The sequence below is a fragment of the Cupressus sempervirens genome, chromosome 1 (assembly GCF_028749045.1).
Source record: "Cupressus sempervirens isolate cs-2001-9-10 chromosome 1, ASM2874904v1, whole genome shotgun sequence".
Classification (NCBI taxonomy): domain Eukaryota; kingdom Viridiplantae; phylum Streptophyta; class Pinopsida; order Cupressales; family Cupressaceae; genus Cupressus; species Cupressus sempervirens.
The window spans coordinates 700,072,020-700,141,981 of record NC_143118.1 but is presented as its reverse complement, the minus strand read 5'-3'; the positions used below and the strand labels follow the sequence as shown (position 1 = coordinate 700,141,981).

The 69,962-nt window shown below is 36.0% G+C and overlaps 1 protein-coding gene across 1 annotated transcript; it reads right to left on the bottom strand.

Moving 5' to 3' along the window:
• Positions 1 to 32,783: 32,783 nt before the first annotated feature.
• On the bottom strand, positions 32,784 to 36,687 carry LOC149579868 (uncharacterized). The gene is made up of 2 exons (XM_089787432.1): positions 33,646 to 36,687; positions 32,784 to 33,251 (listed from the first exon to the last, which is right to left on the bottom strand). Exons 1-2 carry the CDS (start codon positions 36,245 to 36,247, stop codon positions 32,905 to 32,907), a joined length of 2,949 nt encoding a protein of 982 aa, XP_089643558.1. The 5' UTR covers positions 36,248 to 36,687; the 3' UTR covers positions 32,784 to 32,904.
• Positions 36,688 to 69,962: the final 33,275 nt, after the last annotated feature.

Below are 69,962 nucleotides of genomic sequence, written 5' to 3'. Positions count from 1 at the left end.
TAAATATATTTAAAACTAGCTTGGATATCTTTATACATCTATCTAAAATATGTCGAGAGACATCAAGCTCGAGGTGCCTATTTCAATAAATAGTTATTGAGAACAGATAGGCGCCTCAAGCTTGATATCTCTCGGCGTATTTTAGATAGATGTATAAAGATATCTAAGCTAGTAGCATCAACAATGCAACATGTAAAATTGAAATCTATTAAATTTTTAATCTGAAATATTATTTGTATAGCATGATGCTTATCATATTTATTATGTTTTATAGATATTGAAATATAGTGTATACAATGCATACAATTAATTTATTTCTAGAGATTTGAGTCATTCCTCCTCTGCTTTGCTTTTCACAAGTTGCTTCCCTGTCTTCATCTTTTCATAACAATCATAAGAAAATGGTGGTAAAATTCAAAGTCCATCCAAAGACTTAACTTGTGATATAGCAACAAACGTTAGTTTTGTCCTTTCTCTTGGTCCAATGTCCAGTGCAAGTATTAAAGTGGGAGATGAACAAATAAGTGTATTAATGTTCGTAGTAAATGAGTAATAATGAAAAATATGTAAAATATATGTAAATGAAAATAAAATGAAATGAAATTTATAAAAATATATATACACAAAGATGAAAGAAATTGTTGAAAGAACTTGACTTTGCAAAAAATATACCATCTATCAATACTTAGTTATATTAGAATATTTCATTAACATAAAATATAAAATGACATGAATATTCAAATTATATAGTTAAAAAATCTATAAATATTCATTTACAATGTATAAAAGGAAGCTTCTTTTATTGTAGGTCAGTGCTTCTGACAATCTTCATATATTTCTTATTCACATACAATTTGTTTTTAACTTGAGTTGCAAAGAACTTGCTCATTTAGAAGAGAGATCACAAGTTCAAATTCTATTAAAAATTTGATATGCATATCTTATTTATAGTTAATTAAAAATCACCTTCAGAAAATTAATAATAGTCTCATATTACTATAACTCATTTATAAACCTATTTATAAATTATTTATATCATATTTGTTGATTTCTCTTCATGGCTAAGTTAAACCTTATAATATTGTATGCATATACTTGTAAAAACCCTTGGGGATAATGTCTAGTTTATTTTGTTTTAATATTCAACTTTAGGACCATTGTGCCCGCTACAGTTTGCAAATTGTTTGTCAAAGTATATCAAGAATACATACAACAGAAATGAAACGCCCAAGTATGATGTTCCTTCAAAATAGCTAATAACAGTACATTCCACCTGTAGCTCATCTAGCAATTTACAAGGAGATACTTTCAGAGGCTTTCTGGAGAACGTACAGTGAATGTTGTACTTTATTGTTGGTGAAAGCTATCCATAAACCTATTTATAAATGATTTATATCAGATTTGTTCCATTCTCTTCATGGCTATGTTAAACCTTATAATATTGTATGCATATACTTGTAAAAACCCTTGGGGATAATGTCTAATTTATTTATTTTTAATACTCAACTTTAGGACCATTATGTCAACTAAAGGAATTTGGAGTGTTGTGATTTATTTATTTTTATTTCTCGTCTTTTTAAAGTTTTATGTGTAGTTCCAGTTTGCAAATTGATTGTCAATATTAATTTTACGGATGTGACGATACATTGGGCTTAAATTTTCAATATTAAAAAGTTAATAGTAGGCCTTACATTTTCAATATTAAAAAGTTAATAGTCAGCCTTAAATTTTCAATATGAAAAAGTTAACATTAACATGGTCACAACACTTCAGTTCCTCATTCTGCCACTATAGGTTACGCCTCTTGGTGTAATAAGAAATATAAAACATTTAACTCTATTTGAGAATATCTTTGCCCAAAATATACAATAAAATCTGTTGCAAAGCTAAATAATACTCTCTAGTCATCTTTTTCAGAGGCACTGGTTATGAATAAACTTAATCTACTACTCCATCCACTCTCCTCCATTCTCATTAAATATTAATAAAAAAATTTAAAGCACAGAGGTTATTGTTTGTAGCAGGTGACTCTTTAATCTTTGCTATTACATTTTGATTGTATGCATATTATTAACTAGTTACATTTGCAATGGACAGATGTAAAAATAATTATAAAATATATGACACTTAAATGAACGTCAATTTTTTTTAAATGTAGCAAAAGTTTACATTGATGATGTAGAAAGCCTCTTGGCTTAATAAGAAATATAAATCATTTAACTCTATATTTGATTAAAATATCTAAATTGTACAACTTAAAAAACATTTAACTCTAAATTCATATGACTTCTTCTTTATAAACTATCTTAAATAATAAATGTATTTAAAATAAGAAATATAAAACATTTAACTCTATATTTGATTAAAATATCTATACTTGAATAACATTTTACAAATTACAAAAATAAACATCAATCTAAAACTAATAATAAATATAATTAAAATAAGAATTATAAAATATTTAACTCTATATTTGAACTTGGTAAGGAAAATAGATAGGGATAATTAATATTGATTAGACATTCATCTATGAGGTGGAAGATAAAAGTGATTGTTTTTAAAAAAAGTTAGTCCACTTGTCACAAATGTGGAAAAGATAAAGTTATAACTAATGCATTCATTAATAGAGTTGTTAGAAAATATTTGTATTTTTTCTGGAGAAAATTGAATTTTTCCATTGCCTTTTTCTTATCATGGACCAATACAATTTTCACAAAATTGTATTTTTCAATTTAAAAAAATATGCAAATCAATATAGCTTTTGCAAACATTGGTATATAATGTGAAATGGGAAATGAGAGATAGGGACTGTTGGCAGATTTAGAGAGGCAAAAAGAATATAAATATATAGTATATAAATGTATAGATAGAGATGAACTAGATTGGGAAGAAGATGAAATAAGGAATTTATAAATATATATATATTTGATATTTGTGAGATAGGTAAGAAATATATGATTAAGAACTATTATTTATAATGATCAATAAAATAGAGGGGTTCCAAATATAAGGAAGAATCAAAGAATACATAATACATTGGAGACTGTTGAAAAATATCTGAGTGGATTATATTTACAAGATATTATATTTGTATGCTAACAAGGATATAAGAATTACTTTAGGGTAATCCCTAGTTGGAGACCAAGCATTCTTTCTAGGAAGCTAAGGAAGAAGCTTTCAATATGGAGCACGAAATATTATATATAAATATACCAAAGGGCCCTATGGTAAATGAAGAAAGGGAAATCCAAACATTAATACCAAAATTATTGATTAAGTTAATTATGTTATTTGGAGGGACATTACAATCTCTAAATTTACGAGACAGGATCGTTGCTAATCTAATGTACATACAGGAGAGGGGTCAGACTTACTTTGGGGTCCACATGGATCACCACGTAGAACTAGTATTTTAAAATGCCCTTACTTATGAATGAAGATACAAACTTCATATTGCTTTGTTGGTTTAAAAATGCTTTTTGATACTGTTCCAACAGACAAGCTCATAGGATGAAGAGGTGAAAGTCAAAATTAGAACTTTAGATGGCATTTCAAAGGAGTGATATATGCACCAAGTTATGGTGCCAAAAAGGTGACAACTCTTTTTTTTTTTCTATTTTAAATAGCGTGTATGCGCTTTTAAAAACGTGAATTTTTATAGATGGGCTGCATACTCACAGCACATCATTTTCATCTCAATTTTTTTGCATTCCTACACTAGCAGTGCATACGCGGGTTGAAGAAACAAAGGTTTTCACCATCCCCCTTTCCAATATGCCTCCTTGCCGGCAAAATCTGAGATCACAAGCACGCCAACGCCGACGCCGTATGTGATCTAAACTTCATTTTTCATTGTTTGATATGTTTTTCATATTGTTTTGTAGGTTTTTTATATTTTTTTGTAGGGTTTTTACGATTTTTATTTAGATTTGTTTATTTATTTGGATTTCAATTGATTTTTTATCAAGAAATGTCCATAATCAACCGAAAAATCCACAAGAACCTCAAAACCCTCAAGAACCTCAAAACCAAAACCCTCCTCAAGAAGAAGAACAAATTCCACAACCCAAACCAATTGCAGGACCTCCACCAGGCACACAATACAATATAATAAATGAAGTAGAGAGAGACAAAACTGAATTAGAAGGACTCATTGCTCAGTTGAAAGAATCTAGACAAACCAATCCAATGAGAGCTCAATTGGAATCATCCCTCGAATCCATTAAGACCTAGATAGCCTCAGTTAGTGGCCAGTTAGATATTTGGTGGGCTAAGAGGGATGAACAAAAAAGATTTTATGCAAATAATTTTCCATATGAAGATGTTAAAAAAAAAGAAATACCAAAAGGTAGAATATGTGCATTATTTAGAAAACTCAGTGAGCAAAATACTGTTAGAGAGGGTACTAAACAGTTCCCCATCCATTGGTGCATACACGATGCTATTAGAAATAATTTTTGGGATAGATGGTGGATAGTTTTTGATGCCCCTCCTTGCAACAATCACGAGGTCCACATGTAATTTTCGAAGAAATTATATTGTGAGTTTGTCCTTGAGGAGATCCTTAATTATTTTGATATATTAGACTCCCAGGGTAGAGGTGGGGGGTCATCATTTGAGAGGTCGGGAGCATGTCGTGACCCTAATGTAGTTAGGGCACCTATGGTCAAGCCACAACGTGAGCATGTGACTATTCCTTCAATTGTGAAGGAACATGTAGAGGCCAGCGCTCTAAGGACCATTAATGCTTTAACGCAGACTCTCATCCATTCCACAAGCCCATTAGTTAAGGGGGAGTCTTCTGTGTGTCGTGGTCACATGTGCACTTCATGTGAATCCCTATGCACATTTGGCACTCATGCTGGAGATGGTGTGGATGATGGGCTCATCGCTAATCAGTTCCTAAACGACACATTTGGCATTGACACACAGGTAAATTAAAATTATAATTTACTAATTTGATCATATTTCATATGTGTAGTGAATGATTAATTAATTAACATCTATTGACATTGTTCAAAATTCGAGGTTAGAGTGTTGTTGGGCCTAGCAACGATCCTTCGGCCCCATTTTTTGTCCCCTCCACGAGTCCAGAGGTATGTATCAATTTAATCATTTAAATTAATACATATATTTATTAAGTAATCATATCAAGGATTGACGAAAAAAATTATGCATGTGCTTCAGTTCTCTACTAGATCGTCAACCTTTACTACAGACTCGGAGCATAGACATCATATGAGCTATGTACGAGTACATTTGTTTCATGTTAATTTAATTCATTTGATTATATTTGTTTCATGTTTCATGTTACATGTAATGTGTATTGTATGCCATGCAGCTCATGATGTCAAACACTCCTCATCTCTGACAGTCCATCGATCGTGAAGTGGCCGCAACTATGGCTAGCTCACAACCATTGACTGAGGTATAAAAGAATTTTCTTGGTTTTAGTTTTTGTTTATAATAGTTAGTATCAAAATTTCTAATTTTATTTATAAGTGATTATATTTATTGAATTGTTGTAGGGTCTTGTCACGCTTGATCGTCCACGAGCCTTCGAGGTGGACTTACAGAGTGACTATTTGATGGCGGTAAGAAAATAATTAATTTTGCATGTACATATATTTGATTTCAATGTATAATAAATATTGATTCATATCTACTTTGTTTTTATTAGCTCGAGTTAGAGAAGAGCCTCAACAAGAGGATGAGCGAGTGTGTCAAGAGGACCCCCATCATCTCTACCGTCTCCCTCCACATGACGACAGAAGACGTCGAGGGAAGGAAAATATATAGTTGATCTAGACATGTATATATATAGGCATTAGTGGACATATTCGATACACATTTGATGTATATGACATTTTATATTTGATGTATGACATTATTAGTTAATATATGATATGTTTGTTCATATACAACATTATTGGTGATCATAATATATTATGTGTTTGTTAATGTACATGACATTATTGGTAATCATTTTATATTATATGTTTGTTCATGTAAGACATTAAATTAGATATGTTCGTGTATGACATTAAATTAGATATATATGCATGTATGACATTAAATTAGATATGTTTATGTATGACATTAAATTCAATACCTAATCTATTTGAAACTTTGATAGAATATTGATTAACAATAAACTTTATCACTGTTTAAGCATAAGTTAATCATTTGCAATATGTCATTGTCATATGATTTATGATCTTGTTCATGTTTAAAGTTTTCCTTCTCTATCATTTGTTTATCAAGTTTAATTCAATACCTAATTAGTTTGAATTTTTGATACAATATTGATTGGCAATAAACTTTATCAGTCAAGATTGATTAAGATCTCCTGGTAGTAAAATTTATCAGGCAATGTTCGTGGACCTCCTGGCAATTGGTCACCTAAATGAGAACCTTGAGATTTATTAGGAACTCCATTAAAGAAATCAGTAGCTTGAGAAGCTCTCCATTTGTTAGCTTAAATAAAAACCTTGGATTGTAGACAGCTGGCCTTCATTGTACAGACCAATTTTATAGATATATAATCAAATAAATAGTGTATTCATCTAAGCATAGAAATATTGTTACATAAGAAGAAGATCAATTTTTACAATTGCTAATAATCACTAATGTATGCACATACACTTAAACCTAAAAAAGATGACCTAAAGAAGACAAATTAAGTATGAAGTTGATACAAAATCAATAAGAGAGTTCTAGCATGATATCTTCAGTATTTTTTGAATTAGAGAAAACTAAGTATTAATATGATGATATCTATGAATCTATATCACCATCTAGATGTCTCTTTGCGACTCCCTAACTCTCTCTATTTTGTCTCACATTCATCCTCTTCTTATATCTCTATTCATTTATCACTATGTTTTTATTTCCTTTAATCTTCATGTCTACCTACACCTTCTTTTGTTTCCCTCTATCTTTATCTTCTCCATGTTCAGCAAGCATTGGAGTTATAGGGATAGTGTTAAGAAACATGCTTATGTTGCAAAGAGAGGTGAGAAGGTGAAAATAAGGGCATACTGTAAGTTGGAAGCTGAAGATGATTTAATGGTTGATAAGTGGGTGTTTTATTATGATGATCCTAATGATCAACACCATTATATGGAGGTTGTCCAAGGTAGAGCTCATTGCAATCTTATGCTATATGACAATCCATATGCAGATGTTATTTTGAATAAGTTTGTTTTTGTCTCTTGATTCCAATCTTGGCTCCATGATGTTTTGATTTGGGAGGTGGTTAGATGGAACTATGAATATCTTTAAGTAATAAATTGTATTAATTTTGATTTAATTTATTATTAAAGATTTTAATGGATACAACTTTGCTCTAAGTATTTCTTCATTATAGGCTTAGTTATACCATTTTTACAATATGAATCTTCATGGTCACTTGTGGCTCTTCTCTACTACTTATTTTTATAATCTTTATAAATAATAAATAATTTAGTTATAATAGAGTTTTAGTCTTTTATGAAAATAGTTTTCTGATGGAAGATTTTTCATTTAAAATTTTGTCTTACATTTAGTAAAATTGATATTTATTGGACGCTTAAAGAGATTTCAACTTCATCAATAGACCAATGGCCTATTGACAATTATCTTTGTTTGAAATTACTCTATCCAACAAAATTAGATCAAAAGTTCTCTAAACATTTATGTTAAAAATAAGATAAAAATTTGATCACAAGTGGTCACAAAGTTTGTGTAGAAGAAAAAATCATTGTTACAAAAAGAATATAGACAAGAAGAAAAAACACAATTAGCTTGTTGAGCTTCAATACATAACCACCATTCTTTATCATCAATTAAAAAATGTCAGAGATAGTAGAGAAAAGATGAATTATTTGTAAAAAAAGTCATTTTAAAAATCATAAATGTAACATAATCACTGATAGTTTTATGTGTTTTCATACATTAATGATTGTAACATAATCACCAGTTGATTGGAATGTGTTGTTATTATTCTATAGTAACTAGATTAAGGTAAAAATAAAAGTTTAATAAATAGTTGTGATGTATAGGAAAGAGAGATATCTCACATGAGAGGGGGACAAATCTAAGATGACACATAAAATACTTGTAAGAGGGAGCTATACTTGTTAACGAATTTATGATGTGTGTTATGGAAAATCATAGAGCATCTTTAAAAGGAAATAAAAGAGTATGACAAGTGGAAGGAACATGTTGTTTTGTAGACTCGTATTCAAATTTGGGTGTCGATTTTCTAATGAAGGATTCAAGCACTGCAATTTGGTAGTTTTGGCTCATGTTATCCTTGTATCTCACTCTCTCTTATTCCCCCCCTCTTTATATTTCTATTTTTTTCCATATCTATGTAGCCATCAATCATCTTTATCTCCCCCTCACTAATGCAGAGATGTTGAGAAAGAAGTGAGGTTTAAGCACTTTCTTCTTCCTAATCTACCAAACTAAACTTGTGGCCTTCCTAATATCTTACTCCTTTAGGATATCATTTTTGTGGCCTATCCAAAGTGATAGGGTCATTTGTGAACTCCTCCAAGGTGAGTACTTCTCCAATCAAGATCTTGCACCTTTTTGTTTTAGGGACACTAGCCCTATTCCAAGCCAATAAATGTAACTCTTCACCAATGGCTTCACCAACCCTAAGTTTCTATTAGGACACCTTCCTTATGTTGAACTGATTGAGAATCAACTCTTGGTTTAACCCTCCAATTGTCATACAGTAGAAAATGTTGACTATCATAGAATTCCTTGTAGGTCTCCTACTCTGATTTTTAGAACTTAAATTCCTCTTAGGTTGAAATCTAACTATTTTATGGGTAGATTCAGACACCCTTTTGGAATTTATTTAAGACTCCAAAGCCTAGATTCCCAATTCCATTCCTGTAGCACCTAACCCATGTAAAGTACATAGACCTAATAAGGTCACACTAGGTTTGGTTTTCAAAGTAATTACTAGATAATTAGTGCATGAATTGGTGCATGGCCTCAGACCTCCTCTACTAGCCAAAAATAACTCAAATCCACCACTAAACTACCCATCAATTCAATTCAACGTTTTAAAATCTTTTTGGTCTCAATCCTACTTGAATACACTAAGCTATTCAACTTAGGGACTAATGCAAACATGGTTTTTCCACTGAGACACTTCCTGAGCTCTAGGAATCTATAATTATACCCTCCTTACTTGAATTTTCTAGAATCTTAGGGAATTCCACTGGTTCAAATACAACTTAGGGCTTCATTTGTGGAATGAGCTCTTAACAAGCCTTTTCCTAGATTGTTTCTAGAAAACTTGTCGTAAACACTTTAAATCAAAATTAAACTATCTCAAACCAATTTAAAATATCACAATAACACAAAGGATCTTCAAAAAATCAACTTGGTTTGTAAGAATCACCACAGATACAATCACACAACTAAAACCATACTCCCTAAGACACTTCTCTAACATGTACCATGCTTACTAACCTTGTTCAAGGAGTCTTTTGGGAAAAACATCAATTTTTTCAAGGAGTCTTTTGGCAAAAACAAAAGTTATTGATCAATTTGTCTTGCTGCTATCACAGAATTGGAAAAACTTACATTGACAACATTTGGGTACGTTGAGCATTTTCACTTAGAAGGTATTGAAACTGAAAGGTATTGATTGAAACATTTTAGATATGCCAAAACAAACCTATTGATGCCTTGAAACCTCCTAGAGTTGACTATTTGTAGATTTTGCCCATCAAGACCTAGAAGGGTCTCTTGGAACACTTCTACACTTTTGCTCATTTTGGGTTGTTTAAAGGGCTCATCATACTTTCCTTTGCATCAGAAGGGGATAGGACGAGGCTAGGAATAGAGTTTACCCAATCACCCGGAGCTAATGGAGCAGATAGTTCGATCCCATGACGAAAGGTGAGAGAGATTTGGTAGTTGACAACTTTGTATTGGCCAACACTGCAAGTTTCAACACCACCCGAGATGGCATCGTAAAATGAAAATGGAGTGTGATCTCCAAAAAGAGAGAGATGTTATTGTAGACTTTTGCAACACGGTCCTATAGGAATTGGAATCGCATCCATACCTCACACGAGCTCCGAGATATGCCCCGTCAAAGATCGCAACCCTATGGCATTTAGTGACCCTTAGGGACATTTTGGTTCGACGTGCCCAAGAACGTTCAAGCACTGAAGGGGATAGGACGAGATTGGGGATAGGGTTTACCCAGCCACTCAGAGCTAACAAAGCAGATAGTTCGATCCCACAACGAAAGGTGAGAGAGATTTGGCAGTTGGCAACTTTGTACTAGTCAACACTGCAAGTTTCAACATCACCCGAGATGGCATCGTAAAATGAAAACAGAGTGTGATCTCCAAAAAGTGAGAGAGGTTATTGTAGGCCTCTGCAACATGGTCCTATAGGAACTAGAATCGCATCCATACCTCACATGAGCTCTGAGATATGCCCCGTCAAAGATCACAAGTCTATGGCATTTAGTGACCCTTAGGGACATTTCGGTTCGGCATGCCTGAAAACGTTCAAGTGCTGAAAGGGACAGGACGAGGTTGGGGATAGGGTTTACCCGGCCACCTAGAGCTAAGGTAGTGATTTCATTTTATCTCTTTTAATTGCCAATTTTCTCTACCTATCTTCATTTTTTTGAGTTTTTGGTTTCTTCCTTGGCATGATGATGATTTCTACATGTCAAATTATTCAAACATATGAATTACTTAAAATGTGTAAATTACAAATTATTCAAATACATATAAAAATTATAATTATTTGAATGAATAAAAAATATATATCAAACGACTTGTCAAATTTCTAACCATTTCAAAATAACATTTCATTCAAACATACAATTTTCAATGAATTCACTATATATTAAACAACATGTCAAATTATAATCAAATTTGTATCTATATATCGACAAACAATATTTAAAATAGATTGCACTAACCTTTTCTATACAAAGAATATTCAAAAAGTCTTCAAATTGTGTATCCAATGATTGAATTTGGTGTTTGCTAGCTTCAAAAAGTGGTGAAATAGTGTTTGCTATGTTGAAACCCGTGATTTCTGTTGGAATAACAGAGTGCACAACAAACCAAAAGTAGAGAATGGATGAAATGGGCCCCAAAGTTGCTTTTTGACCATTTTTAGGTGATTTCATATAGTGCGTACGCACTATGTAAAAACACATCACTTTGCATCCTCCCTACTCTCTATCCTCCCTACTCTCTCTCTCTCTCCCTACTCTCTCTCCTCTCTCCTATCCCCTACTCTCTCTCTCTCTCTCTCCCTACTCTCTCTCCCATCCCCTACACTCTCTCTCCCCCCTCTTCCATCCCCTACTCTCTCTCTCTCTCACTCTTCCTCTCCCACCGCCTACTCTCTCTACCTCTCTCACCCTCTCTCCTCTCCCATCCCCTACTCTTTAGATCTCTCACACAAACTCCCATCCTCCCTCTCCCACTTCCTACTATCTCTCTCTCTCCCCAATCCCCCTACTCTCTCCCATCCCCTACTTTCTCTCACCTTTGCTACTCTCTCTCTCTCCCCCCTCTCCCATCCCCTAAACTCTCTCTTTTACAAATACACACTCCCATCCCCCCTCTCTCTTCCCCTCTCCCACCGCCTACTATCTCCCTCTCAAGTTCTCTCTCTCCCTCTCTACTCTCTCTCTCTCTCCCCCATCCCCTACTCTTACTCTCTCTCTCCAATCCCCAACTCTCTCTCCCATCCCCTACTCTCTCACACACTCTCTCTCATCCGTTCACTCTATCTCTCTCATCCCATACTCTCTCTTTGCCACCTCCTACTCTCTCTCACACTCTTTCCCATCTGTTTACTCTGTCTCTCCCATCCCATACTCTCTCTCTACCACTCCCTACTCTCTCTCACTCTCACACTCTCTCCCATCCCCTACTCTCTCTCTTTCATAGACACACACACACACACTCCCATCCCCCCCCCCTCTCTTCTCTCCCATCCCCTACTCTCTATATTTGTCACACACACTCCCATCCCCCTCTCTCTATCTCCCGCTCCCTACTCTCTCTCACACTCTCTCCCATTCCCTACTCTCTCTCTCTCTCTCCCATCCCCTACTCTCACTCTCTCTCTTCCATCCCATTCTCTCTCTCTGCCACCTCCTACTCTCTCTCACACTCTCTCCCATCCCCTACTCTCTCTTACACACACTCCCATCTGCCCTTCTCTCCCTCTCCCACCACCTAGTCTCTCTCTCCCATCTACTCTCTCTCTCTCTCTCTCTCTCTCTCTCTCTCTCTCTCTCTCTCTCTCTCTCTCTCTCTCTCTCTCCCCTCTCCCATCCCCTGAACTCTCTCTTTTGCAGATACACACTCACATCCCCCTCTCTCTCTCCCCTCTCTCATCCCTTACTCTCTAGATCTCTCACATGCACTCCCATCCCTCTCTCTCCTCCTCTCCCACTCCCTCTCCCACTACCTAGTATCTATCTCTCTCAAGTTCTCTCTCTCCCTCTCTACTCTCTCTCTCTCTCTCTCCCATCCCCTACTCTTACTCTCTCTCTCTCTCCAGTCCCAACTCTCTCACACACACTCTCTCATCCCCTACTCTCTCTCTCACTCTCTCCCATCCTTTCACTCTGTCTCTCCCATCCTATACTCTCTCTCTCTGCTACCCCCTACTCTCTCTCTCACTCTCTCCCATCCTTTCACTCTGCCTCTCGTATCCCATACTCTCTCTCTGCCACCCCCTACTCTCTCTCACAATGTCACACTCTCTCTCTTTCACAGACACACACACACACACACTCCCATCCCCTGTCTCTCTCTCTCTCTCTTCTCTCCCATCCCCTACTCTCTAGATTTGTCACACACACTCCCATCCCCCTCTCTCTATCTCCCTCTCCCTACTCTCTCTCACTCTCTCCCATCCCCTACTCTCTCTCTCTCACTCTCCTATCCTTTACTCTCACTCTCTCCCTCTCCCACCGCCTACTCTCTATCCTCCATCCCCTACTCTCTCTCTCTCCCCTCTCCCATCCCCTACTCTCTCTCTTTCATAGACACACACACTCTTATCCCCCCACTCTCTTCTCTCCCATCCCCTATTCTCTAGATCTATCACACACACTCCCATCCCCCCTATCTCTCTCCCTCTCCCTCTCCCACTCCCTCTCCTACCGCCTACTATCTCTCTCTCTCTCTCAAGTTCTCTCTCTCCCTCTCTACTCTTTCTCTCTCTCTCCCGTCCCTTACTCTCACTCTCTCTCTCTCCCATCCCCTACTCTCTCTCACACTCTCCCATCCCCTAATCTCACTCTCTCTCTCTCCCATCTCGTACGAGCTCTCTCTGTCACCACATACTCTCTCTCACACTCTCACACTCTCTCCCATCCCCTACTCTGTCTCTCTTACACACATTCCCATTTCCCACCTCTCTCTCTCCCTCTCCCACTCCCTCTCCCACCTCCTACTTTCTCTCCCCCATCCCCTACTCTCTCTCTCTTCCCTCTCACATCCCCTACTCTCTCTCTTTCATAGACACACACACTCCCATCCCCCCCCTCTCTCTCTCCTCTCCCATCCCCTACTCTTTAGATTCATCACACACACTCCCATCCCCCCTCTCTCTCTCTTTCCCACTCCCTCTTGCATCGCGTACTATCTCTCTATCTCAAGTACTCTCTCTCCCTCTTTACTTTCTCTCTCCCATCCCCTACTCTCAATCTCTCTCTTCCATCCCCTAATCTCTCTCACACTCTCTCCCATCCCCTTCTCTCTCTCTCTCTCTCTCTCTCTCTCTCTCTCTCTCTCTCTCTCTCTCTCTCTGCCACCCCCTACTCTCTCTCAAAATCTCACACTCTCCCCCATCCCCTACTCTATCTCTCTTATACACATTCCTGGCATTCCCCCCTCTCTCTCTCGCACTCCCTCTCCCACTGCCTACTCTCTCCCATCCCTTACTCTATCTCTCTTACAAACTTCCATTCCCCCCCTCTCTCCCTCCCACTCCCTCTCCCACCACCTACTATCTCTCTCTCTCTCTCTCACTCTCTCCCTCTCTCTCCCATCCCCTACTCTCACTCTCTCTCTGCCACCCCTACTCTCTCTCACACTCTTACACTCTCTCCCATTCCCTACTTTCTCTCTTACACACACTTCCATCCCCCCTCTCTCTCCCTCTCCCACTCCCTCTACCATTGCCTACTCTCTTTCTCTCCCATCCCCTACTCTATCTCTCTCTCCCCTCTCTCATTCCCTACTCTCTCTCTTTCACACACACACCCATCCCCCCTCTCTCCTCTCCCATCCCCTACTTTTTCTCTCACTCTCTCTCCCTCTCCCACTACCTACTCTCTCTCTCTCTCACTCTCACTCTCACTCTCTCTCTCTCTCACTCTCACTCTCACTCTCACACTCTCTCTCACTCTCACTACCCCCTACTCTCTCTCACATTTTCACACTCTCTCCTATCCCCTACTCTCTCTCTCTCTCTTTCTCTCTCCCTCTCCCATCACCTACTCTCTCTCTCAAGCTACTCTGTGTTCCCCCTCTCCCATTCCCTACTCTCTCTCTTTCACACACATGCACTCCCATCCTCCTCTCTCTAGCTCTTCCTCTCCCACTCTGTCTCCCACTGCCTACTCTCTCTCCCCCATCCCCTACTCTCAATCTCTCTCCCCCAACATGTACTCTCTCTCTCACACTTCCTCTCTCTCACCCATCTCGTACTCTCTCTGCCACCCCTACTCTTTCTCGCTTCCTCTCTCCCATCCTGTACTCTCTCCCCTCTCCCATCCCCTACTTTCTCTCCATCTCTTTCTCTCTCTCTCACACACACATAGCCATTCCCCCCCCCCAGCTCTCTCTTGCACTTGGTTTGCAATTTAGGTCTCAATAGTGTGTGCACACTATAGCGCGCACATGCTATTGAGAATTTAAATGTTCGTAATAGCGTTTGTGCACTATATGGCGCACACGCTATTGAAAGATTTGTATTAAAACCAAGCCTAAGGCTTGGTTTTACCTTGGAGATCCAACCCAAAGGTTTGGAGTTTATAAATAGGTCTGAGACATGTTTTCCAGCAAACATACCAAAAATGATTGATTTTTCTTGTGTTCTCCCCTTCAAGATTCCTCGTGGTTGGGTATCGATAAGATCAGGTTACATAGCATTATAGGTCTTTGTGTTAGCTATCTAACCATATACTTTATTTTTAATTTGAACTATTTCAAGCCTTTCATCTATAATTTCTTTTGAATGTATGTTCATTTTTTGTCAAAAAACACCATGTACTAATTGGGCTATCGATTTTAGCTCATTCATCAAATTTTACAACAACTTAGTTTTTTAGAAACTAGACTCCATTCTACACACTTTGAAAAAAAAGGTTTTGATTTTAGATTAGTTTTCAATTATTTTTAGGGGGAGCACACAAATATTTCATATTTTTGGGATGTGTCTAGTTAAAAAATTCATTAAAAGAAAAAACACATTATAAAATTACCCGAAAAATCTAGGATAAACTACATACTGTTAAGTAACTTTTAACCAGAGCAATTAAAACATTTCAAAAAAAAAAGTTAAAATTTTAGGGGGGCCACACTTTGTACTATGTTATGTTTTTTTGGAATAAACAGTACCACTTTTTGTGGTCCCCTTTTTTGAGGACCTAAAACTAAACCATTTTGAAAAAAATTTAGTAGTTTAGAAACTAGATTCAAAGGACTACAACTTTTGTTTTTGTCATATCTTAAAATTTTGAGTATAACTATCTTCAAATTCTTGTTGAAGTTCAAAAGTTATAGATTTCAGGAAAAAGGTGTCCACTTATACCCCCCTTTTGGCACCACAACTTGGTGCACTTACCCTATTATCTTTTGTGATGTAACCCAATCTCGCCAAAGAATAATTCACAAATTGACACAAGACAAATGTTTCATAATACCATAATTCTTCATTGATACTTCTACAACTCTTCTCTACCTCTACAATGAAAACCAACACCTACTTATTACAATTCCAAAATTACCATATTTGGTAGATTTTTGGAAAAAATGAAAATTTTCTTTTTTGGTAAATTTTAAAACTCATCCTACGAATCCCAATTTTTCCCAAGAAAAGCCCCCAACTAAGGCAAGATGAATTGCCAACTAATCAACGAAATCAAAGATATGATTTCAGATTTATTACAAAAACAAATTTCTAAAAAAATTGGAAAAAATATGAAAAGCCAATTTTGAAGGTCAAGAAGAGATTTTAGGCTCCCAAAAAAATGTTGAAATGGCCACCTATCAAGCTGAGCTCCATTGGCAATCAAAATAACTCCTTCTAGTGCAACTACCTCTAAAATTTCAGCCAAAACTCACATTCGAGTCAAAAGTTATGACCCCTGGAAGTAAATCTCGACTAAAACCCACATCTAAGTCAACAGCCTTGACCCTCGGATGCCCCTGCATCATTCTCCCTTGCTTGAAAAGAACGAAGCTCCTGCCACTTTCGGTCCTCAAACTGCTTCCTTTTAGGCTCATCTAGCTTATGCAACTCCCGTTCCATAATCCAAGTGTTATCTGTCGGTGCCAACCCTTCCCACTACACAAGATATCTATTGTGGTCAACCTGGCGAGTCTGAACATTCTTCTTTTCTAGAATTTGTGCAACCTTTTCTCTCTTTTTGATGGGTATGGTGTGTGTCCAGTCTACCTCATCCTCTTTTTCAATAGAGGTATCATCACCATGGAAAGTATACAAATCAGAAATATTAAACATAGGAGATATATCAAGATCACTTGGGAGCTCTACCTCATATATATTATCATTAATCTTCTTCAAAATCTTGTAGGGACCAATTTTCTTATATTTCAATTTATGATAAGTCCCAATAGGAAACCTCTCCTTTTTGAGATAAACCGTCACTAGATCCCCTGCACTAAAAACCTAATACCTTCGAGTAGCATCTGTAGAAGCTTGTATCACTCATTATTGTCTAGCAACTTTTGTCTTACATCTTCTTGCAACTGGTGGAGCTTCTCTGCAAAGGCTTCTCCATCATCACTGACTCTATCACCCAAAGGAAGCTACACCAAATCAAGAACACCCTGAGGGTTATGTCCATAAACAATTTGAAATGGTGACTTACTAGTTGACCTGTTCATTGAGTTGTTATAAGAAAATTCTACTTGAGGCAATGCCAAATCCCATTGTTTGGGCTTCTCTCCAACAATACATCACAACAAATTACCCAAACTATGATTGACAACTTCTGTTTGTTCATTTGTTTGTGGGTGGTAAGCACTACTGAACTATAATTTTGTTCCCATTTTCTTCCATAATGTCCACCAAAAATGACTCAAGAACTTAGTATCTCAACTAGAGGTGATCATTTTTGGAACCCCATGCAATCTGACTATCTTAGAAAAAAATAACTCGGCCACTCTAGTAGCATCACTAGTTTTCTTACAAGCAATGAAATGAACCATTTTTGACAATCTGTCCACAACTACAAAGATAGATTCATTACCTCACTGTGTATGTGGCAATTCCAATACAAAATCCATACTCAATTCTGTCCACGGTCTAATTGGTACTGGTAATGGCATGTACAATCTAGTATTCTTGGAGTGCCCTTTGGCTACTTGAAAAACTCAACACCTCTCCAAAAACCTAGTGATATCTTGCTTCATCTTTGGCCAATAGTACTTATTTGCCACCAAAGCTAGTGTTTTATCCTTCATGAAATGCCTAGCCATACCGCTACTATGAAATTCTTGAATAATATTTTCTCGCATTGAGCCTTTAGGAACACATAGTTGCTTTCCCTTGAATAAGTAACCGTCTTGCATTAGATAATCACCTTGAATAATGTTTGCATGTACTGGATTGTTCAACTGGTCAACAATTTCCCAAAAGTCACTATCAGATTCATACAAGTCTTTGATTGCATCAAAGTCAACCACCTCTGTTTCCATGATGATTAGAAGAACAACTCGCCTGCTTAATGCATCTACAACTTGATTTTGTTTTCTTGATTTATGTTTTAGACCAAAGGTAAACCCCTGTAGGAAAGAGACCCGCTTTGCATGTCTACTGTTCAATTTCTTTTGTGTGTTCAAGTATTTTAGAGAAATATGGTCTATAAACAACACAAATTCTTTGGGTACTAGATAATGCTTCTAGTGCCTCAAAGCTTGCACAATTGCATAGAATTCTATATGATATGTATAATATTCTTCTGCACATCATTCAATTTTTCACTAAAAAATGCAATGGGCTTACCTTCTTGGCTAAGTACAACACCAATGCCCACATGTGAGGTATCACAGTCCACTTCAAATACTTTGTCAAAATCTGGTAGTGCTAATATTGGAGCTTCAGTGACCTTCTTCTTTAGGTATTGGAAACTCTCTTCAACCTCCTTGGCCCATGAGAACTCTCAACCCTTAGTACAATCTGTCACAGGTGCTACAATGTTGTTGAAATTATGAATGAACTTTCTATAGAAAGTAGCCAAGCCATGGAAACTTCTCACCTCAGTGATACTACGTGGACTACACCATTCAAGAATGGCTCAAACTTTCTCTGGATCCATCTTGACACCATTTGCAGAAATGACAAATCCTAGAAAGACCAAGCTTTCTTGCATGAACCTACACTTCTTCAAATTAGCATAGAGCTTTTCTCTTCTCAATACCCCCAATATTATCCTCAAGTGTTGTAGATGTTTTTCCCTTCCCCTACTAAAAAATAGTATATCATCAAAATAAACTACTACATGTATATGAGCAATGTTAGTATGCTAATAGAAACCAAATTTAAATAAAGCTTCTACAAACTAAAAAAAATTCATAAAATTCAAGATAGACTAAGATGAGCTCTCAATTGAAAATATGAGCCATTAATGGGCTCTCTCAATGAGAAGCTCTCTTGTTGAGTAGCTTTGTCTAAAAAGATAGGATGTATGCTCAAGCTTATGCTTCAAAAAGGGCTTCAAATGGAGTTGGAATTTGGGTGTGAGTGTATGGTTTTGATGTAAAATGGCTTCTTAAAATGGCATTATGACTTTACTTCATGGATTGTGTTATTTTGCAAAGGGGAAGGATCCAATTTATAGGCAAGAGGCTTGAGGGATTGAGGGCTAAGATGCAAGGATGGGAAAAAGCTCATGGAGGCTTAGATTGCATGAGAGGAGAGCACATGGATTGTGCTTCCTTACAACCAATCAAAGAGTGACACATGTCACATGGTGAGAGGATGGAGGAAAGGGGAAGGATGAGTCAACAAAGGAGGCTCAAGGGATAAAATCTTCATAAAGACCCTCATAATGGCTTGTAAGAGCAATAAAAGGGCTTGGAAGAGTCATTTATGGCCTAATGGACTTCATAAAGTTTTATGGTTGAGATATTTTGAGGGAGATGAGAGCAATTTCGACTTGGGCTTGATTAGGAGGGTTTTAAGCTTGCTTAGGCTTGTGCAAATGATTAGAGGATGGATTAGGATGGTTTAGGATTAGCTTAGGGATAGGCAAGTGGATGGCATTTAATGAGGGTGGGTGAAGGAGGAGATATTTGTTAACTTTGGCTTGAGTTAGCAAGTCTTAACCCATGTTTAGGGAATGTGACAAGGTTAGGAGGGGATTAGGATTAGGGTTAAAGACATCTTCTAGAAGAGTCTAGGCTTTGGATGAGGATGAAGACTTTCTAGAATAGTCTAGAATTTCCTAGGATGAGGATGAAGACTTTCTAGAAGAGTCTAGAACTTCTTAGGATGAGGATAAATTAGATTTTATGAAATAAATAAAGTTTTATTTATTTCAAGGGTTTGGGTTGAGGAGATATTTATTAAAATATTTTTAATAAACATGAGGATTAATATTTAATCTTGATTAAATATTTTGAGTTGGGATTAGGGGTAGGAAATGATGAGATTAGCCTTTAATCGAAATTAAAGAAGGATTAGAAGATTTTGGAAGAGGTTATTGGTCTTAAGGAAATTGGCCAACTTTTGGGAAAAAAAAAAATAAATTATTTATTTTGGGATTTTTGGTCAATTTATTAATTAAATAATTAATAAATAAGGAAATAATGTTTAAATAAGATTTAAACATTTTTGGGAGGGATTTCTTAATTAAATATTTTTAATTAAGATAAAGGGATTTAATGGCATAAAAATAAATAAATAAATAAATTAATAAATGATGATGTCATCAGGAATTTTTTAGAAAATAAAAATACTTTATTTTCTAAAGGTTTTTTAGGTGTCTACATTTTGCCCCTCTTTGATGTGATGCCGCAAGTGGCATGGCATCAAAGATAAGAAAATAAGATGCCCAAGGCTAGAGCGGAAGAGGAGAGAATGGACTGCAAGATGCCCCCTCAAGAAGGCGGCAGGGAGAGAAAGCGAGGCTCAACGACTTCTTGAAAAGTACAAGAATCCGAGATGAGCAAGAAGACTCGGATTGGCTTAAGAGAAGAGGTTTAGTTAGCTCAAACTCTCACTATGGCAGAATGATAAAGGGAGAATTAGAGGCACAAGAGGAAGCAAGCTTAAGATCTCAGGGATTGCAGAGGATGAAGGAGCGGAGCGCTATAAAAGGAATCCAGAATGGGGAGATGGATGAGGGGATTAAAAAGCTGATGCAACAGGATTTCAAAGAGTTAGATTGGTGGAAGATGGGTTTCGGAGATCCCTAGGACTGGGATTGTGGATCTCGAAAGATAAAGCTTGGTGGATTGATTTGGATTGGTGGATCCCTAAGACTAGGATTGTGGATCCCTAAAGCTAAGAGTGATGATTGATTCTGAGAGATACGGTTGCACAAGCTGGGGTAGGAGAGACAGATGCTAGATATGGATGGGGGATAATGGAGATGAAGGGAAACCATTGAAGCTTTTTGAGCGGGGGGATACTTCAAAGAGAAGTACCACCATGTAGTTGAGCACTAGATTTGCTATAGGACTGTTGGTTAATTGCCAAAGTTACCAAGAACATCAAGGCCTTTTCACCAACTATCCAGAGGACTGACGAACTGACTCAAAACAAACACGCAAGGATTGCCCCAGTATCACACATGAATCCTAGAGGAAGCAGTGTGGAAACGACATTAGGTAACCCACCAGTAAAAAAGAAAACAAGAAAAAGACATGATCAAGACCTTACGCTCTGATTGCCCCATTCACAGTATACCATGATATGGAAGATCGTGGCAACCTTGAGGAGGGAACAAGGAGATTGCTTGGAAAAGATATTTCAAGACCCAATAGGGAAGAGTCCAAATCAAAAGAAAGCGAAAATCCAAAAGAGAACCGTTTGCCAACGAGATGGGTAGGACGAGGTACTAACGGACCAAGATCAGACATGAGGAAAGCTATATCCTGCAAGGACCTATCAGAGAGCACCTAAGCTGGTGGATTTGGATGAGTGATGTGTCTGGCAAGCTGAACTAAGAAAGATAACACTTTGGTGATAGGAAATCTAGCTAAAGGATGCATTGGAATAGCTAACCAAGATGTGTGATGGGTGCAAGATGCTGATCAAGGATGAACTGACACGAATGCTGGATAGATGCAATGGTACTAAGCTAAAGACGATGTACAAGCTAACAGACCAAGATATTTACAAGTGAGCTAATCAAGATGTGGTACAAGCTAACGGACTAAGATAGTTACAAGCAGGCAAAAGCTCAAGATGATAGGATAGCGGGATGGTTCGATGTTGTGCAAGATGTGAAAGCTAAGGGTGGGGTGATAGCGAAAGATATGGATTTGGCAGGATGCATCCAATGATGATGAGAGATTTTGTGACCGAGGATAGCTAGAGGAGCAGGATGAGATGGCTGGATAGGATGGTAGATAGCTAGGATTATGATGGATATAAAGAGATGACATTGGGTTTGCATGAGGATAGCCTAGAGCTAGATACCAATGACAAGGGAGGATGGACAAGAAAAGATCTCCAAGGAATATAGTGCCCCTAATCAGAAGATAACATGTGGAAGGAGGTCTTATGATGGATGTGATAGGATTGAAGCTAGGATGGAAAAAGCTGAAGGGGCTAGGGAGATGGATGATAGCTAGGATGGTTGGCTAAAGCTACAGGAGATAAGTGGATGGTGTGAGATCGAAGATGGAGGGTGGAGGATAGGTGGATAGATTGGAAGATGGAGTTGGATGTCAAGAGATGACCAAAAGCATGAGGGTGATAGGCTAAGCTGGGGATGGCAGGATTACGCATGACGCTTGTTTGCCAAGTTTTCATCATGGTACTTGTCCAAGGCGCTTGAATTGCCAAGTTTTCACCAGTGGATGCTTTATTTTTCTTTTCTTTTTTGACTTTTTGACTTTGGACTTAGCTGGAATGATTTTGGCTTTCTTCAGCTATTTTGGCTTTTTTGGGATTTTTCACTGGCTGTTGGAATGTTCAATTTTGTTGCTAGCTGTTGGTACACCGGATGTGTGATTTATGCAATAGATCAGATTAGATGGGATTGATGGTAGGAGATGGAGGGATGAAAATGTTGGAAAGGAGCATGAGATGGGGATGCTTGCAAGAGCAACATTGGCACATGTTGGAACAGGTGTGAAAAGAGCATATGGGGGATAGATGGTAGATGCGGGCGTGATGGAGGATTTGTGGAAGCATGCTTGGGGATATAGGCACCCAAGATGGAGTTAGGAGATGGGGGACATGAGTCACTAGATGGGGGATTAGCAATGGTGGATGCCATTATGCATTGGTTTCATCTTTTTTCTTGGGGATCCACATGGTTTTGGATTTTCTTTTCATAGGCTTTTGCATTGTTTTGCATTCTTTGATTGGATTTTGCCTTTTTGGAGTATGTCTTTTAGAATAGACATATGATTGCCTAGGATGTGGATTTTTAGCTTTATGCATTTTGAAGTTGGCATTCACATTGTTGTGGTAAGCTTTGGGAAGATGGTTAGGAGAAGCTTTGTGAGATGGAGAGGATATGAAAGAGCATGTAGGGGGATGATGATGGATGATGTGCCCTGATATGTGCCTTTGTTGATCTTGCATAGAAATGGATGGAATAGGATTTTTATGATGGCTGATAGGAGGATGGAGGATGGTAGATTTTAGGACATAGGGACCCAAAATGGATTTAGCGGATGAAGGGGGGATATGGTAGGTTGTTTTGGGTTGCAAAGATGGTGGAGGGGGGATGACATAAGATTTCTTGAAGGAGTGATGGGAGGCTAGCATGGTGGGCTTGGAGATAGGCTTGGTTTGGGGGTGTGGTGTACCAACACCTTTAGATGGTGAGCCTTTGGATACATATCCAAGACCATGAAATCCTAGATTTTTTTGTGCGATAATAGGCTCTCTGATTCCTTGCTCTTGTGGTCCTAAACCTTGACCTTGATAATGCCATCGATTGAGCATTTGAACAAGCTGAGGAAACTTTTTGCTTGCAAAAAATGGTAGAAGTGATTTATTAGGTGTATTGCAATGGAGAGATACTGTTCTTAATTCTTCTGCTGAGAGAGGGCCACCGTGGATGAATGTAAGTGAACCAAGAGGGTAGATTATAGATGGTGGAATAGCTTGGATAGGTGGTAAGATGGAAGCATGGAGCGGGGGAGATGGAAGGATAGGATCTTGATGTAGCTGGTGGGATGACAAGATATCTTGTAGTGGAGGAGATATGGCTTGAGGTTTTGGAGATGGAGGAGATGGTGACTGCACTATGGATGGAAGACATGGTACGATGATATCTTCATTTATGCTTTGGGGGATGTCAACATGCTTTTGGGCAGGATCTTGATAGGATTGGTTTGGAGTGGATGGTGCGATAGGAGGTGAAGGGAATGGATTCTTCAAAGGCAGTGGATGGATAGATGGGAGATTCAGTAGTGGAGATGGGTGAGTAGAAGATGGATGCATAAGGGTCATTATGAGAGATTTGGGAAATGCTTGGAGGCGATGTGGATAGGATTTGGAGGGATTTGACAGGTGGTGGGATTTTGATGCTTGCGGGAAGTGGAAGGATTTTAAGCAATTTGATGGATGCTATGGGGATGATAGCTATGGGAGATGGAGGTGATATTAGAGATGGGGAAGCTTCATCACTAACTACTTCACATGGTTGGATTAGATGACATGGCTTATCGACTGTTGGAGGCAACTTTTCTTGTATTTCCTCTAGGAGATTCCTTGGAGACTCGTGTGTCGAAGGTGGAGGTGGATTGACAGGAATAGCTAGTGTGATGGGGGTGGAAGATTGGAAGCTTGGTTGATTGGGTGATGGAGGGGAAGCTAGAATATCAGATGGCATGACTAGATAGTTTGGAATAACTCTTGGATTTTGGGGGATGCTTGGGGGAATGTTTCTAAGGCTTTCAATATACCCGTCATATTCAACAAGATTTTCATCATCATTGGAATAGGAGGTGGCGGGAGCAAGGGCAATGCGACAAAACACATCATGATAGGATTGGTACTTCATGTTTTGATGATGAGTTTGATGGGGATGGGGTCTTGCGTATGGATGAACACGGAAGCTCATGGTTGGATTTGGGTTAAGCATAAATTTTGGATTGGCTGATGAAAGATTTCCTAGGGAGAGTCAAAGTTGCATGACAGACCTAAGGAGGATTGGCTAGAGATTTTTGGCTTTCCTGTGGATGGAAGACTTCAAGGGCATGCTGTCAAAAAGTGAGAGTTTTTCTTTCCTATGCGCTGGATTGGTGGAGATTGTGTCAACCTAAGAATAGACTAATGATCCTATGGGCATGACATGAGATTGATCACTTGTGGATCCCAACCTTTAGCTCAAGGTGATGAGGGATAACAGGTGACAAAGCTAGATTACCCTAGACAAAGCTCTGTCAAAAGGATAACCGTGGTGAGGCTGGTGGATTGGTCGGATTGATTGGATAACAAATTCTAGCAGAATGACAACAACTCTCTAAAGGCTTAGGTGTGATTTTGGATTGGGTTTCTAGCTGGCTAGGGGGGGATGATTTGGAGAGACTTTGGATTTGGGATTGTTCTAAAGCAAGGAACTAGATAGATTTGGTTGCAGCGAGGGAGCTTGGATGATTTTCTGATGAGGCAGTGACTACGCTAAGTATGCCTTGAGCTGGGAGATTTTTGCTTTTTTGAGATTTTGACCAAAGTTGGCAAACATTCATTCAAAAGCTATGAACAAATAAGCAGACAAAATTTTGGAGCAAGCACGTCAAACACACCAACATCCTAGGAAGCTTTCTACAAGGATGAAATTTGTTATAGCTAGGGAGTCCTCGATATATGCAAGGTATGTGAGGCCCAAATTCGTAGATGAAACCAAAAAGATGTCACATAGCTGAGAGGAGCGGTAACCCACTTCTCCTCTTTCACTTCTCAAGGGTATAAAGTTCCTTGAGGCTTAGCCCGAGTGACAAAATCTTGATTCCAAGAGAGGTGTCTTTGGATTCACCTCCCAATCTTTATACTCCGCTGGAACGCTGGAGTTGAGTTCATCCAAGGGGTGATGAAATCCCCAAGCAGGCCTCCTAAAACTAAAAACAAGGTTTTGGATCCTAGTCTTATGCACCCAAGATGGCCTGCAAAGGCGACAAGGGGAGAGAAGATTCAGATGACCTTGGGCTAAAAAGCAGAGTTCTTTTCCAATTGATGATTTAGATTTTGTAAGCTATGATTGAAGACACTTGTGATTATGGCATACAATGTTCATTCCAACTTGATAGCGTCGTCAACATAATGGAAGTCGAGAGATCGTCAACATAAGAAATGCGAGCGCCATTGAAAATGCGTCAAGACCATGCGATGTTCATTGATTGTTAGGCATTCAAGATTGAGTGTGAGTTTGTTTTAAGCCCAAAGCAAAGATGTGTGAGACTCGATTTGTCAAGCGCACGCTCGGAGGCCCTCCATGTCAAGATTTGTCCAATTTTTATGCCCAAATGAAGTGTGAGCAAGATTAATGCGCATTCAAAGATTTTTTTAACTTAGAAAAACCACTAAAGACCCAAGTGAGTGGAGTTTGATCTTTGTGGAGCACTTAACACCCTCTTAGGTAGACCCATCCCCATAGATGGCGCTGCGATTGCAACCAATGGTTAAATTGATGGGTGATTAGAGAGGGTGAGTCCAACTACAAACTTACTGAAAGCGTCTTTATTAGTTTTTATAACTTAGAATATTTCAAAAATGTGGATTCTTTTTATGCTCCAAAAGATGATTATTTGATCTATGGCATTCAAGATTGGATTTGTTGTTTTAATCATGCATTCAAGGAAAATTTGATTTTAATCCATGGCATTCAAGAGTGTGTTTAGCAACATGCATTCAAAGACAAGTGATTAAACATTCAAGTTTTTTCCTTTGAGCATTCAAGATTGAGATTTTGTGTGTTGTTTTAAGAACTTTGAAGTGCTTTGTTTTAACCTTAGATCATTCAAGATTGTTTTGGACTCAAAAGTGAAAATGACTCTTTGGACTTTGCTTTTCATTCAATATTTTGTGTTCTAGTTTGCATGTTTTAAGCCCAAAAATGATATTCCTAAATTGTTTTGATGCATGAAAAACCTAAGAAACATTCAAGATTTTGCAACAAGACATTTGTTTGGAACAAATAACAAAGCTTTTTAGGACAATTTTGGCAACCATTTAGGACTCTTAGTTTTAATGAGATTTTTAAAAGAACTTTAAAATATTTGCAAATGAGGTTCATTTTATCCTTGATTGATGCTTTGAGTTTGATTTAGATTTTAGTGTGCACTTAGTGTTGATTTTGAACCTTTTGAAATGGAAACTTGAAGTTCTTTTTAAATTCCCAAAAATGAAGTGTTCCTAATTTTGCATGAATGAATCTAAAACCTTGATGTTGCAAGGATGCAAATGATTAGATTGGTTTAGTTTCACTTGTTAAAAGATTTTTTCCTTTTTGCAAATTTTTGATTTTTCAATGGATTTAAGTATGATTTGGGGGTTCATTTTAAGCACTAAAAAGAAGTGTGTATGATTTTGCTTCCTTAAAAAAAAAATGGCCAAGATCTCCCACAAGAAGAAGAAGAAGAAGTAGATGGAATAAGAAGAATATAGACAAGAAGAGGAAGAAGAATTCCAAGTTCTTTGTCCACCTATAAGCTTGAAAAATCTGCAAACACTATGAGATAGATTATGAGTTCCTTTGTCTTCTTCATGCTCATGTGAACCTACAAAACCAATTTATACAATCCTACCAATCACAAAACAAGTAAAATTAGCCAAAATCAACAAATGACATACAAAACTTGACTAAAAAAGCTAATGAAGATGACCCATGCGGGGTCCCACCGGGCGTGCCAAAATGTATATGAGCAATGTTAGTATGCTAATAGAAACCAAATTTAAATAAAGCTTCTACAAATTAAAAAAAATTCATAAAATTCAAGATAGACTAAGATGAGCTCTCAATTGAATATGAGCCATTAATGGGCTCTCTCAATGAGAAGCTCTCTTGTTGAGTAGCTTTGTCTAAAAAGATAGGATGTATGCTCAAGCTTATGCTTTAAAAAGGGCTTCAAATGGAGTTGGAATTTGGGTGTGAGTGTATGGTTTTGATGTAAAATGGCTTCTTAAAATGGCATTATGACTTTACTTCATGGATTGTGTTATTTTGCAAAGGGCAAGGATCCAATTTATAGGCAAGAGGCTTGAGGGATTGAGGGCTAAGATGCAAGGATGGGAAAAAGCTCATGGAGGCTTAGATTGCATGAGAGGAGAGCACATGGATTGTGCTTCCTTACAACCAATCAAAGAGTGACACATGTCACATGGTGAGAGGATGGAGGAAAGGGGAAGGATGAGTCAACAAAGGAGGCTCAAGGGATAAAATCTTCATAAAGACCCTCATAATGGCTTGTAAGAGCAATAAAAGGGCTTGGAAGAGTCATTTATGGCCTAGTGGACTTCATAAAGTTTTATGGTTGAGATATTTTGAGGGAGATGAGAGCAATTTCGACTTGGGCTTGATTAGGAGGGTTTTAAGCTTGCTTAGGCTTGTGCAAATGATTAGAGGATGGATTAGGATGGTTTAGGATTAGCTTAGGGATAGGCAAGTGGATGGCATTTAATGAGGGTGGGTGAAGGAGGAGATATTTGTTAACTTTGGCTTGAGTTGGCAAGTCTTAACCCATGTTTAGGGAATGTGACAAGGTTAAGAGGGGATTAGGATTAGGGTTAAAGACATCTTCTAGAAGAGTCTAGGCTTTGGATGAGGATGAAGACTTTCTAGAATAGTCTAGAATTTCCTAGGATGAGGATGAAGACTTTCTAGAAGAGTCTAGAACTTCTTAGGATGAGGATAAATTAGATTTTATGAAATAAATAAAGTTTTATTTATTTCAAGGGTTTGGGTTGAGGAGATATTTATTAAAATATTTTTAATAAACATGAGGATTAATATTTAATCTTGATTAAATATTTTGAGTTGGGATTAGGGGTAGGAAATGATGAGATTAGCCTTTAATCGAAATTAAAGAAGGATTAGAAGATTTTGGAAGAGGTTATTGGTCTTAAGGAAATTGGCCAACTTTTGGGAAAAAAAAAAATAAATTATTTATTTTGGGATTTTTGGTCAATTTATTAATTAAATAATTAATAAATAAGGAAATAATGTTTAAATAAGATTTAAACATTTTTGGGAGGGATTTCTTAATTAAATATTTTTAATTAAGATAAAGGGATTTAATGACATAAAAATTAATTAATTAATTAATTAATAAATGATGATGTCATCAGGAATTTTTTAGAAAATAAAAATACTTTATTTTCTAAAGGTTTTTTAGGTGTCTACACTACAAAGTTACCAATGTAGGGACACAATACAGTGTTCATGAGTCTCATAAAAGTACTAGGTGTGTTGGATAAACCAAAAGGCATAACCTTCCATTCATACAAACCATCCCTAGTTTTGAAAATTGTTTTCTACTCATCCCCCTCTCAGATGCGGATCTGATGGTACCCACTTCGTAGATCAATCTTAGAGAAATACTTCGCTCCAACAAGAACATCCAACATGTCATCCAAACATGGGATAGGAAAACGATACCTGATGGTTATCCTATTGATGGCTCAACTGTCTGTGCGCATCCTCCACGTTGCATCTTTCTTTGGAGTTAATAATGCTGGGACAACATAGGGGCTCATGCTTTCTTGTACTAAGCCCTTTTATATAAACTCAGTCACTTGTTTGTCTAGTTCCACATGCTATGTCAGACTCATTCTATATGTCGCTTGATTGGGGAGACTTGCTCCTGGAATAAGATCAATATGATGCTGGATATCTTGTTTTGGAGGAAGTCCATCAGGTAGCTCCTCTGGAATGACATCTAAATATTCTTCCAACATTGCAACTGCTTTTGGTGGTATAGTCAAGTCTTCCTCTTTCCCCTTTTGTACTACCAATGCATAACAACACCTTGTCACTTTCATCTCCTTGACAAGTTCCTTTTCAGACAGCATACTTTCAATTTTTCCATCACCCTTGAGAGGTAATAAGACTACCTTAGATCCATCCTTCCAAAAGGTGTAAGTATTATTTTCCCCATTATGAACAACCTTTTGGTCATACTACCAGGGATGACCCAAGAGGACATGGCATGCGTCCATCGGAATCACATCGCACCATAAGCTCATCCTTGTAGACTTCCCTATGGAAAATTTAACAAGGCATCTCTTATCTACTATGACTTCACTTCCCTTTTTAAACCATGCAATTTGATAAGGATGAGGGTTCTTTTCACACTAGAGATTTAGTTTATCTACCATTTCTTTAGAAACCATATTCTCACAACTGCCTCCATCGACAATTACTTGACATACCTTTCCCTTTGAGGTACACCTTGTCCGAAATTTGTTGGTCCTGAGCCATGAATCATCAATGCCTTTCTCCTCTACATCCTCCTTGGTTGTAATAATCATTGTCCTTCTCATCATGAGACTTTCTCCCATATCTGGAGGTACTTCTTGTTCAGATTCATTGTCATCCTAGGCTAGGTTCACTCTGGATGGCCCTACTTGATTTCTATCTTGCATGTTGAAATTGGAACACTCAAAAGCCCTGTGGCCTTCTTCTCTGCACCTAAAACAAGTGAAAGGCCTTCTCTGGTTTTCCCAACCTCTTCCGCTTTTGTAGCGTTGACCTCGTTGAAACCCCCTTCCTCTTTCTTGATTTAGAGGATCTTGCCTAGCATCTATATTTTTTTCAGAACCTTGAAAATTCTCTCCCCGACCATTATTAGAACCTCCCTAAAATGGAGTTGAGCTACCCCTTTGACCACCTCTATTCCTCTGGTTATATTGCCTATTATGCTTTTCTTCAACTTTCAGAGCTAATTGGTAGGCTTGCTCCATACTGCTAACATGATGCATGCTTAGTTCATCTTGAATAGAGAATTTCAAGCCATTCACATATCTAGTAGCCATCTGCTCTTTATTTTCTTGATGCTCTATGCACATGGATAGCTTGTAGAAATCATTTGTATAGTCTTGCACTGAAGACAAGTTTTGCTTCAAATTCTCGAATCTGTGAAAGAGGGTTTGTGAATAATCCATGGGTAAGAATTTTTCTCTCAACTTTTTCTCCATCTTGATCCATGTCTAAATCTTCTCCTTGTCATTCCTAACTCGTTCCTTTTGGAGGTGATCCCTCCATATCATTGCATGTCCTTTTAGTTCTATGCATGCAAACTTCATCTTCTTTTCTTCTGTCATAGGCTTGCATTCAAAAAAATTTCCCATCTCATTAAGCCAGTCTATTAGTTCTTCTGGCTTAAGACTACCATCATAGTCTGAAACATCAATCTTTATTGCTTCACTCCTTCCTTCTAAAGCCTTGAGAACTCTATCTTCATAGCTCATTTATCCCAATCTTTCATCTTCATTTTCTCCCTCTTCATCAAATTCATTTCCTCTTTGTATTCCTTGATTATCTAGTTGCTAATTAAGTCATTCAATCTCCCTTTGCATATCTAGTACCAATCTTTGCATCAACCTGACGCCTCCTCTTCCTCTACCTCTTCCTCTCCCAGCCATTTGACTGCTCTGATACCAAATGATGTAACCTAATCTCGCCAAAAATAATTCACAAATTGACACAAGACACACATTTCAGAATACCATAATTCTTCATTAATACTTCTGCAACTCTTCTCTACCTCTACAATGAAAACCAACACCTACTTATTACAATTCTGAAGGTTACCATATTTGGTAGATTTTCAGGAAACACTAAATTTTTTTTTTTTGGTAATTTTTAGAACTCATCCTATGAATCCCAATTTTCTCAAGAAAAGCCCCCAACTAAGGCAAGACAAATTGCCAACTAATCAACGAAATCAAGGATATGATTTCAGATTTATTACAAAAATAAATTTTTAAAAAAATGGAAAAAAACACTAAAAGCCAATTTCAGAGGTCAAGATGAGATTTCAGGCTCCCGAAAAAATGTCAAAACAACCACCTATTGAGCTGAGCTCGATCAACAATCCAAATAACTCCTTCTAGTGCAACTACCTGTAAAATTTCAGCCAAAACCCACCTCTGAGTCAAAAGTTATGACCCTTGAAAGTAAATCTTGACCAAAACCCACATTTGAGTCAACAACCTTGACCCTTAGATGCCCCTGCATCATAAATCTCACTTTGATAACGAGGAAGCAAAAAAAATAAAATTTTAAAGAAAGATTTCAGAGGAGCGAATGAAGAAGACTTTCAAGTTTGAGGATCAAATGTTCATTAAAATGGTGGACATCTTGTCTAGGTGAATATTACATGAAGTTTGAATGTAGGTACTACATGAATCTAAATGTAATTTCCATTTTCTTGGATTGGTGCTTGAAGCTTGAAAATAAGAAAGACACCACTATGTAATGAGGGAGCGTGGACGACATAAAATTTAAATGATCGGTATGGGATAGGAGAGCAATGATAAAAGTAGCATCTAACTGTAAGATACTTGGTATTTCATTCAAGGTATTAGCATGCAAACGAAAATATAGTCTATATATTGAATGAGTTGGTTTCCCAAAAAAGGAAAGTGGACTTGAATAATAAGTATACACTTGTGCATATAACCTTATTAAGGGAGAGTTCACACTCATGTTCTAGTATAAGAAATGAAAATCCCAAGGGGAAAAGGGTAGTCTTCTTTGTAAGGTAATGTACATATTGGATGTGGGTGAAAGGTTCAAGGTAGAGGTTAACTTATGCAAAGATGCGAAAAAATCCTTAGGACAAAGTACACTCTCATTTTTAAGGTGATGCATATTGAACATGGGTGAGTATTTTTAAGGTTGAGGTGAACTTATGCATAAAAAGGTTGAGGTGAACTTATGCATAAAATAGGAAAAAATCTTAAGGAAAAAGGCTAGTCTTTCTTTAAAGGTGATGCATTTTGGATGTGGCTGAAATGTTCACATTGAGGTCAACTTTTGCATATAATGGTTAAAATAGGGGGAAAAAACCTAAGAGAAAAGACTAGTCTTTCTAAGGTGATGTGTTTTTTAAATGTGAGTGGTAGGTTCAAGATTGAGGTGAACATTTGCATAGAGTTAGATAAATTGAACATCAAGAAAAATATTCAGAAAACTTTAAATGAGTATAAAGCAAAAAGATAAAAAAATGAAATATATAGTTTTACTGTGAGAATTTTTATATTAGACTCAACAATTATATTGTTGTCAAACAATTATAACAACATATACTAAAATTACTCCTGGTTTAAAACATAGGGTATGAGTTTTCATCTAATCGTGCAACTCACTGGAACAGCAGCAAAACATAGAACACAAGGAATTTCCTTCAGAAATGGAGAAACTTTGAAAAGATCGGTGGAAAAAAGCTTTGAAACCACTGAACAATAAGGCAGATGTACAGCCGCCGCTCCGAATGACTGAAATCAGGGGATAAACAAGCTTTAAAATTTACCAATATCCAGAACTAGTTTGATCTGAAATGGGACTTCAGACAACATTTGCACTACTTGTCGCATACAAGGCCGTAGGGCAGGGAGATTGGTGGTGCACAACACTGCAATTTTAAGTACCTTCATCATGTCCTCTTCATAGGAATCAGAGATTCTTCCATCAAGCGTTTCCAATGCACCTTTCCTGGTAACAATCTGCCGAGAAACCCAATGAACAATTCCCTTATTTACTCCATATTCAGCTTCCATGGGGCGTTTTCCTGTCACAAGCTCCATCAGCACCACGCCGAAGCTGTACACATCGCTCTTCTCGCTCACCTTATATGTGTATGCATATTCTGCACAAAATTCACACATTCTTTATATTCAGTGTGAGTTAATTTCCTTTGCCCTAGCTTACACGAATCAACACAATAAAAGGGTTAAAATAGCATCAATCCATTGTTTCTGTTCTCTGTTTCCAACCAATGTTTAACAAAATTAAACGCAATTGATTCAGAATATCCATACTATTTGTGCCATTACACTTTCATTCTGTGCGAGTTAATTTCCTTTACCCTAGCTTACAGGAATCAGCACAATAAAAGGGTTAATATAGTGTTGATCCAATGTTCCTGTTCTCTGCTTTCAATCCATGTTTAACAAAATTAGGTAACATGCAATTGGTTCAGAATACTCAGACTATTTGTATCATTACAGATGATTCCTCAAAAACAAAAAGCATTAAAATACCTGGTGCAATGTAGCCATGGGTGCCTGTTATGATGGCTGTAGAGTCTGCCCTTGCACAGATTCGAAGACATTTAGCAACCCCAAAATCAGCTAAACATGGCTCCAAGTCTTCATCCAGCAATATATTGCTGGATTTGATGTCTCTGTGAAGAATGGGAGGAACGCAGTCATGATGTAGATAGGATAGTCCCTGAGCCGTTCCCAGTGCTATTTTATAACGTGCCTGCCAATCCAGAATCGAATCCGTACGAGCATCGTGCAGTCTGTCCCACAAACTACCGTTTCTCATGTATTCGTATACAAGCAGATCTGAGCCTCTGTTTGATAAGCAGCAATACAGCTTCACTATGTTCTTATGTCTAATGGAGCCTAGGGTTTCAACCTCCATCTCGAATTGGCGGTTTCTCGGAGCTCCTTCTATCGTGTGATTGTTGTTGATCCACAGCTGCTTTACTGCAATGATTTCCCCTGTGCTTAGTTCTCCTCTGTATACCTTCCCAGATCCACCGCTTCCTATGAGGTTTTCTTGTTTTAGGCAAGGAAGAATCTCCTCACCGGTGAATGTATGCCTGTGAAAGGACCGGAGATCCCAAGATGGGGATTCTTCATGGGTTTTGTAATTTCTTTTGTTCAAAGCCCATGAGATTATCAGGAGAACGACCACTGCAGCTGCGGATAAAAACCCTGCAACGAGGATTCTGCTACGGTGTTTGCTTCTAGAAGAAGAAGAAGCACAAACCCTCAGGAGCTTTGATGCGCCTTGAATTTGACAAAGGCCATTGTTTCCGGAGAAGCTATTGTTGTTTGCGAGGTTAATCAGCTGAGCTGGCACCGGACCTGTCAGCCGATTGTTGGAGAAATCTAGTAAGCTGAGCTGCAATGCAGAAAGGGTATTCGGAATGAGGCCGCTGAGTTGATTATTGGATAGATTCAGAGAATTGAGAACTTGAATGAATCCCAATGATTCCGGAATAGGGCCGCTCAGCTTATTCTCTGCAAGGTCAATTTGAGAAAGGTTCTTGCATAACCCTAATGTAATTGGTATTGGGCCCGAAAGTGTATTTTTCTGCAAAAGCAGGCTACTGAGAAGGCTCAAGCTTCCTATTTCGCTAGGTATATCTCCAGAGAACTGATTGTTGCTTGCATCAAATTTGGCCAAGAGCAATGCCTGTCCGATTTCTGAGGGTATGCTTCCTGAGAACTTATTGTTTTGGATATTGAAAACAGAGAGATTCTTCGCTTTTCTTATTTCTCTTTCCATTTCACCCTCAAAGGTATTATAGCTTAGATCAATTATATAAGCATTAGGCAATCCCCAGATAGCCGATGGAACCCTACCACTGAGATTGTTATTGCTAACCCGGAACCGAACAAGAGTGAGACAGTCACCATATGATTTGGGTATTTCTCCCGTAAAAGAATTGTGGAGAGCAAGAAAGAAGACTAATTTTCCTCTCTTGCATACATCAGGGGGTAGTAAACCAGTCAGACCATTGTCTGAAACATCCAACGTCATGAAATCAGACATAGAACCAAGCTTTGGGGGCAGCGGTCCTGTGAGATTGTTATTGTAAAGAGATAGATCCATGAGAGACTCGAAATCTCCAAACTCAATGGGTATTGATCCAGAAAACTGGTTGTTTAAGAGGTGAAGTGAAGCCAAGTTTTTCAAGCTTGAAAGCTCAGAAAGAGTCCCACTAAGAAAATTGTTTGAGGCATCAAAGTTCTTCAAAGAAGTTAGGTTCCCAAACCCTGAAGGAATCTGTCCTACAAGCTTATTGTGGTACAGTTCTAGTTGAGTCAACTTTGTAAGACTTGTGATTTCTTTTGGTATAGTTCCCGTTAAAGAGTTCCAAGAAAGCTCTAGATTTATCAGCTCCGTAAGATTGCCAAGAGAGGGAGAAATAGTTCCAGTCATGCTGCAGTTGGACAAACTCAGAATTTTGAGGCTTTTTAAACCATATATCTCATTGGGAACAAGGCCTAAAGCAAGAGGATTGTCATTCAAGTTTAATGCATACAGACTGGATAGATTTGTGATAGAAAGTGGGAATTTACCAGAAAAACTGTTCTCCGACAAGTCCAGAACCTGCAGCGAGCTCAATGAAGAGAAATCTGGCAGAATTCCCATCAATGAATTTGTTGTCAGGTTGAGTATTTTCAACTGACTGCAGTTGCTCCAAACCACATTTGCGATGCTCCCATGGAGGAAATTGTGACTCAGCTGAACAGTTTGTAAGCTACTGAGGAGGCAGAGGTCAGAGGGAAAAGCGCCCATTAACCCTGTGTTGTCCAGACTGATAACTCTGACCAAACCAGCATCGTTGCAGCTGATACCATTCCATTGACAAGGAGAAGCACTAGCAGAAGCATTGGTGGTATAATTTTCCCAATTATACAAGGCATTTCTTGGATCTTCGAGACTCCTTTTGATATCTAACAGGATTGTAATTTGGTCAACTTGGGCGCAAGTTTCTAAAATGGAACTCAATAACACATTTACAAACAAGAGATATCCGATTGCACTGAAGAAGTTGCCATTAAAAGAATCATTTGCTCCAGTAAAGAAAGCAGAGGAAATATTCTTGTAGAAAGCACCCATTCTATTGGTATCTGCCCTGGAACAGACAGAAACAGAGCTATTGCTGAAGTGGGTAACAATATAAGACCTTGAAAAATATGCACATGATTCTTAGCAAATTTTGCTATGTCATCATCATAGCTGTGATCCCAATATCGAATTATTTTTCCTATACCTATCTCTTGGGTTGAAGTCATAGCTTACTGGTATTCAATTGTAGGCTTCTAGAGCTGAATAGAAAAATAGATTGTGGGCTATTGCCTTATTTGACTGGCAATCGAATTCGTGTTTGATCAGAAGACGGTTCTAATCGCATTGCCTCAACTAGCAAGACCGTAAACAGAGAATGACAAACAAATATTCTATTTCCCTCCCTTTACTTGGGGGATATTCAATGTACTTGCCTAAGTTCTGCATTTTTCAAGTTTTTTCACTCCATAGAAAATATCTTATTCGCTGATTACATCATTTTGATTTGGTCATTTTGTTCTATGTAGAAAAATTCAGCCTAAAATGTGGACTTTTCGACGAACTTAACATTATTTCATCACGTGGATTTTGGTCATAGAATTTCCATTACGAATTAGCTTTAAAAGTACAAAAGAGCAGTCAGCCTCTGACTATTCGTTTAGAAGGTGCTTAAAGTTGACAGCTAAACTGTGACGATAGACTGTTATCTAATCATCTCAATTTCTTAATTTTTTGAATTTAATTTGTATATGGAGTTTTCTATTTTTCCAATTTCTTTTTCATTTTCTTTTTCTAAAAAAATTTATTGCTAAAGCGCCAGGGGAGAGGAACCGTAGTTTTGAGGGCTAACTTCATCAACACGTATCTGCTACATGGGATATTGTAAGACTTTCATTTTTTTTGAAATTGTAAATTATACATTGAACTATCTACAACTAAAGTTTGAAGATGTGACTCATCATGCAACTCATTAAAATAATGCACTTAGTGAAATGTGTCCAAAAAATGACTTTAAACATTTGATTAAAGCTTAATCTAAAAATATCTAATAATTGAATTTAAAGTTATCATTTGTTGTTAATAGAGTATTGTATAACTATATGAAATGTAACATATATGCAACTTAAATGGATCAAATAGTTATTTATTAATCATAAATATTTGGTATATATAACTTTTATATTAAACACAAAATGGACAAATACTTCATCACAAAAAAAATTTGTTGGTATTAGAATAACACATTATTATATAAAATGAAACCTATATCCAACACAAAGGGACCATTAGTTGAACACTAAAAGTTTTTGACAATCTCTGATAAGACATATTATTGATATGATTTATTCTATGCATATACATTGCTATCCCAATAGTTGTACACATAAGAATAGTATTTGTACACTAAGATATCAATGTTTATTTAAGTGAGCATATTATGTTTTGAATGACACGTATATTAGATAGCTATGATATTTTGTTTGAGATAAAAGGTTATTTATTTCAACCATTAATGAATTCATTTATTTATTTTTTCTACAACATTTATAAGTTTTCATGTGTCCAAGTATTGGTATAATTTTTTATCAACATTTAGATTTTTTTATATTTACAAATAAATCAATTAAATATAATATATAGTAAAAATGTGTTGGAAGATTGAATAATATGTTCATGATAGGGTGATCGACTATTAGACCTCGCTCAACTATTGGTTCCTCTCCCCTAGTAGAATCCGATTTGTTAACTTTACATCTTATAGTTTTATTCTCTATATATTGTTGCCAATTATATTTCCTTACAATTCTTTGGTCCTTGTTTTAAGTGCTTCCTTCCCCTTTTTCACTTATTTTAGTCTTATCTCATCAAAGCTACCATCAAATATTCAAGACATGATCTAATATAATGTATTGAGTCAGTACACTTTGAAATCACTTGTGTAGAGTGCTTAGTGCCACAGTACCCTCAAAAGGGACCTAAATCTAAATAGTTGAAGTGTTTGAATCTTGATATGTAAATATGACCATTGGAAGCCACCTCAGAAGCAAATATAGCTTGGGAACTCTATATAAATGCACAATCTCTAATTCATTTTAAGAATCTTCATATTACAATAAAAATAATTCTAATTCCTTCAAGAGTAGATTTGAATACAAGGAACATCACTAATGTATCTTTAAGTATGTTTTTATGGTGGATTATGTCATGGTTTATCATGTTATTGCATCATAATTTAGAGGGCTTCTTTGATAAGCATTGCATCATTACCATTATTCATTCCAAAGATATAATTTTGTCAAATAAGCCTTCCATTACATTTGTCGTAGATTCTTCCAATCCATTTTAACCTTTTCTTCTTTCAAAAAATGTCTTGATTACGATTGACACTCTTTAAAATATATGAAACAAAGTATTGAAATTTATGAGAAATCTATGTCACATTTTTGTTAAAAAATTGTAGATTTCCAAGATCCTCCTTTATGAACATCCCCTCCCCCATTGTGCAATGCTTGTTAATTGGTTGTAAAGTATTTGGAACTAATTTAGATTGCAAGGAACTCCTTTCTATTAAACCCATGTTCACAATCCTTCTGTGGAAGTGAGGGTATTGTTTTCTACAATACTAGATCTTAAATAAATAAATACACACACACACACACACACACACACACACACACACACACACACACACACACACACACACACACACACACACACACACACATGCATGCGCGCGCGCGCGCACACACACACACACGCACATGCATATATGTGCTAGGTACATTCATTTTGAATACATGATTTGAGAGTGGACCTATATCCACTATAGTTTGTTCCTTCTTTCTATAATACCATTCTATTATGGATTTGTTGGTGCTGACAACTTTCTTTTCATTCCATTTTCCTCACAATATTAAATAAAAACCCATGAATTAAACCCTCCACCTCTAACTAACCTTAATCACTTCAAGATTTTGCCTATTTCATTCTCAATAAGTATTTTGAACACTCTCAGCTTGTTTAAATCTCCAAACTTGTCATTTAATAAAGTCACCCACATCATCCTTATTCTTATAGCATCATAAAGACTAGTACATACCAAATCCAATGTTTTGCTTAGATAAAAATGCCTTAGGTACTGAAACTAGAACTTGATAATTTAGCCAATTGACATTATTTTCATATTATATTGTCTCACTTTACTAGTTGTGATGATACTCATAATTGTACTTGACTTACTAACTTTAATCAAGCTATCAAAATTCACATGAGAAAACCTTCTATGCCATAACAAATTTTCTCGAACACTAGTAACCCAAAAACTATTAACAATAGTACTTAGGTGGATAAATTATGTTTAGATTTCCTTTTAGTAGGAATCATACCTCCTAAGCTTATAAGTGTCATACATATATCCTACATATAATTTTTTTGTACTCTAGGTGATAACCTTTGTCATTTAAGTGACAAACACTCAACAAATCATGTTTCACATCTTCTACCAAATATACATCATTATTGTCTCTTTTTCCATTCAAAGGAATTGAACCTTTACCTTTTACGAATAGGATGAGTTATTTCTAAACATGACCACAACACCATCAAATTCTTCTAGCCTTCTAAAAAATTCTTCTTTCATTGGTCATGTGATGTGAGCACCCATTATCAGTAGCTCACTCATTGGTGTGCTCCATGTGTGAGAGAAATGTTTGTCCACCTTTCTTATTTTACAGAAACAAATACTACTACTTCTCCCTTATCTTCAAACTCTTCATTAGTTACACCTTCATCCACTACAACATAACATTGTTTCTTTCCTTTCTTCTTGAATCTTATAATCTTTTTTGTCCACTCACCATTACGAAACCTAATAGAGTCATGTCCTATCTTTTTGCATGAGAAACACTTAAAAGCTAGATTTTCTTTGTACTTATCCATACCTCTAGAGTCTCTTCGTGACAAATTCTTTAAGTTTTTATCTATTTCTTTCTTCATCCAAAATGGGTTCAAGTTCCAACTGAAACACTAGCTACTTCTTGATTGATCTCTTTACCCTTTTTCATCAAATCTATATAGAAAAAGAGGCCTTGAAAGCATCTTCAAATTTAGGAATATTATTCTCATAATTACTCAATTCAAAGGCAACAATCTTACTAATCATTCTATCAATAAAGACATTATCTATTGTTCTTAACTCATGATTGACAAAAGATCTAATGACATAAACTAGTAATAAGGTTCTCAAAATTTACTTACCACATCATCTTCTTCAATGTTACCACCAACACTTCTACTTACACCAACTACTTCCTTTATCCTTTGGCAATATTGAGTAATGTAACATCTTCCACTATTTGTAATCACATTTTCCTTTCAAGTTATCTACCCTATTTTTTTGTAAATGTTTGTTTGTACAATCAATACATTCATCTTTTCCCAAAAATCATAAGTAGTCTCTAGCCCACATATTTTAATAGTGTTAGATAGAGTATGTACTATAGCTCCCAATGCTTGCATATTCTTCTATAATATTTTCAGTTGAACTATAGTAAGAGTCCTACTATTAAATACATATTTAGGTTCAACATGATTCTAGACTTGTTGCCCCAATTCTTTTAGATAATTTTGCATCCAAAAGTTCCATATTATGTACTTTTCTCTTATGAACTTAGGACCACCTTTTCCAACCCTAGATCCTTTCCTCAAGATGTTAAGCTTATCGAAAAGGGGACCAAGGCTCTAATACCAATTGTTAGTATTATAAGGTCCAAGATTACTAGTGGGGTGGGGGAGGGCGATTAATAATCTACCAAATCCAAAATTTTCATTGACAATTCAATAACATTCATCAATATATAACTTTGAACAACATCAATAAATAATGAAACACGTGAAACCATGTAAACATGCAATACAAGAACACCGATATGTTTACTGTAGAAACATGTAGTCAATGAGAAAAATAATGGTGGGAATTATTGGAATAATTGACTGACCTTACTTATATTGAGATGAGTGATGATTAGTAATGACACAATAGAGATTTGATGGCATAATGATCAATTATTGTGTTTCCATTGATGTCAACTATTAACCTAGTGTTCCTAGTATGTTGTTGAGAATAATTATCGTAAATAGAGATTCATAGTAAGAACTAATGGGTGTGCATGTCAAAAGAGAACATGGGATGTCTATTGAAGAGTATATGATGACCATTACTATTCAAGAGAAGGATAAGATGATCAATGAATTAACTGTGCAATTACTAGATTAGTTAGTGACAAGAGATAGGTGATATGTGTTATTATTGTCTAGAGTTTGATCAGTCTCCAAGTGGAAGATTTTTATTATGTGGAGCCTAATTAGACTTGGTGGTTAATTTTTCTTCAGTTTATTCGACACAATTTCCCCCCTGATTTTTCATGAGGGTTTGGGCGAAGCGTCCCCAAGATAGGGTTGAGGGGCAACACCCCCTGCAGGGTCGTGGGGTAGAGCTCTAGGTGTGCTCCCTATTGTGGTACATGGTAGGGTCAAAGGGTAGCACCCTGAAAAGCTGAAATGACCTTCTTATTGTAAAAGGTGTTGAAACTTATTTTTCTACTGGACAACTTATTCTAGCCCTAATTTTATAAGAAGACAAAATTTTGTATAAAATGTCTTAGAATTAGTGATTTCATAATGTATGATGATTCAGTAGCTTCTTGCAACTGTATTGAGCTCTAAGAGATTGTAGATTGTAATCAGGTTGAAATCATTGGATAATAAGAATATTGTACCTGTTGTTGGTGGACATAGCCCAAAAATTGGGTGAACTACGTTAAATCTTTATATCTTCTATTCTCTATTGTTTGCTTTATCACTTTCTGATATTGGTTATATTTGCATATAGTTCTTATTTATATCTCTCTAATTCTAAAATTGGTACCAAAGCAAGGTTGTTTCACTTCTTCTCTATAGGAAGGTCTTGTGGTTGAGTGGGAAAAATTGAAGATGAGGGCAAGCTGAAGGCTGAGAAGTTTAATGGGAATAACTTTCAATTATGAAAAATGTAAATGGAGGACTATCTTTATTAGAAGGATTTATGGGAGCTATTGGAAGGAAAATCCAAAAAAGAGGCAAGTATGACATATGACGACTAGGATATTATGTACAGAAAGGCACTTGGAAGTATTCATTTATGTCTAGCACAATTAGTGACATTTAATATTACAAAAGTAAAGACAATGAAAGATTTGATGCAAATCCTAGCAAAGTTCTATAAAAATCCTTCTACTTCAAACAAGGTATTTCTCATGAAGCATTTATTTAATATGGAGATGGTAGAAGGCAGATCTATTACTGATCATTTAATTGAGTTTACTATAGTTACTAGTTACTTGGCTTCTTTAAATGTCAATTTTGATGAAGAAATTATGGCTCTCTTGATACTGTGTTCTTTCCCTAAAAGATGGAATGGCTTGGTAATGACCGAGTAATTCTATTTTTGGTTCTAATACCCAAAAAATTTGATGATGTGGTTGGTGTCATTTTGAGTGAGGAAACTTGTAGGAAAATATCATGTCCATCTACATCAAGAATAAATTATGTTTCTCTTGATTTTGTGTTCTTTCCCTGAAAGATGGAATGACTTGGTAATGATTGAGTAATTATGTTTTTGGTTCTAATACCCAAAATATTGATGATGTGGTTGGTGTCATTGTCAGTGAGGAAGTTCATAGAAAAAACTTAAGTCCATCTACATTAGGAAGTGTCTTGAATGCACAAAGTAGAGACAAAATGAATGAGAGAGGAATCAATTCAAGAAATAATGGAAAATCAAGAGGAAAATCAAAGGGAAAGAGGTCTCAATCTAGAGGACCAAGAGATCATTGGTAGCATGGGAAACTAGGGCACAAGAAGAAAGATTGTTGGACTCAAAAGAACAATGAAGGAGACAAACAAGAAGGAAACAAGAAGAAAACAAGAAGGAAAAAGTGGTAATTAATAAATCTAAACAAGATGTTTTGCTTCTTTCTTTAGAAAATGTTGATGATTCATGCATTTTAGATTTAGTGGCTTTATTTCATACTACTCCCCATATAGGTTATTTTATTGATTATGTCTAAGGGGACTTTGGGCTAGTTTATATGGGAGATAATGAGCCCTATTAGAATGTTGGAAATGAGAAAATTAAGATTAAGTTGCAAAATGAGAATCATTGGCTACTACAAGACGTACGTCATGTTTCAAGACTCGGTAGGAATTTAATTTCAATAGGAAAACTCAATGATGAGGGTTCCACAAAGATTGGAATATTTCAAAAGGTTCCTTAGTAGTAGAAGATTGTGTGAAAGTAGGAACCTTATATGTTTGTATAGGCGATACTATTCCTTCTACTTTGATTATTTGAGAGAAAAAATAATGTTCAAGAACAATTGCTGCAATTGAGTAAGGAGAACAAATAATTGTGGTAGATTCTGAACATAATAGGGCATATGAGTGAGAAAGGTAGGAAATTACTTAATTCAAAGAAATTTTTCCTATGACTGAAATGTGTCCATATGGATTTATGTGAAAGTTGTGTGTATGGAAAGAAAAAGAGAGTTTTGTGAAGCATGGGAAGGATTTGTTTTGAAAAGTCAGAGCTTATACATATAGATGTATGAAGATTGTATTAGGTATCTTCCCTTGGTGGCTCTTATTATTATGTCACATTAATTGATGATGTAACTAGAAAAGTATGGGTTTATTTCCTTAGAAAAAAATCTTATATATTTGTAACTTACAAGAAATGAAAATGTTTGGTTGAAAATGAGAATGTAAAAGGCTAAAGTGTCTCAGATCTGATAATGATGGTGACTATTAACACAATTATTTTGAAGATTATTGTTCTACTAATGGCATTCATAGACATAAAACTATTCCAAGGACTCCATAAGAAAATGGAGTGGTTGATTGCATGAATAGGACAATAATTGAGCGTGCAAGGAGCATGAGGTTGCATATTGAGATACCCTTAAACATGTGGGAAGATATTATCAATACTATTGTATATTTGATCAATAGAGGTCCCTCTACTTCTTTGGGCTATGGTATTCCAAAGAATGCATGGACTAGTAAGAAGGTGAGTTATCCTTTTATTGAAACCTTTGGTTTTGAAACATTTTCACATATAGATTCTAAAAATAGAACCAAGCTAGAAGCTAAGTCAAAGAAATATGTATTTATTGGATATGGCATTGATGAATTTGGTTATACTCTTTAAGATTTTGAAAATCATAAAATTGTAAGAAACAAAGATGTCATATTCAATGAGAAAGTGTTGTACAAAGATCTATTGTAGAAACATGAGAATAAATAAAATGATTATTTAGTACTCAATAATACTCCAAAAGATGATCTGCCAATAGTTTTTCATGCTCCATAACAATAGAAACAACAAATAGTACAAACACGAGCGAATGTTAGACAATCAACAAGGCTAAGTAGACCTCCAAAAATATTTTGTCACTCTTTGTATTGTATTTTATTAACAAATGCTAGTGGACGTGAATGCTATGATGAAGTTGTGTAGGTAGATAAAATGATTCAATAAGAGTCTACAATGAAAAAAGAAATGGACTTCTTGCAAAACATTAGACTTGGGATTTATGCAAATTGCCTACATGTAAAAAGGCTTTACAGAATAAATGAGTTTATAGTATGAAAAAAGAGGATGGAGGTAAAAAAATTTTTAAAGCCAAGTTAGCTATAAAAGGATTTGGACAGAAAAAATGTATTGATTTTGATGAGATATTTTCTCCTTTTATTAAAATGACTTCTATTCGTATTGTTTTAAGTGTAAGGGTTGCTAAAGATTTGTATTTAGAGCAACTTGATGTTAAAATAGTTTTTCTTCATGGTGACTTGGATGAAGAGATATATATGGAACGATCATAGGGATTTGAGGTCAAAAGTAATGAGAATTTAGTGTGCAGGTTGAAGGAAACTTTATATGGATTAAATCAAACACCTTTGACAATGGTATCTTAAATTTGATAGTTTTATGCATGAGCATAGATATACTAGGTGTCATTCAAACTATTACGTTTATTTTAAGAGGTTGGATGATGATAGCCACATGCTTATATTGTAATGGACACCCAGGAATGCCCAAAAGCTGAATCAATTGCTGAAATTATATTAATTCTAAAAATGCTGCAATCAAGTATAAAGAGATGTATTCCAAAGGCCAAACCCTAAGGGAATGACGTCTAGAATGTTACAACAGAGAATGAACGTCCTCTATTGCCAAAAAAGGAGTGTTATTCACACATCCAAACTCTTATCTAATGCAAATCATAATCATCCGATACAATAATCCGATGCTCAACAATGGGACTTTCAGCCCTATTTATCCTTTTCTTCATCCTTCTGGAAGGAACTAAAACATTAATTAATTGCAAGGGCTAGAAGCTTCCTCCTTCCAATAATTAATGCATACCCTAAAAACTCCTCCCTGGAAATAATTAATTAAATCGAGAGGCTTTCGTCCTTCCAATAATTAATACATACCCTAGAAGCTACTCCCTTGTAATTAATAATTAAATTAATTAAATACAAAGTCACCTTTAAATTTAATGACTTTACAAAAAATTAATTTAATTTTTTCTTATCCTCCACTTAGACTTTGGAGAACGTGAAGGCCAAAAGATGGGATCATTACAAATCCGCCCTCCTTGAAATTGCTTGTCCTCAAGCAATTAAGTAACATAATGGACTCCAACCTCCACCTGGATCCCAATATGTGATATCCATATGGAAGTTAAACCAACTGCAAACCCGCATCATCAGGACCAACCCCTGTAGCCTAGCATTCAAAACTTGTGCTGATGAAGTCAGAATGTCACCATAAGGCAACTCCATAGAAGATCTATGAAACGTCTTCTTCCTTGTATCCATCCACATAGTATATATTGGATTGGAATGCATATTATCACTATCATGCATTGAAAAAGATATAGCTGCAGGTGAACCATATGTACTCATGCTAACTGTATCGACAATAGGTGTTGCCGCATCGAAATATATGGACATAGGAACAACATTAACTGTTGCAACAGAAAACTGAACCAAATTTGTAGTTGATGAAAACTCATAATCAACAACTTGTGTGGCTTCATTAGAAAATACATCAACCACTGCATTTATATCATTAAACTCCTCATTGGATGGTTCAACTGACATAGAAGTAGCTGCTGATATGATAGTATCCTCATGTTCTCCTAATCCCACTATTACTACAACATCATCTCCTGACAAAGCTTCATATGTGGTCTCTTGACTTTGCACACATGTTTTTACTGATTCCGCTGAAGCACCCATATCACCAACATCATAGATGGGTGGCTCTATACATGTCTCAATCCCACCTGAGGAATCAACTACCTTCCGCTCTGGAGCAACATACAAATCGTCAATGTTGATGCCCATCTTTCTAGCCATAAGTTGCAACATCATATACATTCGCCTATTCTGCTCCTGTTGCATCATATCCATTTGCCTATTATGCTCCTCTAATGAACTCAGTAACCTAAGCATTTCATTTTCTTGATCTGGACTGGTATACATTTTGTCAAACTCTTTCCCTTTATCTCACTGTTCCAAATTCCCTATAAGACCTCCACAGGATGGCAGGACTTATAGCTCTGATACCATTGTAATGGACACCCAGGAATGCCCAAAAGCTGAATCAATTGCTAAAATTATATTAATTCTAAAAATGCTGCAATCAATTACAAAGAGATGTATTCCAAAGGCCAAACCCTAAGGGAATGACGTCTAGAATGTTACAATAGAGAATGAACGTCCTCTATTGCCAAAAAAGGAGTGTTATTCACACATCCAAGCTCTTATCTAATGCAAATCATAATCATCCATACCCTAGAAACAACTCTGATACCATTGTAATGGACACCCAGGAATGCCCAAAAGCTGAATCAATTGTTGAAATTATATTAATTCTAAAAATGCTGCAATCAAGTACAAAGAGATGAATTCCAAAGGCCAAACCCTAAGGGAATGACATCTAGAATGTTACAACAGAGAATGAACGTCCTCTATTGCCAAAAGAAAGGAGTGTGATTCACACATCCAAGCTCTTATCAAATGCAAGTCATAATCATCCGATATAATAATTTGATGCTCAACAATGGGACTTTCAGCCCTATTTATCCTTTTCTTCATCCTTCTGGAAGGAACTAAAACATTAATTAATTGCAAGGGCTAGAAGCTTCCTCCTTCCAATAATTAATGCATACCCTAAAAAATCCTCCCTGAAAATAATTAATTAAATCGAGAGGCTTCCGTCCTTCCAATAATTAATACATACCCTAGAAGCTACTCCCTTGTAATTAATAATTAAATTAATTAAATACAAAGTCACCTTTAAATTTAATGACTTTATAAAAAATTAATTTTATTTTTTCTTATCCTCCACTTAGACTTTGGAGAACGTGAAGGCCAAAAGATGGGATCATTACATATATGTTGATGATATGCTTTTAGTTGGGTTTAACATGAATCAAATTAAGGGATTAAAAAAATAGTTAGCACACTCATTTTCTATGAAGGATTTAGGAGCATCAAAACAAATCCTTGGTATGAAGATTTGTCAAGATAAAAAGAATATGAAATTGGTTTTATCTCAGGTTGATTATATTAAGAAGTGTTAGCATGAATGTTGATGATACTACATTGGAGGAGTATCCTAAGCATTGGAGAGTATTGACATGTTGCATCCATGATTGTGTTTGTCATTAATGCCAACATAGCATGGTTTCTGTAAAGACTGGCTGAGTTGTAGATAGAGATTTTGATGGTACAAATAATGGCTTGATTGTTTGGTGATGCATAATTACAGACATGTTGGGCATAATGTCTTGATGATGTGGTCAAGTGTGTAGAGTCTAAGTCGAAGATGTATATGATTTATAGAGAGCAATTAAGAGACAAAGTATTGGGAAAGTAGTTCCTGATGTTTGTTGGCTATCTCACATCTGAGATATAATGAAGAGATGCATAGTCAGGTAGTCACAGAGGATAGTCAGGTGGTGATGTTAGCGAGTGTGCAAGCCCTAGTATTGCACGTGTGAAGTTTTGTATAGACTATGAGCCGACAGTGCTATTGTAGTTGTAATTAATTAATTATCTTATTACAATTGATTAGGAAAGCCTTAAGGCCAACTCATGGAATTATTAAGAAGATATGGTATAAAGGAAAGATATTTTCCTTTTTTGTAAGCATGACATAAGTATGATGATTATTGTATGAAGTGCAAAGTGCAAAAAGAATGAGAGTGCTTGAGGAATGTGTATAAGAGATCCAAGGGATTATTGAATGCAAGATATGTGATCTGGTTACAAGATCAGAAGTAGCAGAAGTTTGATTGACCAGATAGAGAAAGATGAAGGAACAATATAGTACAATTCTATTATTTTGAAATTAATAATACATAGATCATTTGGACAGTGAGTTCATTGGTCTTTCCCTTGAAGCGATTTGGGCAGTGGTTCCATCTATCTTCCACAACTCCTAATAGGGTTGGAACAAATCCTAATAGGGTTGGAATCTCCTAATAGGGATTCAAAGTCTCCTAACAGGGACTCATATCTACTGAATGTATTCATAGACTTCTAACAAGGTCCATCCTCTAACAAGGAACACTTATATTAGTACATCTTGTAGGTACCATCTCTATTGGGGTTTTCCCTCTAATCAAGGGTTTCCCTAGTTGACATATTTCTTGTTATTGTGTATGAGTATCTTGTTATGGTTTCAATTTATATTACTCATATGGTTAAGTTTTTTTAAGGTTGATAATTGTGATAATAGTTGGATAACAAATTTACACACCCTCCCTCTTAGTCATATCAGTGGACTATATATTCTAACAACTGGTATCAAATCATTAGATCCTTGAAGAATAAGCTTAATTTTTTTATGAGATTGATGTTGAATCTTTTCATAAAGGATCTAGTCCTTGATTTGATGGGGCCAACTATGACAGTTGGAAGGAGAAGTTGAAGACTCATCTATTGTGGATGGGTATGAGATATTGGATCTTGACAAAGATTAAGAAGATAATCATTGAAGAAGAAAAGCTTGAAGGATGTAGTGAAGAAGAAATAGATCTATTCATGTGTAACATGAGAGCAAGAGAAGCTCTACTAATAGCTCTTCCAGAGAATGAATATAGTCAGGTTAAGTCATTGAGACATCTTATGAAATTTGGAAAGCATTAGAATCTACTTTTGAAGGTGATTTATATGCAAAGAGAATGAGATTAGAGAATTGGATATGTGTATTTCAAGATGCTTAAATGATGAAAGTTGAACTAGTAAGAAGTTATATTGACAAAATATCAAAAATTATTGTAGGAAGTTGATCTCATGGGGGAACCAAGGAAGAATATGAAGTTATATGGAAGATTTTGAAAAGTTTTTCACCATCATTCAAGCAAGTAGCTTAGATGATTCAACTAGTAATGCTCTGTACTAAGGATTTCACAAAGGAAACATTTCTTGGAAGATTAGGATCTGCAAAAGTACATATGATACAGTTTGGAGATCTAGCCAAAGTGGAAATAGCTTTTAGTGCCCTAAAAAAATTGACCTAATATGACAAGGAGTGCAAGCACACATGGAGATTTTTTCTGGTAGTAGTAGACCTGATGAAAACAAGAAGATTGAGGAAGGAATAATCCTTCTTGTGAGAAGAGAAAAAGATGGTAATAAAATATTTAAATGTTGGATTTGTGATGAATTTGGTCATTATGCATCTAAATGTCCTAAAAGGGAGAAAAAGTATAAGGGAAAGTTTAAACCTAGAAGAGATAGAGATAGAAATTGTTTGTATGAAAATGAAGATGAAGAATCAGATGAGAAAGATCAAAGTGAAAGTGATGATGAATTGGCATTTGTGGCTATCAAGGAAGATGGTCTTGATAGATAAATTAGAGAAGAAAGAGCTCTAATTTTCCAAGTGAAAAAGAAATTTGATGGATAATTGATAGTGGTTGTTCACATCACATGACTGGTGATATGAATAAGTTTTTTAAGTTCAAGAATCATGATGGAGGTATTGTTAGAGTTGGTAACAATGTAGCTTATCATATAATAGGAATTGGATTCATTACTCTTGATGGTAAAACTAATACTAATGATATTTATTTTGTTGATAGATTAAAGCATAACTTGTTTAATGTTGGACAGTTGGTAGACAAGGGTTATTAGTTGCAGTTTATTGAGAAGACCTGCATTATCAAAGACAAAGATGGTAAGCTATTTGGAACTGGCACTAGATCCAAATGTAATGTATTTTAGTTGAATCCTGCTAAAATGACATATTTGGTAGCTAAAGTGAATAACACTTGGTTGTGGCATAGAAGATTCTATCACAAAAACTTTGATAATATTGTGAAGGTTAGTAGCACTTTTGCAATCAAAGACTTGCCTAAGATTACAAAGCCTACTAATGTTGTATGTAAAGAATGTATTTTGGCTAAGTAGAAGAAAGTATCATTTCCTAGCAAGAATTTACTACCATAGAGAAGTTGGTGTTCATTCACATAGGTTGGAGTGGCCCCTCTAGAACAAGAGGATTCTATGGTGTAAGGTACTTTATGATTTTTTGTTGATTATTTCACTATAATGATGTGGGTAGCATTTCACTAAAGAGAAATATGAGGCTTTTGAGAAGTTTAAGATATTTAAGAATAGAGTTGAGAATGAATCCGGTGTTAAGATAACATGTTTGATATCTGCTAGAGGAGGAGAATTTGGCTTTAGAGAGTTTAACATATTTTGTGATGAGAATGGAATCAAAAGGAAGCTATCTTCAACTAGCACACTTGAGCAAAATGGGATTGCCGAAAGAAGAAATAAATCAATAGCAGAAGAAGCTAGAGTGATGTTGTTTGAGAATGATGTTTCTAAGATATTTTGGAGAGAAGTAGTCTATACAACAATATACACTCTGAATAGAGTACAAATTAGAAAAAAGGTATGAACACGACACCTTATGAACTATGGTTTGGTCATTCACCATCAGTTAAGTATTTCAAAATATTTGGGAGCAAATGTTATATTTAGAGAGATGATGACATTGGTAAGTTTGATCCAAGAAGTGATGAAGGCATGTTTCTTGGGTATTCATTGAAAAAAAAGGCATACATATGTTTTAACTATAGAACTAAGACAATAGTTGAATGCACAAATGTAAGGATTGATGAAAAGTTTGGAACTAATGAAAAGATGGTACATTGTAATTCAGATGAAGAAGAGGATAATTCTAGAATTGTTAGACAGATTGTTGAAGTTTTCTTTGAGACTAATAATGATTTGTAGAATGATGTATTAACTGTTGAGAAAAGAGGAGAGAAAATATCTAAACCTAGAGAAGAGATAAAATTTGAGATGTCAACTTCTACCTCTAATAGGAATTTGACAAAGAATCACCCTCCTGAGAGGATAATTGGAAGGAAAGACAAAGGTGTGATAGTAAGGAATAGATCAAATGAGGAGATATGTTTGATATCTCAAGTTGAGCCCAAGAGCATAGATGAAGCATGTAAATATGATCATTCTATTCAAGCAATGAAGGAGGAATTGGATCAGATTATGAAGAATGATACATGGGAGTTAGTTCCTAGGCCTAAAGAAAAGAATGTGATAGGAACCAAATGGGTATTCAAAAATAAGATGAATGAGCAAGGTGAAGTTGTGAGAAACAAAGATATATTTGTATGCAAGGGATATTCAAAGAAAGAAGACATAAAATATGACAAGACATATGCACCTGTATCCATAATAGAAGCAGTAAGGATGTTCCTGGCTTATGCAGTGAATAAGAAGTTCAAGGTTTATTAGATGAATGCTAAATCAACCTTTCTAAATGGATAACTTGAAGAAGAAGTTTATATTGAGCAGCCTGAAGGTTTTCCTTTATCAAAAAACAAAGACATAGTATTTAGACTAAAGAAGGCTCTATATGGTCTAAAGCAAGAACCTAGAACTTGGTATGGAAGGATGGATAGTTATTTTAAAAAAGCTTGGATTTGCTAAAGTTATGGTAGACAGTAACTTGTATTTGAAAAAAGTTTAAAATGATTTATTGATTATTGTAATATTTGTTGATGACATCATTTTTGGATGTAATTATGAATCAAGTGATAAGTTTTCTGAAGAGATGAAGAATGAGTTTGAAATGAGCATGATAGGAGAAACAAATTTTTTCCTAGCATTGCAGATTGTATAGAATAATGATGATATTTTTATTTCACAAGATAAGTACTTGAGTGATTTGTTGAAAATGTTTGGTTTGGAAAGTTGTAAACCTATTGGTACACCTATGATAACTGGTCACAAGTTATCCAACAAAAGTGAGACACCTGCAGTATAGTAGAAGAAGTACATATCCATGATTGGAGGTTTACAATATTTGACTCACACCTGACTAGATATAGAAAATGTAGTTGAGATTATAGCTAGATTTCAACTTGATCCTAAGGAGTATCATTTTACAGTAGTGAAGAGGATATTTAGATATTTGAAAGGGACATCAAACTATGGAATTTGGTATGACAAATCAAGTGATTTCACTCTATGTGCATATATTGATGCAGATTGGGAAGGAATTATGGATGATAGAAAGAGCACCAATGGTAGAGCATTCTTTCTTGGAGGAAGATTGGTTTCTTGGCTAAGCAAGAAGAAAGATTGTATTTCACAGAGTATTGCTGATGCAAAATATGTTGCAGTAGAAAATAACTGTAATCAAGTTATGTGGATGAAGCAGATGTTAAGGATATCAGAATTGAGTTTGAAGAACTTGTTATTATTTACTATGATAACACAAGTACGGTGAGTATATCTAACAATCCTATATTACATTCTAATACTAAGCATATATCTATTAAGTATCATGTATTGAAAGAGAAAGAAACAAAAAAGAAAATCAAATTGGAGCATGTGAGTACTAAAGATCAGATTGTAGACATCTTTATGAAGGTTTTTCCTAAAGATACATTTGAGTACTTGAGAGGTATGCTTGGGGTTATGCCCTTGCCTACTTTTGAGTAGATGATGCAAAGAGTGCATCAATCTAGTGGTACATAGCACTATTGTTAGCCTAGACTGAATGTTGATGCTTCCTGTATGAGGGAGTATCTGTGATGATTTGAGTAATTGAAGAATCTTGATATTTGGTATTGAATAGTGTCTTTGGACACTTGAGCTAGTTGATGACTTGTTGCAGTATATTGGCAATTATAATTTAACAATAGGTATATTGTAATGTTGAGATTGAGCTCTTTGACATTGATGTCAATCGGGAAGAGTATGCATGAAAAACATCTCCTAAGGCATGGGGTAGAGTATGCATGAAAAGGAATCCTAAGGAAATGGGGAGAAATATTTATGTAGAGAGATTTAGAAAGATTCATGAAAGGAAGCAAGAATATGCACCTGATGTATTGTGAATTGTTTAGTGTGAAGTAAACAATTGATGTCTAAGAAGGAGTATGCACATGTTGTGTTGAGATTCTTTTTAGCATATGAAAAATTGATGCCAATCCTAAAATCTAAAGGATTTTAAACTTTCTTATTGGAGAGAATTTTGAGAAGATGAGAACATCACCAACATCATAGTATTACTTGGCATTATTGTAACTTAGATATTTTTCATCTATGTTGTTAGAAACAATAGTCCACCAAGATAACTCGGGGGGGGGGGGGGGGGGGGGGGGGGAGGTGAATCAACTATCCAACAATTAAAACATTTATCTTCTTTAAAAAAACTTAACTATTCAACCAAAGCAAACAACTACCATAATAAGATGCACATAGACAATTACACTAGATATGTTAACCAGGGAAACCCTTGATTAGAGGGAAAACCTCGGTGGGAATGATGCCCACAAGATGATGTACTAATATAAATATTCCTTGTTAGAGGATGGATAGTATTAAGAGTCTATTAAAAAATTCAATACATATGAGTCCTTGTTAGGAGACTTTGAATCCCTGCTAGGAGATTCAAACCCTATTAGGAGTTGTAGTACAATATATGCAAGAAGAGCCCACTTCCCAAACGTGCAATTTCAACTACAAGAAGAGCTCACTGCTCAAACATGCAATCTACTATTATGTTCTTTCCTTTCTTCTTTCAACCAAACCAATCACTATCAGACCTTGTAGACTAGGTCACGAACCTCAGATCTAAATATCAAATCTCGGTAATGAAGTTTCCTTCACTTTCGCTCTGCTCTACTCAACTTTGCATTTCGCTCTCTCTATTGCTTACAATTACTTCTTATCAATCCAAATCCATCTCATATGATAAAGGAAAATTTCCTTCCTTTATACCGAGTCCATAAAACAATTCCATGAGTCAGATGTTAGACCTTTTCAATTAATCATTATAGGACCACATTGAGAACAAGTTGCACTTAGCGATAACATTAATCTTCTATCTTGCAACTTGAATATCTTTTCGTACATGTAATATTATGATGAGTGAACTTAGTTACATCATCAAAAATATGTCTCTTCACATCCTCAACCTCTATTCTTAGAATAACAATTTTGCTAAGAGATATAACAAGTTTACTAGAACATGCCTCTGTGAACTCTATCTCAGAACAAAGATCACCAAAACTTACATAACTTCTTTCAGACTTATCATTTCTTCATCTGACATTGAATGCATATAGTAGATACTCAGAAGTATCTCCCATAACCTCAGATAATTAGAATACTCAACTAGCCATCTATACTAGCTTGATCTTTCTAATGTTCTTCTGTCAGATACCACAAAAGACTGCTATGTTAACATCAATGACAAACTCAGTCATGAATGTAACATATCATCATAGTAACATATCTATAATACTCCCCCATAGGAATATCATTAGCATTCATACTTAAAACAATATTCCACTTTGGCATTGATGGAAACATAGATGAAAAACATCTAGTTTCAAGAATACTAACAAGACTGTTAATCTTTTCTTTTCAAATCCTCTTCATCAATCATTCTCCCCATTGATATAACTCAATGTTATTTTTTTCAATCTATCATTGCATGTTGTACTTATTGTTAATTTTGTTTTCCTCATGAACTTCTCATGATGTTTTTCATGCCAAAGGTTTTAACAACCATCAATCTCCGCAAAAACTAATTCTTACTAGCTCAAGTCTCCAAAGAAGTTGTTCAAAACAACATTCAAAAAGAGTCTTAGATGACTCTATCCATCACAGATACTCTCCCATACAGGAAGCATCAACATTTAGTCAAGACAAACATGGTGCTTTGTGATGTAGGAGCATCTAGTGGTGTAAGGGCAATCCTGTATCACCCAAAAATATGCTTAATGTTAGTTTCTATTTAATGTGTTTTCATTTTTGGATACCCATTTGGGTCAAATAAAGATTCCAACTCTCATTGTTCCACAATTAGTTTTCTAGGTTAGAGTTTTTGAGCACCTTGGGATATGTGCCATTGTAGAAAATAGGTTATTTTGTAACTGAGCCATAATTATGATGAGTTAGAGGGTGTAAGTTGGAGGGATGATTATACTTGTAATTTAAAGCACTCCAAATAAAATTAGGTCAAAAGTCTTTATGGTTTGAAAGTTATTGCAATTTTAAGTTGCCTCGAGACCCCCTAAGAGCACTTCAAAGTCAGATTTGAGGCACTAAACGGCCTTGTACAGGCCCAAAAAATGCGGGACAAGAAAAGCTGGTCCATAAAGCTATAGAGTACTTGGAGAGAATTTTAAAAATGTGATGGTTTGTCAATCAGAGTCCTAAATCAAAAGTTATGCCTCCCAGAAGTTGTACTACCATTTCTGGATTCTTCTAATTTTACATCAACTTCTGACATATTTTTCTAGAACCTTCTATTTTTGATTAACTTTGGAGATCAAAGAGGAAGAGGTAGAGGACGTGGACAAGGTTCAAGAAGGGGAGGCTTTCGTGGTACCTATTTTCATTGCAATGAAGAAGGTCATCGTGCCTTCGAATGCCCTCAACACCAAGGAAGGACAGATACGTGAGCTGATGGTCAAGCAAGGGTTTCTCATGTGGATGATGATGCACAATCATCACATTCAAAGGATGCAGAAAGAGGCTAGGTTCTAGTTAATGAAAGGGTCTTACTGAGCAGTGAGACTAAACCTGGACAAAGGAGGAGTTTATTTCGTACCAGGTGCAAGTGCAAGGGTAAATGTTGTGATGTGATTGTTGACGGTGGAAGCACTAACAACTTGGTGTTAGAGGAGATGGTATCAAAGCCAAAGATCAAGAGGGAGAAACACCCCCAACCCTATCAAATTTCTTGGGTGTAGGATGATCAGAAGGTCCTAGTTAGTGAGCAATGTTTGGTAAAATTCAAGATTGGGAGCTACCATGATGAGGTTCTTTGTGACATCATTCCTATGGATGTCTACCATTTATTGTTGGGAAGGCCATGGAAGTTTGATAGGCATGCTATACATGATGGTCATGCAAATACATACTCTCTGATAAAGGATGAAGTTTACCACAAATTGAAGCCCTTGATAAAGGAGGGTGAAAAGGTATGCAATAGTGCTAGGGTATGTCTTGTTGATGGAATAAATTTTTTGGATGGCATGAAACATCAACATATGTGTTATGCTTTAATTCCTAGAAAAGATAAGGAAGGTAGTAGTGAAATTCCACTTGAAGTTTTAGGTCTATTAAGTGAGTATGGAGATGTCATCTTTGATGATGTCTGAGAAGGGTTGTTGCCAATAAGGCAAATCAATCATCAAATAGATTTAGCCCTTGGTGTTAGTTTTCCTAATAAGGCTGCTGATAAGATGACTCCTACTGAGACTAAGGAGATAAATAGAAAAGTTCAAGAGCTATTGAGGAAAGGTTTGATTCAAGAGAGCCTAAGTCCATGTGCAGTACCTATAGTATTGGCACCAAAGAAGGATGGAGAGTGGAGAATGTGTATAGACTCTTAGGCTATAAATAGAATAACCATAAAGTATCAGTTTCTTTTGCCAAGAATGGATGATCTTATGGACTGTTTGAGTGGAGATCAGTACTTCACAAAGATAGATCTCAAGAGTGGTTATCATCAGATATAGATACAAGAGGGAGATGAATGGAAGACTAGATTCCAAACCAAGGAGGCTCTATATGAGTGGTTAGTCACGCCCTTTGGACTAACCAATGTGCCAAGCATCTTCATGCAACTTATTAATGAGTTACTAATTTTTTTTTGGAAAAATTTGTTATTGTCTATCTAGATGATATTTTGATTTTTAGAAAGTCTTTGGATAAACATTTATTGCACATTTATAGTGTCCTTGAAAGGTTGAGGGAAGAGAAATTGTTGATTAATTTAAAAAAGTGTAGCTTTTTCAAAAGGGAGTTAGTCTATTTAGGGTTTGTTGTATTAGATGAGGGTCTCAAAATGGACCTAGAGAAGGTGAGGGTCATCTTGGAATGGCCTACTCCAAGGTCTACCACTAAGGTGAGGTCATTCCATGGTCTGGCTAGTTTTTATAGGAAGTTCATTAGGAATTTTAGTAGTATATGTGCACCCTAACTGAAGAAGTGAGGGGGGATAGAAAAGAGTTCACGTGGACTACAAGAGCTGCAAGAAGTTTTGAATTGCTGAAGAAGAAGGTGATATAACAACCCATGTTGGCACTTCCTGATTTCAACAAAGTGCTCTAGGTGGATTGTGATGCTAGTGGCAGTGTTATTAGGGTTGTGTTGAGCCAAGAAGGTAAGCCTATTGCCTATTTTAGTGAAAAATTGAATGATGCAAATAAGTATTTTGTTTATGATCAGGAGTTCTATGCAATAGTTCAAGCCTTAAAGAAATGCAGGCACTATTTGTTGCCAAAATATTTTTCTTGAATATTGATCACCAGGAATTGCAATACCTAAATAGCCAAGGTAAATTGAATCAGAGACATTTGAAATGGATAGAGTTCATGCAAAGCTATACATTTCTATTGAAGCATAGAAGCGAAAGGTCTAATAGGTTTACAGATGCATTAAGTAGGAGACAGTTGATGCTGGCAATAATGCAGGTTGCAGTGGTTGGTTTTGATGAACTCAAAAATCTATAGCTTGAGGATCATGACTTTGCAGAGGCTTGGAAGGCTTGCAAAGAACCTATTACTCTAGATAGGACTAGGTGGCTAGATTACATGATTCAGGATGATATGTTGTTCAAGGGAAGTCAATTTTTTATACCAAAGAGTTCCATGAGGGAAAAATTGATCAAGGAGAAGCACAATGGAGGGATGGAAGGACATTATGGTTGAGATAAGACCATTGCAATTATTAGAGAACATTATTTTTGGCCTCAATTGTCACAAGATGTGAATAAGTTTGTGCAAATTTGTCAAGTATGTCAAACAACCAAAGGATTTAGTCACAATATTGGACTCTATGAGCCATTACCTGTTCCATCAAAGCCTTGGGAGGACACAAGTATGGATTTTTCTCTTGGATTTCCAAGGACACAAAGGGGTAATGGCTCAGTATTTGTGGTGGTTGATAGGTTCTCCAAGGTGGCACATTTCATTCCATGCCACAAGACTCATGATGTAGTGCATATTGCAATTTTTTTTTCAGAGAGGTGGTTGTAGAAGTTGATGAAATCCAACTCCACAGCTCACCAAAATCACCTGCATGCAAATAGCTTGTCGAAGAGAAACCAAAGGAGCAAGAGCTTGAAGGAAAAAATGCAAGAGAAAATATTTCACAATAGGAAAAATGAAATTGCTATGTAAAGAATGAATTTACAATGAGAGAGAGACCGCTTATAAAGGCCTCAAAGAAGCTTGTAGAATAAGCTAGAAGGAGGTAGAAGATAATATTGACAACTAAGCACTCTTCCACAAAAAAGTGGAACATGCTAGAAGGGAACAAACTCCCGTGTTGTCAACAACTCATCACTACAACTATTAACTACTAACTATTAAAAAAATGCATTAACCTAAGCAAGCTTAAGTAAATAGAATAAATAATAAATAATTAATTAATTATTTACTCTAATAGCCCCCCTTAAGTGCAACTTAGGGGAATTCCTTAAGCTCATAAAAAAACTAAGAGAAAATGTAGAATGGGTCCCAACAACAAGGCCATGTTAGGTACCCATGTACAATGCAAAGAAATGCAACCTCTAAAAATGGGGAAAGAGGGAAAACCTCATGGGGAAAACCCTCCCCCAAAAAGAGGTAAAGAACATGTTGAAAAAAATATGAAGTGAAGGAAGGAAGGAAGGCCTCAATGACACCCCCCAAGGACAACTTCCATCGCAAATATTTCAAGAGACTCTCTCAAAACCATAAGTACAACCAATCCCCCCATGAGAATAGACACCAAGGCCCCTCCAAAATGATGGAGCTCCTGTAGAAATGATTGAACCGATGAAACTCCAGTGTGGAAGGAATAAAGGCACATAATAAGGAAACCCCTGAATGAGAGGTGAAACTGGAAGGCCTAGCTGATGCCCAAAAGAAAAAGGATGAAGATCCTAAAATGAAATCCCCAAGATAGGTGTGATGACAATGTCATGAATTTCCACTGTAGAATCTGCAACAGGTTCACCTGGAGGCTCGATGAATGGAGTTGGAAGATCAGGCAAAGCAAAAGAAGAAGAATCTTACTAAAGAGAAAAGACCTCAACTAGATGTGGTGTGGAAGTCAAAATAGGGATCTTAGGAATAATACAAAGGTTCAAGTATCTTGATTACACCACATGATGCTCTTGTAAGAGAGAAGAAGTGTGCTCCAACAATGGAGATGGTGGACTAAAGTGCGAGAAGGTGTAGAGATGAGTGGAAGGATCAATTGCCCCTGTAGCAATAAGACCTCCTATAGCATGATCTCGAATGAAGATTGAATCAGCAGTAAACTCAACTGTCTTCCCTGATCCACTACATGTAATCTAAGAAATTGAGAGAAGGTTGGCAGACAAAGATGGAACATACAATACATCATTGAATATACCATCTTGGATGTGAACTGAACCTTTTGCACAGATTGGTAGTGCAGTGTTATTCCCCATGAGAATATGAGGAATAGGAGGAGCCTCAAGAGTAGAGAAGACACCTTGAGAGGATGTCATATGGTGAGAAGCACCTAAATCCAGTATCCAAGGAACCTGTGAAGGAGATGCAATGGTAGCCTGTAATTCATGACTCTTTCCAAGATCTGATGTAGATGGCAAAGATGTGGAAGAAGACTGAAAGATAGACCCCTGTGAGGTAGAAGAGGATGGAGAAGAAACTATGTTCTTCTGAAGAAGAGCTTGCAAATCTGCAATTTGTTTCTCATAGCCATCAAATCTCTTCTAAAAACAATGTGCCTCATCATGAGATCCTTTCTGAAAATAGGAATAGGTAGAAGTCTCAGTCTTCTTTTTTTCCTTCTTCTTAGAAGATGATGAACCAGTGGAAGAGGGATCTGATATCTACTTTGACTTTTGCTCCTGTGTATCCTTGACAAGCAATGCCTCTAACTGTGAACCTGGAAGTGAATCCATTTGATTGATTTTGGACTATTCACGAGTTAACCAATCACAAAATATCTCAAATGAAGGCATCCTGTGTCTATCACCCAAGGCATCCATAGTGGAGTAGAAAGTGGAAGAGAAGATCTGACACTATCCCCTCAACTTTGAGAGTATCAAAAAGATACACTCATCATCTATCTTGGTTTTCCCACATCCTTGCAAAAGTGTACGCAAAGCTTTGAATTTCATCAAGAAGTCCTCAATGGTGGGAAAGCTATCAGGTGTCAAAGAAGTCAACTCTGCATCAAGTTGCAATGCCCATACTTCATTCACTGTGCCAAACAAAGTCTAAAATTTGAGCCAATAAGCCTGAGGAGTGGTCAAACCATCCAAGTGAAATAGCAAAATATTTGAGATGTTTAGTGCAATCAATCCCATGGCCTCATCCATTTTATTCCTATGCTGAAGAACCTTAAAAGGGCGTGTTAGAATAGGTTGACTCTCATCCAGACATGACCATAAGCCTCTTGACATGAGAAGCCTTATCATTTGTGCCTTCCAGGTGTGATAGTTGTGTGGCATGAGATGGGTCATAGATGGATCCGCCATTGAGAGAGAAGAAGATGGAAGTAGAAATGTTTTATTTTGAATTAAATTACAAAAAAGAAAATGCCCCCCCCATAATGTATAAATTGGGCACTCTTTACTTAGTGTGATTACAATAGCCAATTTAGGGCCTTTTTTTAAAGTAGTATTTTTGTCTACAGAACCTATAATCTAATTGTAGATCTAAAAATCAGACAAAAAAATATACGCTTTCAAAAAAAAAAAGAACTTGATTATGTGTCCAGATGAGCCCGTACTAAGTATTTGAAGTGGAAAAAATTGAGAATTGTGAGTTGCAGAAAAACTCAGGAACAAAGATCTCAAACCACCTGCACCAATGTGTAGATCACAAAATCCTACCCTAAAATAAAAAAAATTTCTTGAAAAAATGAGTCCGTATGAGGGAGATATCACTACTTGAAAATCACCTTTGTTGTTATTTTTTCTGAATCGGTGCCATCACACCTCCAAAAAAAAAAGAAAAAAGCCCAAAAAATATCAGATCTATTATGTCATATCCTCTTTCTCCTTTTTCTCCAAATACTAAAAAAAAAATCTTCCTCTTGATTGAAGAAAAAAATCACAAACAAGCTAGTGTTTGTGTCTTCGAATTGTGGCTTCAAAAATCCTTTAAATCAAGAAGCAGCAGGGAGGCTCTGATACCATGTAGGAGTTGATGAAATCCAACTCCATAGCTCACCAAGATCACCTACATGCAAATAGCTTGTTGAAGAGAAACCAACGGAGCAAGAGCTTGGAGCAAAAAATGCAAGAGAAAATATTTCACAATAGGAAAAATAAAATTGCTATGTGAATGAATGAATTTACAATGAGAGAGAGACCGCTTATAAAGGCCTCAAAGAAGCTTGTAGAACAAGCTGGAAGGAGGTAGAAGATAATATTGACAACTAAGCACTCTTCCACAAAAAAGTGGAACATGCTAGAAGGGAACAAACTCCCGTGTTGTCAACAACTCATCACTACAACTATTAACTACTAAATATTAAATAAACACATTAACCTAAGTAAGCTTAAGTAAATAGAATAAATAAATAATTATTTACTCTAACAATGGTGAGGCTGCATGGTCTCCCAAAAAGTATTGTTTCTGATAGAGATACTAAATTTGTGGGGTATTTTTGTAGGACTTTGTAGAAGAAGTTGAAGATAGAATTGAAGTTCAGTTCTACACATCATCCATAGACTGATGGAAAAATAAAAGTAGTGAATAGGAGTCTAGGTGATTTGCTGAGGTGTTTAGTAGCAAATAAGCCCAAGGGATGGGATTTAATTCTACCACAAGCAAAATTTTCTTACAATAATTTTGTAAATAGGACTACTGGTAGATCACCATTCCAAATTGTGTATGGGAGTATTCCAAGGACTCCACTAGAGTTGAGGAAGATGGAGCAAGGGGAGAGGACACATGCTAAGGTAGAAAACTTTTTTGAACATGTCAAGAACCTACATGAGGAGGTGCAAGCACATATTACCAAGATGAACCTATAGTGTAAGGCTAGGGTAGATCAAAAGAGGAGACATAAGGAGTTCCAAGTTGGAGATTAGGTTATGGTATATTTGAGGAAGGAACGACTTCTAGTGGGTACCTACAACAAGCTGAAGATGAAGAAATTTTGTCCCTACAAAATTTTGAAGAAACATGATTCAGGGAATGCATATGAGGTGGAGTTACTAGATGAGATTCACATTTCTCTTATTTTCAATATTGTAGACTTAATAGATTATCATTATGATGGTGCAGATGAGGAGTTGATGTTGGAGCCATGTCTAATTCTTACTTCTGCGAAGGAATAGATTGAAGAAATTCTAGATAGTCATGTGGGCCGGAATACCAAAAATAGGCAGTATGAAGAATACCTAGTGAAGTGGAAATGATTTCCAATAGAAGATTCAACTTGGATATCTGCAACAGAGGTTTCCCATTTGGGTTTTCCTCTATTAGTTATGAAGTGACAGGATCACTTTTCAATCTACCCTAGGTGTCTAATGTAGGAGCAACTAGTGGTGTAAGGGAAATCCTATATCACCCAAAAATATACTTAAGGTTAGTTTTTTTTTAATGTGTTTTCATTTTTGGATACCCATTTGGGTCAAATAAAGATTTCAATTCTCATAGTTCCACTATTAGTTTTTTGCGTTAGAGTTTTTGAGCACCTTGGGATATGTACTGATGTAGAAAATAGGTTATTTTGTAATTGAGCCATAATTATGATGAGTTAGAGGGTGTAATTTGGAGGTATGGTTGTACTTGTAATTTAAAGAACTCCAGAAAAAGAATAAGGTCAAAAGGCTTTAGAATTTGAAAGTTATTACAGTTTTAAGTTTCCTAGAGACCTCCTAAGAGCACTTCAAAGTCAAATTTGAGGCACTAAATGGCCTCATACAGGATCAAAAATGGGAGACAAGAAAAGTTATTCCATAGGGCTATATAGTGCTTGGAGAGATTTTTGGAAATGTAAACAGTCCATTAATCAGAGTCTCTGATCAAAAGTTATGCCTCCCGAAAGTTGGACTACCATTTCTAGATTCTTCTAATTTTACACCGACTTCTAATGTATTTTATAGAACCTTTTTTTTTGGTGGTTGATGCAAAATAAATATTCTAAAATGTATTCCTAAACCTAAACCTAATTGGGGGTTACTTAAGGACATTTCTAGCATTGTCAAGGTAGTTTTTGGTGGAGTTTTGGAGAAGGTACTGGAGGAGGGTTTTTTTTAGGATCAGACTACATTGTAAGCCAATAGGGCACATCTTTGAGTCTATCCTCATTGTGTTGAACGCATTAGTATATCACTTTTAATAATAATATTCCCCTTTTCCTGTTGTGTTCATTTTGTTTTGGATCATGTCCTCATCAATTTGTTACACTAGATTGATGCACTCTTGCATCATCTACTTTGATGTAGGAAGGGGCATAACCCCTAGCATACCTTGCAAATACTCAAAAGTATCTTTGGGAAGAGGGTTAGTGAATATATTTGCAATCTTCTCATTAGTGCTCACATACTCTAATCTATTTTTCCTTTCTACAACTTTCTCTCTCAACATGTGATACTTAATAGAAATATACTTAGTCCTCAAATGGAACATTGGATTTTTAGACATAATTACTGTGCTTGTGTTGTCACAATGTATGAACAAAGGTTCAATGATTTCTATCGTTTTATCCTTTAAGATCTACTTCATCCAAATAACTTGATTGCAACTATTTTCTACTGTAACATATTCTTCTTCCATTGTACTTTGTGATGTACAATCCTACTTCTTGCTTATGGAAGAAACCAATCTTCCTCCAAGAATGAAGGCTCCACCATTGGTGCTCTTTTTGTCATCCATACTACCTTCCCAATCAACATTAGTATAGGCACATAAAGTGAAATCATTAGATTTGTCATACTACAATCTGAACTTAGATGTTCTCTTTAGATATCTAACTATCCTCTTGACTACTACATAATGTGCTTCTCTAGGATCAACTTGAAATCTTGTAACAATTCTAACTACATTTTCTATATCTAACCTTGTGTGAGTCAGATATTGCAATCCTCCAATCATATATCCATGCTTCTTTTGCTCAATAGTAGTAGGTGTCTCATCTGTTGTAGATAACTTATGTCAAATTACCATAGGTGTTCCAACAGGTTTTCAAATTTCCAAACCAAACCTTTTCAGTAAATCCTTCAAATACTTAGTCTGAGAAATAAAGATTTCTTCTTTATTCTATACAATCTGTAATCCTAAAAAATATTTCATTTCTCCTATCATACTCATTTCAAATTCTTTCTTCATCTCTTTATAAAATTTGTCACTTTCATCATCATTTCCTTCAAATATGATATCATCAACAATTATTACCAAAATCATCAAACCATCATTAATTTCTTTCCAATAGAGATTACTATTTGCCATACCTTTTCTATATCCAAGCTTTGTCAAATGCTTGTCCAACCTTGCATACCAAGTTTTGGGTGCTTTCTTTAAATCATACAATGCTTTCTTCAATCTACATACTATGTCCTTGTCATCTGTTAAAGGACAACCTTCAGGTTGCTCAATGTACACTTCTTCGTCAAGTTCTCCATTTATAAATACTGACTTGACATCCATCTAATATACTTTGAATTTCTTTTGTGTTGCATAAGCTAAGAATAATCTTACTGCTTCTATTCTAGTCATAACAACATAGATCTCATCATATTCTATTCCTTCTTACTATGAGTAACCTTTACATACCAATTTTTCCTTATTCCTTACAACTTTTCCTTGCTCATTCATCTTGTTCATGAATACCCATTTAGTTCCTATCACATTCTTGTTTGTTGGTTTGGAGACCAATTCCCATGTCTCATTCTTTACTATCTAATCCAATTCCTCTTTCATAGCTTGTTTCCAATAATCATCTTTATATGCTTCATTTGCATTCTTAGGTTCAACTTGAGATATCAAACATAATTCTTCATTGACTCTACTTGTCATCACACCTTCATCTCTTCTTCCAATGATTTGATCAGATGGGCGATTCTTTATCATATTCTTTCCCAAAGTAGGAGTTGCTATCTCAACTCTTGGCTAAACTGAAGGTTCTAAGCTTTATTCCTACCTTATCTCTCCTTCATTCTACAAATCATTGCTAGTCTCAAGAAATAATCCATCATTCCTTGGCTTAACAACAACATCATCATTTGAATTGTAATTAATCATTCTCTCTTATATCCTAAATTTCTCATCAGTTCTCATATTTGCACTTTCCATAATCATCTCCAAAATTGTTTCTTCTATTACTTGCTCTTAATTAACCAATCTAGACTCATTAACACAGTCTTTTAAGGATCTTTCCATACTTTCTCTAAATTCTTCAACTTTATCATAAAGTAGATTCTTTCTAGCTCTTCTTAATATTTTAGGATATCTACTCAAAAAATGACCAAATCCTTTACATGTCCAACAATTTTCTTTTTCATACCTTATTTTCTCTCTTTGTAAGTAAATCAATACCTTCCTTTATCTTTATGTCTTCTTCTGATTTGGATCTATGTTTTCTTGTGCTACTGTTCTTTTGTATACAAACAAAGGATTTTGAATCTGAAAACTCAATACTTTAATTTTTCTACAAATATGATAATTCACTAAGAATTTCCATTATTTGGGTGTCAAAATTTCCTCTGTCAGATGTAGGACTATCTTTCCTAAACATGCTCACCATGGATCTCCCAAAGTTGTTAAACTTTATCTCCAAAGACTTGAGGCTCTAATACCAATTGTTAGAAATAATACTCCACCAAGATAACTAAGAGGTGCACCGGGGGGTGTGTGGTTGGGAGGGGGGGGTGTGAATCAGTTATCTACCAATTAAAACATTTATCATCTTTAAAAAAACTTAACCCTTCAACCAAAGTAAATAGTAACCATAATAAGATGCACTTTGATAATTACACTAGGTATGTTAACTAGAGAAACCCTTGATTAGAGGGAAAACCCCAATGGGAATGATGCCCATAAGATGATGTACTAATATAAATATTCCTTGTTAGAGGATGGACCCTTTAAGATTCTATTACAACATTTAGTACATATGAGTCCCTATTAGGAGACTTTAAATTCCTGTTAGGAGATTCCAACCTTGTTAGGAGTTGTGCCAACCTTGTTAGGAGTTGTAGTACAATGTATGCAAGAAGAGCCCATTGCTCAAAAATGCAATTTAAACTACAAGAAGAGCTCGTTGCTCAAACATGCAATTCATTAGTATGTTCTTCTTTCTTTTGTTATGTCAACTGAACCAATCACTGTCATACATTGTAGACTAGGCCATGAACCTTGGATCCAAATATAAAACCTCAGATCACTTAGCAAAACCTTGACAATGAAGTTTCCTTTACTTCCACTTTTCTTTTCTTATAATTACTTCTTATCAATCGAAATCCATCTCATAGGATAAATGAAATTTCCTTCCTTTATATTGAGTCTATTAAACAATTCTCTCAATCGGCTGTTAGATCTTCTCAATTAATCATTATAGGATCACATTAAGAACACATTACACTTCTTGATAACATTAATCTTCCATCTTGAAACTTTAATATCTTTCCCTACACATAATATTATGACTAGAAAACTTAGCCATGTCATCACCAACATGTCTTCTTCACATCCTCAATCTTGATTCTCTAAATAACAATTCTGCTAAGAGATGTAACAAGTTTATGAGAACATGCCTCTATAAACTCTATCTTAGAATAGACATCACCAAAACTTACATATCTTCTTCCAGACTTATCATTTCTTCATCCAACATTGACTACATATACTAGATACTCAAAAGTATCTCCCATAACCTTAGATAGTTAGAATACTCAACTAGCCATCGATACTAGCTTGATCTTTTTGCTATTCTTCTATAGGATACCACAAAAGACTACTATGTTAACATCAATAAAAAACTTAGTCATGAATCTAACATATCATCATAGTAACATATGTATAATACTCCCCCATAGGAATATCATCAGCATTCATGCTTCCAACATATGTTGCCATTAATTCCAAAGGGAGAGATTGTTAGCATGAATGTTGATGATACTACATTGGGGGAGTATCCTAAGCATTGGAGAGTATTGACATGTTACATTTCATGACTGTATTTGTCATTGATGTCAACATAGCATAGTTTCTATAAAGACATGCTGAGTTTTAGATAAAGGACTTGCTGGTATGGACAATGGTTTGATTGTCTAGGGATGCATAGTTATGGACATGTTGGACACAACGACTTGATGATGTGGTCAAGCGTGTAGAGTCTAAGTCAAAGATGTATGGAAGATGTACTTGATTTACATAGAGTTGTTTAAAGATAGAGTATTGAGAAAGAAATTCTTGATTTTTGTTGGCTATCTTACATATGAGGTGTAATGAAGAGATGCATAGTTTGGTAGTAACAAAGGATAGGTAGGTGGTGACATCACTGGGTGTGAAAATTCTAGTATTGCACGTGTGAAGTTTTATATAGACTATGAGTTAATAGTGCTATTGTAATTGTAATTAATTAATTATCTTATTATAATTAATTGGGAAGGCCTCAAGGGCAACTTGAAGAATTATTATGAAGATGTGGTATAAAGGAAAGATGTTTTCCTTATTTGCAAGCATGGCATGAATATGATGATTGTTGTATGATGTTCAAAGTGTGAAAAGAATGAGAGTGCTTGAGGAATGCATGTAAGTGATAAAATGGATTATTGGATGCAATATATGTGATCTAGTTACAAGATAAGAAGGAGCAGTAGTTTGGTTGATAAGAAAGAAAAAGAGGAAGGAACAATACACTACAATTCTATTAATCTTCAAGGAATAATACAAAGATCATTTGGATAGTGGGTTCATTGATCTTGCCTTTGAAGTTGTTTGGGCAGTGGGTTTAGCTGTCTTCCATAACTCCTAACAAGGTTGGTACAACTCCTAACAGGGATTGAAAGTCTTCTAACAGGGACTCATACGTAATGAATGTATTCATAGACTCCTAATAGGGTCCATCCTCTAACAAGGAACATTTGTATTAGTACATCATCTTGTGGGTACCATCTCCAACGAGGTTTTCGCTATGATCAAGGGTTTCCCTAGTTAACATATCTGGTGTTATTATGTATGAGTATCTTGCTGTGGTTTTAGTTTGTATTACTCATATGATTTAGTTTTTTTAAGGTTGTTAATTGTGATAATTTTTGGATAATTGATTCACCTCCCCCTCCTAGTTATATCAGTGGACTATATATTCTAACAAGGTGTTGGAGTATTTCTATATGGAGAATGCCAAAGCTATCATCCTCAATTATTAGTATTATAAGGTCTAAGATTACATGAGGGGGGATTAATAATCTACCAAATCTAAAATTTTCATTGAGAAAAATAAAATTCATCAATATATAACTTCAACAACAATAAATAATGAAATACATGAAACCATGCAGACATGCAATACAAGAACACTAATATGTTTATTGTGGAAACTACTAGTCAGTGGAAAAAATAATGGTGGGATTTATTGGCATAACTAACCCTACTTATGGTGAGATAAGTGGTGATTAGTAATGACATAGTGGATATTTGATTGCAAAATGATCAATTATTGTATTGTCATTGATGTCAACTATTGACCTAGTATTCCTAGTATGTTGTTGATCATAATTATGGTGAATAGAGTGTTGAAGTAATAATTAATGGGTGTGATTGTCAAAATAACATATGGGATGTCTGTTGAAGAGTACATGGTGAACACTACTATTCAAGAGAAGACTAAGTTGAGTAGAAAATTAACTGTGCAATTACTAGATTAGTTAGTGACAAGGGATAGGTGATATGTGTAATTTTGTGGAGTCTAATCAATCTCCAAGTGGAAGATTTTTTTTATGTGGAGCCTGATCAGAATCAAAGATTAATTTTTCCCTAAGTTATTTGACATAGTTTTAGCCAGAATTTTACTTTGGGGGTTTGGGGTTAGTGTCCACAAGACTAGGTTAAGGGGAAGCACCCCTTATGGGGTCCTAGCATAGAGATCTAGGTGTGCTCCTTATCATAGTATAGGGTGTAGTCAAGGGGTAACATTCATGTAGGAGTTT

Coding starts and splice junctions, on each gene's coding strand:
- LOC149579868 (XM_089787432.1), bottom strand. CDS start 36,247: ATGGGTGCTTTCTACAAGAATATTTCCTCTGCTTTCTTTACTGGAGCA. Junction 33,252..33,645: donor CCATGGCTACATTGCACCAG/GTATTTTAATGC, acceptor AATTTTGTGCAG/AATATGCATACACATATAAG.